At 36.9% G+C, this 72,089-nt stretch overlaps 2 long non-coding RNA genes across 2 annotated transcripts in view; both read left to right on the forward strand.

Annotated features, from left to right (window-relative positions):
* Positions 1 to 10,607: 10,607 nt before the first annotated feature.
* LOC145296972 (uncharacterized) lies at positions 10,608 to 39,222 on the forward strand. The gene is made up of 2 exons (XR_013870089.1): positions 10,608 to 10,929; positions 37,985 to 39,222. It is a non-coding gene; the product is annotated as an uncharacterized LOC145296972 (long non-coding RNA).
* Positions 39,223 to 63,299: 24,077 nt separating this feature from the next.
* The window catches only part of LOC145296971 (uncharacterized), a 26,057-nt gene continuing 17,267 nt past the window's right edge, over positions 63,300 to 72,089 (forward strand). The window contains exon 1 of the long non-coding RNA XR_013870088.1: positions 63,300 to 63,642. This is a non-coding gene — a long non-coding RNA (uncharacterized LOC145296971). The remainder of the gene's footprint in view (positions 63,643 to 72,089) is intronic.

Here is a 72,089-nt window from a genome sequence, read left to right on the forward strand (position 1 = left end):
CTCACATCTTTAAAGCTGGCTTGAAAGTCAACACAAAAGTGTACCTGGATGTGCTGAAGAATGTGGTGATATCCTGGTGCAAATGAGATGGTCGCTGGCAAACCCTGGGTATAGCAAAAGGACTCAGCACCAACCCAGAAGTCCAAAGAGACCCAGGCTTGGCTTCAGAAGGAGTGCTACGAGTTTGTATTCTTCTCTCACTGCCTCCCTTCTCCCCCAACCTGAACCCGCTGGACTATTACGTTTGGTCATACATCGAGAACGTCACCAATATGACCTTCCACAACACCAAAGCCAACCTGATCACTGCCATCGGCTGATTATTTGCCGAGCTCCCACTGGTGCTTGTGGAAAAGGAATGCTCCCAGTTCAAAGCGGTGATTAAGGCTGAAGATGGCTACATTGAATAGATGTCAGTTCTACTACATGTCATGTAGATGTCAGTTCTACTACATTGCAAAATCAATTCACGCAACTTGCTAAGCAAGTTGCGTGAATTGATTTTTTCAATAAAAGTTTTCAAATAAATCTATAGTGTTTTCTTTAGGGTGACACTTTTATCATCACACTCTGTATGTCTTATACTTATTTTATATACAGCATAAAACTATTTTGATGGCAAGTATGCTACACACACACGTTAGTGTTCGATTCTTTATTGAAAACATCAGACTTTATAATTGAGCAATGTTTTAAATTATAATATAATTCAATAGTTTGGCGACGCTTAAACAGAGAAAGTAAATGTCATCTGCACAAGCCTAGGATTTCTCATTCTTTGTGTATTATCATTGCTAATAAAAAACAGGTATTGTTTGAATGTGAGCAATAAATATGACGTATGTGTCGGATAAAGATTAAACACTTGCCATACAGCAGAGGAATTCAGTCAACTGTAAAATAATTTTACTTTCGGCAAAGGCAATATGAAATCAGCAGAACAGGTGACGCCGGAAAATTACTCTTGATTTTCAATATTAACAAACGCTTCAATATAAGTTGTATGTATTGCATGCGTGCCTCCATGAAAGAGTGGCCGTAAAGTATCAGCATCAACACATGGACTTACTTTCCTAAGATTACAGCAATAATAACGAGATGACTCTGCAAGCCTTAGTAACTAGATATGACCATAAATAAAGAAAATTTTGTCAAATAACGGCTTCTGTATCAAACTGGAAGGTAATTGTTTTAGGTGTTTTCTGTGAAAATATGAATTTTTTCTGGGTAAATTTTAATTTTTACTCATCTATCTATATATATAAAAGCGAAAATGTATGTTCGCTTTTTGTGTATGTCTAAGAAAGGCTTTTTTCAGAGAAGCGGTCGGTCGCCTAACAACTTTTTAAAACTTTTTATATCACATGTAAATCATAATATCTCAGATTTAACAACGGAGCTCGCCTGTCTATTTAATTTGCTCGACTTTGGGAAGATAAATATTCAACAGTTTTCGCTCGCCGCATGTAGGTTAGGCCTTTTCCTATAATATTTCCCCCTACCCTCAAGGTCTTGGGGGAGGGGAAGCATTCCCACACTAAATGAAATGCTACCCTGCAGTAAAAAGTTGACCTCATTAAGTCATTAAAACGTGCACCTGCCAAATCCAAGTAATTAAATAAATTTAAACATCTTTCCGTTAGCATCTCGCGGTGGCCCAATGGTTAAAACCATCACACTCTTTTTTTTTCACACTTTAATTTACAACTTTGCCTCAAGGCTTCGGGTTCGATCCTCATACTTACCAACCAAAACATTTTTTTTCATTTTAACCCCCCCCCCGGAGTTTTGATTTACCCAAAACCACACACACCTCCAAACACCCGGGCAACGCCGGGTGCCCCCGCTAGTCTATATATATAAAAGCGAAAATGTATGTATGTATGTGTGTATGTTTGTTTGTCTGCTAAAAACTTTCGACAGACACAATGAAAATTCACGAACTCTGTATCATATCGAAGCTCCATCCTTCGCTCGAAAAATTGGCCAAAAACGTTCATTTTTTCACCCCGGAGGGGGGGGGTCAACAAAAACGCCAGATGACGTCATGACCTGATTTACTTTAGTTGAAAAACTGGACAAATTTCATGTACGTCGCGTTAGCTCAGTTGATTAACGTGTTGGTTCATTATCTAAACGTTTTGGGTTCGAATCGTGGTGTGAGATGTCTTTTTTTTTTTCGATTTTTTAAATTTAAATATTTAACCAGTGTTATTTAAGCCATTTTTCACGTAATGTTCGTTTTTCTGGCTTTTCTTTTACTTCGCTTATCCATCCCCGACCACACACCCAAAAACACCCGGGTACCCACCGATTTTTTAAATTTTAATATCGAAACAGGCTTATTCAAGCCATTTTTCACGTGCTCGTTTTTATCGTTTGTTTGCCTTACGTTAGTTTTTTTTGTGTTTTTTTTTTCCCCGCTTAAGTGTTAACGTTGTTTTCTTTTTTTACTTCGAATAAATAAATTCAAACATCTTTCACTAACTCATTCTGGCTGGCCGATTTTATTTTCAAACTTCGCCTCAGCGCTTCGGGTTCGATCCTACCCCCCCCGGTTTCTTTTTTATTTAACACCACACACACCTACAAACACCCAGGCAATGCCGGGTACCCCCGCTAGTATATATATAAAAGGCAGAATGTGTGTGACCATTTCGTGTATGTCTCGCAAAGGCTTTTCTCGCACATGGTCCCAGGAAGGTTATGATCGCTTAGAAGTGCTTATATGGTGCTTAATAATATCTAGGATTTGGGAAAGCGCGTCGCGTCTAGATTTATTTACGTTGACTTTTACAAAATTATTGCTATTTTGGCTTCTCATGTGTTGATTTGGCTTTTTTGTATAAAAAGCGAAACTAATTCAAAGCTAAGGGAGCATTCTCGACATCGTGCCAGGAAACGTCCAGAAGCAATCAGCTTTGATCAATGTGGGGCCAAACTCCTCTCGTATCAGTCAATTGCTATTCAATCTGGACAATGAGGCCCCCTCCCCAACATCTTGGGGGAAAAAAAAACAGTCAAAGTTGGGTAAACAAACCCAAACGCTGCCCCGCAGCAAAAGAGAACTGCGTGACTTCTAATTGATCTCATTAATTAGGTTGAATAGAAGCAGCAGAATTCAAACGTGTTTCCATTTTATGTTGCGGTGGCCCAATGGTTAACGTCACACGTTTTTGTTTCACACTTTAATTTCCAACTTTGCCTCAGGGGTTTGGGTTCAAGTTCGATCCTCATACTCACCTACCAAAACTTTTTTTATTTTACCCCCCCCCCCCCACACACATGGAGTTTTGATTCACCAAAAACCACACGCACCTCCAAACACCCGGGCAATGCCAGGTACCCCCAGCTAGTTTATATATATAAAGGGCAAAATGTGTGTGTGTATGTTTGTATGTCTCACAAAACCTTTTGACAGCAGCGACGGATCTTTACGAGATTTGTATCGTTTTAAAGCTCAACCCTTTGGACGATAAATATAGAAAAATTGACCAAAAAACATTAATTCCTTCACCCCCAATTTGGCAGTTTTCTACAAGGGCGATCAGTTTTTTTGCATTGCCATTTTTATAAGTCATCATATCGCTTGGATTGACTTTGCTTAATTTCAACGTTCCGAACTTGCGGTCAGATGATGGAGACATCGGCTAACATGTCACATTTTTTTCTTTTTTCCTCCTTTGCGTTACGGGTTCGAGCCTGCCTGCCTACTGCCACTTTTTTTTTCTTTCTCCACTCAAACTGCCTACTGTTGTTTCGCCCCCCCCATACTACCAATTTTTTTTTTTTTTATTGAATCTTGGGGTTCTTTACTTGACCCAAACAATACTGAGGAACAAAACAAAAACTACGCTAATATACCACTTTTTTTAAAACACCTATTAATCCCCCCCCCCGGGCAGATCCTTACTGCACCTCCACATACCCGGGAAATGCTGGGTACCCCTGCTAGTGTAGAATAAATGCAAGAAAGAAAAAAAATATGGAAAATAATTTAAACAATTTTTATTCAAATTTTGTTTTTTATATAATTTAGAATGACAAATTATTTAACATTTTTGAAAGTTGTTTAAATTATTTACAATTCTAAATTACATGAGTAAAAATAAAAGTTGTTTAGATTTTCATCTTCTGATTTGCCTCAGTTTATTCTGAAAAAAAGTTGTTTAAATTTTCTTTTCAAATTAAAAAAATAATCTATTTATATATCTATAAAAGTGAAATTGTGTGTGTGTGTGTGTGTGTGTGTGTGTGTGCGTGTGCGTGTGCATGTGTGTGTGTACATTTCCCTACCAAACTACTCTGTCAATTTTTGGTTTACAGACTCGAGATTTGACATAAGGGATATTGAGATTTAGAAAAATTATTTTCATCAGTTTCCGGCCAGAAATTTGGCTGTCAAAAGGTCAAAGTTCAACGATTTGACCTTTGAAAACTCTACCAAACACCTGCGTCAATTTTGGGTCTAAATTTGAAATTTTAGATGTAGGTTACTTGGATATGGATCAAACTTTTTAATTTGATTTGAGCCCAAAACAATAAATTTTAAGGGATCAAAATTGAGGTGAAAGTTAAAAAATATTTGACCTCTGTGATCTCTACTAAATTACTCAGCCAATTTTTGGTCTAAACATTTGAAATTTTACATAAAGTGTATTCAGACATAGGACAAGCTTTTCAATCGGTGTTTGGCCGAAAATTTGGCTGCCAAGAAGTCAAAGTTCAACAGATTTGGCCATTTGCATCTCTAGCAAACTATTCAGCCAATTTTGGGTCTAAACATTTGAAATTTTACATAAAAGGTAATCAGACATGCAGCAAGCTTTTTAATTAGTTTTTTGGGCGAAAATGTGGCTGCCAAGAGGTCAAAGTTGAAAGAGTTGACCATTGCAGACTCTACCAAACTCCTCCACCAATTTTGGGTCCAAACACTTGAAATTTTAGATGTAGTTTACCTGGACATGAGTCAAACTTTTTAATATATATTTACATATGCACATAAAGTTATGAACAGTACATAGGGCCTGAGCAAAGCTGGGCTGAACTGAACTGCTAGTTTAAAATAAAAATTGTTTAAAAGTTGTTTAAATTATTTGCCATGGCTTTTTTTTTCTGGCATTTCGTTTCATTACATTAGTTCTTGGTTTTTGATCATACCGGCAAGGTTGCCTCATCCTTACGAAATTGCAAGTGTTAGCCATCTTGTTTCTTTCACGATTAAAATGTGTAAACGTTTTAATCGTGCATTTCTATAGTTTATATGGCTAAAACAAATAACATTTTTGCTCGAAATGACTCCTTATATAATAATGTTTAAAATAAAAAAACATTTTGAATGCCTTATTTTTTTCATATCACCGCAAACCCTATTTAACAACATTACCCAGAGATTGGTTTCAGAAAGGATTGATAATAAGAACCGTCTTTATTTATTTATTTATTTATTTTACCTCTTATGACATCGTATTTAATACCTTCCGCTTCAAAATATGATGGCGCAGACAAAAGACTTGGCATTCAGACGCTTATGAAATAGAAGTGTTGGGACGATTAATAGAATAATCTTGAGAAAAATGTTATGAAAGGTATGTTTTCGATCGGAAAACTATGTCTTTAAAGAATTAGTTATAATTTCATAAAACAATGGTTATGTGACGTCAGATAATGAACAAAGAAAGAGTCGTCATATAATCACGAAACCGTGCAGTCAGAGAGAGAGAGAGAGAGAGAGAGAGAGAGAGAGAGAGAGAGAGAGAGAGATGGCAGAGTTAAGCAGTCCGCCAAATGAGTTAGTGTTAGTTCGTCAGTTTATGAAAATGATTCATTGGATATGATTAATAGAAATTTAAAATCTCTAAGTTTGTTTATAAACAAAAAGAGAGTTTTTAATTTTTTTTTTAACTTGTACCCCCGTAAATACCTCCAACAAACCTGACAATGAGCCAAATCCCACCTCCACACTGTATAGATCCCTAGGTGTAAGAAAGCTTTCTACTCCAATAGTTTCTTCCCCAGGATAGCTAACCTTTGGAACTCCCTTCCAGGATTCTGCTTTCCCAACTGTACTGACATGCAGAAGTTCAAGTGTAATGTGAACAGACATCTTGCTGCTGATCTCCCTTCATAATATCCTTGCAACTTACGTCTCCAATGGTATCCCCCTGAAAATTGATTAAAAAAAAAAGAAAGAAAGAAGCTTTGTTCATGCAATCTACATTTAGCTTTAGGCACAGATAAAGTGTGGGGAAAATTATTGATAGTGTTTTCAGTTAGACGAGCGATTCTCGTGAAAGCTTGGTGAGAGGGGACCATAGATTGGAGCTCAGACGAGCACTTGCCATGAAAATAATGATAGAGCAGAGATAGGCTCACAGCATTTCTTCTGTGAGAAAGAAGTTGCAGGATAGAGAAAATGGCATCCCCTGCTAGGCTACGAAGTCTATTTTGAACTCTGTCAAGGCAGGATAAGTCCTTTCTAGTAGCTCCTGCCCAGATGTGGCAACAATACTCCATCCTTGGACATACCTGGCTTTTATATAGGTAGAGAATTGCATCAGCAGTGAGATATCTACTGGATCGATAGAAGGATCCCACCATTTTTCCAGCGACCTTGGCAATGGATTTGATGTGCGTGTTCCATTTTAGATCAGGAGTAAAGGTCAAGCCCAGAAGTTTGTCAAAACATGGAGGCTCCCTGAGACGAGAGCCATTCATTTCAATTGATGCCAGATGGGTCTCAGAGCGTTGATAATGTGAAAATAGACGCTTGGTTTTAGATGCATTAAAAGTAACCAACCACCTCTTTCCCCATTGTACCACATGCTCAAGATCAGAGGAGAGAGAATCAGAGAGAAGTTACTTAGTCATTTACAGCCTTTGATTTACAAGTGTTATGGAAAGAGGTGGAGAGTATGGAAATCTGGGGAGAGTTGTTGTCACACAGCTTCCAGGGAACACCACAGGTTGTTTTTAAGGAGAGATCTTTGACGACCTGTGTGAAAGCTCATTCTGAGCCAACAACAACAACAATAATAATAATAATAATAATAATAATAATAATAATAATAATAATAATAATAATGCTTAAAACTTAAATAATGTATGGCATTTCGGCATATAACTTGAGACATTCTTAAAAATAAATAAGCTTTTTAAAAAAACTTTAAAAAAATTTTTTACAGCAAATTATCATTTTTACTCCAAACTTTTTATAATAATACAAATACTGATACTACAAATATTACAAATAAATTCCTTCAGTTAAAATATCTGTTGGAAGATATTTCGTCGGGGACGCTAAATCCGCTATTACCGTCTAGAAAACGGGAAATAATACAAGAAGAAAATGTCTCAAAATATATGTTGGATTGCCCTAAGATCCCAGTGTAGTATCTGTGCTAATGCTACACTCAAGTTTATTTGTCCTTAGAGGAAACGATTTTTGCAACTACCAGAGTGCCCCTTTTTAGGGAGCTCGTTTTCCTCCAAGGTATTTGTACAGTTTAATCAAGACATTAAAACAATAAAAATATTGAAAAAGGTTATATTGTACATATCCGTTATGAAATGAAGTTCTCCAAAAAAAATTTCACTTAATTTGATCAAGTAGTTTTTTTTTTTTTTGATTTTGTTTTTACAGAGGAAAATTAAATTTTAATGAGACAAATCTATCGTCGCCATTTACCTGTTTACGGACACGATGGGAAGAGGGGGGGGGTCCTTTAAACGAAAAATTGATTAACAAAGGACAAAATGAAAGTGGATTAAAAAAGGACACAGAAACTCTGTAAAATAAGTAAAAAAAAAAAAAAAACTAAGATAGGCAAAATCCCTTCAGAGCGTATTGTAGTTATATGAGAAAATAACGCTGTGTACGCATTATACATTTTTCTTTTCTGTGTCTTATGTTATACATTAGTACATTAGGGGTCATTTCGAGTTAAAAGTTTATGTACTGCGCCCATCTGAACAAGAGAAAATTACAATTAAAATGTGTATGTCTCATGTAAATAACTAACGATGAATATGTAATATGACCGACGTTCAGAAGACGTTCTGAAGACCAGGTGACGGGTGATCAAAAAGTCAGATTGAGCGTACTGGAAGCTGAAATGAGACCAAATTGACAACTCGAAAATTCTAAAATGAAAAAACTTTAATGGGTAATGTTTTTAAAATAAATAATTTAAGCAAGTTGTTATTTTGGTTGATTGTACACGCATTGGCTCCGATGTTGTACGCAGTTCGTTCGAGGGAGCATTCATTAATCTGAAAAGGAAAGAAGTTTAGCCTTTTTTTTTGCTTGAACTTTGCGCTTTTTGGATTATTTTGTTGTGTTTTATTTTTTGGGTGGATATTTTTTGCCGTGTTTTTTTTTTTTTTGGTGAGGGATACTTTTTTGCCATGTTTTTTTTGCGTTTTTATGAATGTTATTGGGGGGGGGGGCATGTTCTTTTTTTCCAGAGATGATAGTTATAGGTAATTATTAACAAGAAAACTGGTGCAAACCCAGATTAGCACTTGTAGCGATAAACAAAAATGAGTACCTTTTATTTTCTTGAATAAAAAGAAACTTACTCGACGAGAACACAAGTGTTTTTGCTTGTTGCGGACCAGGATATAAATATCCTAACTCGCTACAAAAGAAAATAATGAAACAAATGGAGAGAAGGAAACAAAACTCAATTGCTGGATAAAATAAACATGTCGTTTATTTTCTGTTGAAAAATGAAGTTTTTTAGGTGTAACGCGTGTTCATGTCCGCACGTGGAAAGAGGAGTGAGTAATGTAGTGGAACGAGAAATGACAGTCCAGCGTGTAGACAAAGAAAAAGATAGAGGGTTGACATCAGTAAAGCTGTGCGCACATGTTGGTACTTGTCCACGTGGAAATGTCTTCAGGCTACTAGCTGTGGACGCGAACTTGTCTGGTTGATGGACCAAAGCAAAAGGGAAAAAAGAGTGAGAAAGTCAATCCAGTTCATGGAGAGAGAAAACGTGTAAAGTGTACGTACTGTCTGTTGACTCTTGCCCCACGCAGTAGCAGGTGGCGTGAAGCGCGTGCGTCATGAAAGGGCGAGTGGTTGGTCCATCGACCATTCAGGTCGGAAGCTGGTTCGAAAAGAAGGAAGCAGCTTATTGCTCTTGCTTTTATAGTTGTTTCCGGTGGTCTTTTGCGCATGTGTGGATTTCCTTTGAAGGGGATGTGACGTTGCTCATGTGTGCGTACGTGTGCGCACATTAGCGTGTGTGTATGCACGTGAATGTGAGTGTATGTACGTGAACGTGAATATATCTACGTGTGTGTATGTGTGCGTGTATGTATATGACAAGAAAAATGGCTTGAGATGTGAACGCGTGTTTTTGTGCGAGCCTTTTCTAGTCTCGCACATGCTTTAATAATTATTGGAAAAAAATTTTTTTTAAACATTTGAAAAAAAAATTAAAAAAACATTTGTAAACAAATGAATGAATTAATTAATTATAATTATCTTTCATGTTTTCTTTTGTTGTTGTTTCATTTATTCTACATAAGTAGAAAATAAAATTTGGGGTTTGTATTACTGTACACTACACATAGATTCGAAAAAGTTGTCAAAAAACAAATATATAACAAATAAATGTTATCAAAGGCAAGATAAGTTACTTTTCTATTAAACTGGATATATTTTTCGTGTTTTTATTCAATGTAACATGTTTATTCAGCTCGAAAATCATACATTGTTTACCGATGTATTGGAACATTTAAGATGGCGTCTGATTCTCTCTTTAACACGGTAAATTTGGGAAAAGATGTTATAAATAAAAAAAAAAACGGATAAAATACTGTTAAAAACTCGCTCAATATATGTTACCGTGACATAGGCTGACATATATTCGGCGGGTTTTTAATAGTATTTTATATAATTTTTTTTTATTTATAACACCTTTTTCCATACTTACGGTGTTAAAGAGGGTGTGAGACGCCATTTGGAATTTTCGAATACATCGGTAAACACTGTATGTTTTTCGAGCTGAATAAATATGTTACATTGAATAAAAACACAAAAAATATATCCAGTTTGGCAGAAAAGTAACTTATCTTGCCTTTGATAGCATTTATTTGTTATATATTTGTTTTTTTGACAACTTTTTCGAATCTATGTGTACAGTAATACAAACCCAAAATTTGTTTAAATTGTTTCTTTTAGAATTTCTGAATTGTCAATTTGGTCTCATTTCGTTTTCCGGTACGCTCGATCTGGTTTTCTGAACGTCGGCCATATTACATATTCATCGTTAGTTATTTACACAAGACATACACATTTTAATCATGATTTTTTTCTAGTTCAGATGGGATGGGCGCAGTAAATAAACTTTTAACTTAAAATGACCCCTAATGTACTAATGTATAATATAAGAAACAGAAAATAAACATTTATAATGCGTACGCAGCTTTATATTCTCATATAACCTCAATACGCTCTGAAGGGATTTTACCCCTAATATATTTATCAACGTAATTTTTTTGCTTATGTTTAAAAACAATCTCGTCAAATTTGGACAAACTTTAAGCGGTGATGGGAGTTATCTCCCTTTGGCGCTCCCTTCCCCTAAGCGAAAAAAAAAATGGCCCTTGGTCACCTCCCTTGAGATAGTTAGTTACAGATTTATTCTCAAAAGTTTAATCAAAGAAGCAAAATATTCAAATAAATAAAATTAAAAATAAGTGTGCTTTTTAATTCTGAAAAAAAAAAAAAAAAAAAATGACATTGTTGTTGAAATGTTCTTTTTATTTTTGTACTTTTAAAGTTTTCTGCGCAATTGCTCTTCATCGTCGCCATTTTGAAATTTCCCTGCAGAACACGTTTTACCCAGCACGCAAACAAATTCGCAAATCCTTCGGCCGTGTTTTTATTTAAAACAAACGAAAGAAGATTGGATAAAAGTAAGTTGTATGTTTTTTTAATTAGTTTTTGTTTTTTAAAATATGTTGTTTATTAATTTTCCAAGCATTTATTTATTTTATTTTCTCTATTCGCGAGGCATTGTGCAATGAGTTTGCGAGGACAAATATCGGTAATTGGGCAGCAGTGTGAGAAGTCGCCTTTAAAAATACGTGATAAAAACTTGAATAATTAGACTTACTATCTTTCGAAGCTTATAACTACTTGAAAAATGTAATTTAAACGCTAATTTTTTTTTCAACAAAAGGAGCAGAGACCAAATTTTAAAATAATAACAGGTTTAATAGCAAAATATGCAATATTTGTTTATTTTTAAATCAGTTTTCTTTAAAAAAGATTTAAAGAAAATCAACGAATTTTTACTTATTCGAATATAATAAATATATATAAATTCCAAAAAATCACTTACCTATAAAAATACTAATCAATGGGTACTTCCATTCTTCATTTTTAAAAATTTATCCATATTTATATTTTATATTCCATGTACTTTTTAAATAAAATAATTTTTTACGCAAGGATTAAAAAATACTGCGACTTTGAATTGTCATATTAGATGGTCACAAAGCGGGTTTGTCTCCCTTTCCTTGTTGAGAAGTTGGCCTAAAAGCACCATAATTAATCTCCTCTTTCTATTTTTGGCATGTGTTTGCTGCTGTCAACCAAAGGTAGTAAATATGGGCCACTGTACTTGAAAAATGATCATATTCACTCATAAGTAAGTTTACTTTTATAAACAAACCCCTCGACAAATTTTCCATTTTTTTTATTCTCTTAAAGAAATACATGAGTTTTTGATTTATAATATTTTATTTAAATTTTTTTTTAATATCTAAAATAAACAACATTGAATAAAATAGAAAAAATTATAGTAAGTGCTTAATATTTACTGGACAATATTTTCAAAATATGAGGTTCCATTTAAAAAAAAAAAAGAAGAAAATCAACGTGTTTTTTTTTTTTTTTTAAAAAAGGTTTTAAACTTTTGACTTTACTGGTAAATTTGCAAATAACTATTCCTTTGTTTTTGTTTTAAATTATGTTATTTTATTTATTGCTCTTTTATCTTCAATTTGTGATATATAAACCTTAGGTGAGAAATTAATTATTTGCATTTTAATAGACATTTCAAAATGGGGGGGGGGGTGAATAAAAAAAAAAACGCTTGTCTAGAATATTATATTCGGTTTATTTGAAAGAGCATAAAATTTCACATTAAGCCTGCAAATATCATAAAAATTGAACCAATAGAATAATTTTGATAGATTTTTAAAGTGAAAAAAAATTGAAAAATATTAACTCGTAAAATTCAATTCATTTCATTATGTGAAAAAAAAAATGGCTGCATGAGTGCATGCACGCACTTTGTAAACACTTTTATTTAAAAAATAAAAAATCATATTTCTGTTATTTTTTAAAAAACTTTAATAGTTTATTTTGGAAATATATTCCATAAAGAAATTAAGCAACCCACTTTAAAAAGAGAAATTATGAGTTTTTTTAATATTTCATTTGCAGTTTTGTGTTAGGAGTGTCAAAAATTCCCCCCAAATTCTGACACACCTAGTAATTGGGAATATATAGACATAAATCTCTTAAAAGTAATTAATAATGAATAAAAAAAAAAATTTTTGAAGATGTCGATTCGGCACTATGGGTGACCCTGACCATTGTCAGTTGAAAATCGGGTACTTCACGGGGAACGTTGACCTTGCATAAACAGTTTTATTTTTTCATGACTGCTCACTGAAATTTAATCACAAAAGATTTTTGAAAGGTACTATTTGAGGCCAAAAAGATTAAAAAAAGGGGGACAGAAGCATTATTTGAATATGTATAAAAAAATAAATGTAGCAAAAAATAAAAAATATTTAGTGAAGAAAATATAATAATAAAAATAAAAAAAAAATATGAATCAAAATTACTTATGGAAGTAAAAAACATTAAAAAAATAAAATAAATACATGCTCGATTAAACAAAAAACTGTATGAGATATACACAAAGAAAGTGAAAGAAAACCTTTTACGCATTCCAAGGAGCAGTCATTAAAAAATAAAACCATTTACGCAGGGCCCACATTCCCCATGAAGTACTGAAAATCACTTACTGATGTATAAATGTCCTGCTTACAAAACCATAATTCCTATTTTAGTTTAAATTTGCCGATAAATATATATTTATAAAATATATGTAAAAAAAAATGTGTAGGTACTCAGGCACTTTTGTTATCATGCTGAAATAATAACCTTATTATTTTGAAAGTTATACTTAACATGGGGAGGGGAAGGTGTTTTGTAACTATTCTGTGTTTCCCCATCCCCTAACAATTTAATAATAAATAAATAAAAAGATATTGTGAAACCTGAATTTAAACTGAAAACCTTTTTAAAAATAGTGTGGTAAAAAAAGTGCATAAGCACCAATGTGTACAAAAGTTTTACATATTTTCTTTCATGTCAATTTATTTATTTTATAATAAAAGAGGAAGTCCAGTTTGGTAACTGGACAACTTTTATTTCAAATCAAGGTTTTCACACCTATACAGCCAGACTCGGAGTTGGCCATACTTGCAAATCACCTTGAAGATTTAATTGTAAGTGCAGATAATAGCATATCTTTATGTCTGTGTTTCCAAATTTATTTCATTTTCAGTAAATAAATACGATAAATCCAAATGTTGTTGAAAATGTGATAAATAGTTAAAATTAGGTACGTGCAAAATGTATAAACATTTTGACCCCTCTCTTTACTTTAAAATTCACCAAAAATTGGGAAATTAACCAATTTTAATAAAATTTTTTAGTTTTTCTAATAATGATCACGGAACATAATGAACCCATTAATTTTATTTGAATCTTAGTAGCAGTGTATTATTTTGTTTAAACAAAAAACATGTTTACTAAAATTATGGTTTTCAGTAGTCAAAAAAGATGAGTGAATTTATTTTTGCTTTACGAAAATGAAGCATCATAAATTGTAATAATAAAAAAGAAAAATTAATTTTTACAGAAACATTACACCCCCTAAAATCTGTATTAATGAATTCAATATAATTCAAAGAAAGATTAATTTCTCAAACTACCGATATTATCATTGAATTAAACATTGTTTATTTATTTTCACACAAAAAATTGCAATTGTAAAAAATATTTCTACTTTTATTAGATTACATGTTTAATGTCATTTTTATATGTAAGATTCTAATATTTTCCTTGCTTGTATGAATGTGAAACTTTTGGCGTAACATAGTTTTTATATAATCTTGAAATAAAAAGAAAAATTTTAATTTAAAAACAGGAACACAGAAAAATAATTAAATTAAAAAGGTACAAATTATACAAACGTTCATGATAGGAATGTATGAATGCACAGGTGGGGAAAAAGAAACCACCACTCTCACCCTTTTTCTTTTCACAATGAATTTATTTAACTTCAAAATTTAGCTGAATTTGTCAGCTTCGAAATGTGGGCATGAAAACATTTTTCATCATAACATTTTTTCCCCCACGTGTACAAATATTTTTTTCCCCTTAGAAATTAATTTTAGAATTTAATCTTTCAAATACAGTAAAAAAAATAATCAGAAACCTACAAAAAAATTGTGATAAGCTGGCTTTCAAAACTATGTCCCCCTAGTTTTTTTTTGCGATTTTTGCCAGTACCTAGTAGTTGGATACAAAAGATTAGAGAGCCCCGTGGTAAAAAAGAGAGTAGATGTGCGTACCTCACTATTAAAATATATAAACTTGGAATGAAAAAGGACATTTCCAACTTTTATATATATATATATATATATATATATATATATATATATATATATATATATATATATATATAATCTCATTGTAGAGAATGGGAATGACTGATGAGATGGGCTGGAAAAAAAGTGAAATACCGGTCATTTTGCAGTATTATAAATTCAGCATTAGTCTTACACTCGGTAGACTTTTATGTCCACATTACATGGCGCTACGAACAGGATCCATTTCTGCAGTATTTGTATTTTACCGGATTATTTTCTTACTGAAATTAGAATAGTAATGGCGTCAGGACAATGCAATGATGAACATTATTTGCAGTTCAGCAGTTGATAAATTTACAGAAAGAAAACAATGAGCTTCACGCTGACAAGGAAAATGTGTCGAACTTACCCCACACTAAAAAAACGGATAGACTTTTTGTCGAAAATGGTTACATTGATTGAGGCTGAGCTTTATTAATTGATGCATGGACCCGGAACAAAAAAAAATGTGTGGTTTATCTGACTCTGTGGAAATACACAACGGATTAAGAACGGCTTGCTCAAACAAGGTTAACAGACTTTTGTTTGGGTTAGTTGGGCCCAAAACTCTCTATATAGCCACAAAAGAATAGCTTCTACTGCATATACAACTCATTGTGATGAAAAATTTACAGGAAGAGTTGCATAGACATAGATTCCACAGTACCAGACAGCAAGAAAGGGGAGGGTCCCACACAGTTTTAAGCAAAGCTTCAGTCCCAAACAAGGTTTTGCAATTTTACTATCCAGTGTCCTAATAAGAGTTGCTGACTAACTATAAACTATTCGAAGGGCATGGTGGCTGGCCAACTTGAAGCTGGACTTGCAAATACAGAACATCAGTGCAAGTTGTTGGCCAAAGCCAATATTTTGATAACAGTGGAACAGAAATTCCACAGACTGGTTAGTGTAAAGATAATGGATACATTGAGTCCTTATTTGCAAAGCAGCCTAAATGAGCGTTCGACAAGGAACTGCCTCGGGAGAGGGAAGAACCCAGAACCCCTCAAAATGAACCATATGGAGGGTATGGGAGGACATCACACCATAATGGGCTAAAAGGATGGAAAAACTGTCTGGCGAGGGAACTCAGATGCCATTATTGCGGAATTATTGGACACTTACGAAAAGTGTGTTGGAAACCAGAGTGGACAACGGAGTCAATGAGTAATTATACAGCCATGAGTGAAACCATCAGCTGGACACATACCCATTCCTGTCCCCCATCATTGGAAAAGGAAGGTGAAGGAAGATTTAGATAGGGATGTTGTATTGGACATCATCGAGCCAGTACCAGCAGGTATGCCTGTGGTCTGGTGTTTGAAGATGGTGGTCGCACTAAAAAAGGACAAGTCACCAAAAAAGAACGGTGGACCTACAAAAATTGAATTCCACAAAAATGAGGGAAACCCATCACACTCTGTCCCCATTTAACCAAGTGTCTGTTATGCCTGCACAAACTGAGAAAACAGTTTTAGATGCATGGAACAGATATCACAGTTTACTGCTTTCCTCAATGGATCGAGATGCAACCATATTTATAACAGAGTGGGGCTGTTATTGGTACCTTAGAGCACTCCAAGGTTTCCACACCTCTAGTGATGGGTGCACTTGCCGGTTTGATGACATTATGGTAGACATGCCCAGAAGGACTCATTGCATTGATGATACCCTTCTCTGGGATAAAACTATGAAATCTGCTTTCTGGTACACAGTGGACTATATCATCCATTGCGGCAGAAATGGAATAATCTTCAATCCCAATAAGTTTCAATTTACTGAGACTGAATTTGCCAGCTTTTTAATAATGGCTGATGGTGTAAAGTCAACTAAAAAAAATGACTGAAACCATTCTTCAGTTTCTGACGCCATGGACTATCATCAGCATGAGATCATGTTTGGACATGACCAGGTATTGTATGCATTTTCACAGGCTGATACCATGTCCCCCTTTCAAGAATTGTTGTGCACAAAGGACTGCAAATTCTATTGGGATGCTACTTTGAATGAGCTTTTCAAAGAGTTGAAAAAACATTGTTCATAAAATCGAGGAGGGGTAAAAAAATTTGAAACAAACAGGGCAACTTACCTCTCAACGGACTATAGCAAGGTTGGCATCGGGTATTTTCTGTTTCAGAAACACTGCCAATGCCCAATGGAATTAGGACCTAACTGTGATGAGGATCACTGGAAAATGATTTTGACCAGATCCTGGTTTACAAAGAATGCAGAATCTCACTACTCTGCTATAGAAGGTGAGGCTCTGACATCGATAATATGGATTGCAGTCTTGTAGAATGTTTGTTTTAGAGTGCCCAGATTTATTGGTTACAGTAAAGCATCAGCCACTGGTAAAAATATTCTCAGATCACATGCTGGAAAGCATAAAGAACTGTTGCTTGTTTTCTTTCAAAGAACGGTTGTTAATGTACAGGTTCCAGATTAAGCATGTTCCTTGAAAAACAAATATATGTCATACCGGACTGCACTTCTTGATACCAAACACCATCAAGACATAGCAGATTAAGGATCACTGGTACTACTCAGCAGATCAAGGGGGGGGGGGCATGCAAGTAGCAATCACAGTTGCATATGCACACGACCCCAAATTTAAAGTTATATCCTGGAATAGAATCGTGGCAGCTGTGTCCACTGATGAGGAATACTGAACGTTAACAATATTTATACAAGGCAGGTTCCTAAAGTCCTGACATGAACTGCTACTGAAAGTCTGGCAATTTTGGGCTGTGGCAGACCAACTATATTGTTTAGAAGGAATACCCATAAAAATCAATAAAATTGAGATATTAAAGCAGCTTAGAGCTGAGGTATTAGAGACACTGCACTCTGTGCATCAAGGGGTGAATGGGATTTTAGCTAACACTAGATAAAGATTATTTTGGCCTGGTCTAGACACTAGTATTCAACAAACAGGGGCACAATATCAAAAATGCAATTCGATCACCCCATCTCAACTGAGAGAACCACTAATGCTACCCTCAAACCAAGAATTTCCATTCCAAACACTGTCACAGACTTACTGGATATGCATGGGAAGAATTACATGGTATATGTAGACCGATACACTAGACTGAAGTTATCCTGCTACCATCAGGAAAGGCTGCGGCTATATGCAGTGCATTGAGGGGTTGGTTCTGCATATATGGTGCACCATAGATATCATCCAATGAAGGGCCACCATTTGACTCATTGGAATATAAATCTTTCCTAGGAGACTGGGACATAAAGAGATGTATATCATTCGCACATTATCCTCAAAGTAATGGCTGAGTTGAAATGGCCATAAAAACAGCCAAAATAATGCTCATGGATTGCATTGATGTCTCTGGCCACCTACTTCACGATCAGGCAGCACAGGCGATGATAGCACATAGGAACACACCCCACCAGGACCTCGGATTATCACCAGCCAAGATGTTATATGGTCGAACAGTCAGGCATCACCTTCCTATACTTTGCAAGCAGCACCGGATTCACGATTGGTGGACAGAAACAAAAAAATTGAGGGAACGGGCGATGGCAAAAAGGCATGTGTTAAACAAAAAACAGTACAACATGCCTACTCCAACAGCTTCACATTGGCAAATCCATTCAGGTGCAGAATCAGCACGGACCACATCTGCAACGATGGACACAAACGGGGAGAGTTGTTGAGACCATGGATAATAGACAATACCAAATATGGTTGCATGGAAGTGGCAGTATCACACTATGTAATCGTCATTCCCTCTGCAAGATCCAACCTATCATGGATATGCCAGATTATTTGTTCAAACAACAACCCCCTCAAGCACCTTGCCAAGGCCAAGAATGGAGGACAGCATATTCCCGTGTGACATACATGGGAGGATAGACATGGAAAAGATAGATGATGATGTAATGATGGCAGATGACATCTGACACAGATATGGAGGTGGATAACCAAGACCCGATCAGGTACAAACCAACGAGTCTGATCTCACGATGCAGCAGGAGATTACCTATTTACAATAAGTCCTCACAGGACAGAGTTAGACACCAGGATCGTTTTTTAACATGGAGAAAAGGAACAAAAATAAAAATTGTCTCAGTCATGAAGAATTGCTGCTCCACTGAGAGAGAACAAGAAATTAAAGTGCAGCATCTGAAGAACAGATACTACACTTTGAGTTATATATATTTTTTATTCACTTTGAAAGTTTACAAACAAAACAGAAATAAACCTGACCCATTCAAATAAGACAGATGATGAGGGGAGGTTTTGTCATGATTTTGCCATTGCTTATGACCTCACTCAGATTGTTCGCGAACCCACCTGTGTGCCCGATACACCCGGTCAATATGCAAGCCTCCTAGACTTTTTTCTCTCAACTTCCCCTGAGCTATGTTCATGTTCTGTTCATTCTCCTCTAGGATCCTCCGACCACTCCATCGTATCAGTTAAGATAAAAACGAAATGTAAGAAGCCCCCAGACGTACCCCTCCACCGTACTGTATACCGATACTCTATGGCTGACTATGATAGCTTCCGTACATTCATATCTGATTTACCTCTGCACTCCATGTTTAAAAAGGAAGTGTCCTCTATAGTATCAGATCTGACCGAATGATTAATTGTAGGCATAGACCAATTCATACCATCTAAAAAATTCCAACAAAAACCTAACAGCCAGCCATGGTTCTCCCCAGAATGTGCTGCTGCTATCGCACACAGAAATCACTTTTTCCATAGCTACCAACGTAATAGATTCACTGAGACTAAAGCTGCTTTCAGGACTGCCAGCAACCACTGTAAAAGAGTAATAAAAAATGCAAGAGAGCTATATGCCCAGTCTGTTAAATCCAAGGTAGCTGATCAGCGGCTTGGTTCCCACCAGTTTTGGCAAATAACAAATAGGATCCTGAACAAAAGTGTGCGTTCTATCCCAACCATTATCAATGGACCAGACAGAGGTCATCTCGTCAGCGTCAGACAAGGCCAAACTATTTGCAAAGAACTTTGCAGCTAATTCTATCCTATGCGACGAAGGCCATCAACTCCCCATATTTCCTCCTATAACACAGAACAAGCTAGGTAACATACAAATATCCGTGCAGGAGGTCGCCAAGCTAATCAAGAACCTAGATTCCAGTAAAGCAACTGGCCCTGATGGCATCCCAATTATAGTGTTAAAAAAGCTTCAACCAGAACTTGCTCCCATACTTACGAAACTATTTTAGCGCTGCCTTAAGGAGAAGTGCTTTCTGACTCCCTGGAAGACCTCATCAGTTTGCCCTGTATTTAAGAATTCAGGTGATAAGTCATCTCCCTCTCAGTACAGACCAATAAGTCTCCTGTGTGTTTTGAGTAAGTTGCTGGAATTTTATATTAAATAGAGAAATAGTCAACCACCTCAGCAGGAATTACCTTCTTAGTGACACACAATATGGTTTCCGCTCTGCAAGATCTACCGCAGATTTGCGGACGGTTATATCCCACAGGATTAGTGAATCTCTTGACAAAGGCTTCATTTCTAGGGCAATTGCTCTTGACATAGCAAAGGCCTTCAACAAGGTATGGCATAAGGGTCTACTTCACAAGATTTCCAGCTACGGTATAACTGGAAATGTTTTCTCAATCATTAAATCATTTCTCTCCGATAGGCTCATAAGAGTAGTGGTAAATGGACAAAAATCGGAGGCCTGCAATATAAATGCTGGAGTCCCTCAGGGGTCAATCCTGGGCCCAACTCTCTTCCTGATCTACATCAATGACCACCCTAAACACATACTTAAATCATTCGTTGACATCTATGCTGATGACACGACCATCTACGGCAACACATCAAAGGCTGTAAATGACGAAGTTCTCTCTGATTCTCTCTCCTCTGATCTCGAGCGCGTGGTTCAGTGGGGGAAGATGTGGCTGGTTACCTTTAATGCATCCAAAACCAAACTCCTATCCTTACATCATCAACGCTCTGATCCCCATCTGGCATCAATAGTGATGGATGGCTCTCGTCTGGGTGAGTCCCCGTGTTTTGACAAGCTTCTGGGTTTGACCTTTACTCCTGATCTGAAATGGAACATGTACATCAAGTCTGTTGCCATGGTCGCTGGAAAGATGGTGGAATCCTTCTACCGCTGCAGAAGATATCTTACTACTGATGCAATTCTCTATCTATATAAAAGCCAAGTACGTCCAAGGATGGAATACTGTTGCCACATCTGGGCAGGAGCTGCTAAAAACAGCCTATCCTGCCTTTACAGAGTACAAAATAGGCTTAGTGGGGGATGCCCTTTTCTCTACCCTGCAACCTCTCTTCCACAGAAGAGACGTTGCGAGCCTATCCTTGTTTTATCGTTATTTCCATGGCAGGTGCTCATCTGAACTCCAATCTCTGGTCCCCCCTCTTTCACGCCAATCTTTCACGAAAAACACCCGTCTAGCTGAATCCACTGTGAAAAATTTCCCCCACTCTATATCTGTGCCTAAATCAAAATGCGGATTCCATGAACAAAGCTTCTTTCTTAGAACTGCACACCTGTGGAACTCTGTTCCATCTCCCTGCTTCCCACCGGACTACAAGTTGGATGTCTTCAAGTTCAATGTTAACAAATTCCTAATGAACTGCCCCCTTAAGTAAACACTTCATCAAATCTCCACATTAACGTAATGTACTTGCAATAATCCTTATCCCTGAGTGGCTTCCGGGCCTTGATAAGTGGTGGTCACTGTGTAAAAAAAAAAAAAACAAATTAGGCACAAGGTCACTCAAAAATTGGTGAAGGAGTCATCCTTGTCACTGTACCTTTTGTTGGTCTATGCTTGATCTTAGCTAAAGTTCTCATTCACCACAAAACCACAAGCACACCGGGAGTCATCTTACCTAAGATTCCCAAATCATATTCTATGTGTGTGTGTGTTTTTTGTTTGTTTGTTTTTTAAGCAATAAAATAAATGTGTGAACAAAAATTTATAAGAAGTCAAAAAAATATAATCAAAATGTTAGTAAGACCCTCCTAACCCTCTCTAGGTGGTAGAACGCCCACTGTTTTCTGGCTTGGTGTTGGCTAGAAACAAGCAAGTCACTCTGTATATGGAGCTGAAATTCTAGGCAGAAGCAAAGAAACTGAGGTTGGGGAGGGTATGTGAAGTTTCTCCAAGATTGCTTATTAGGGTATCCAGGGACGAAAAAGAAAGGATTGGGGTGTAGGTATTTTGGAGGTTTCTTATCGGGGATGAATGGACCATTCACTCGGCTAGCTAAGAACCTAGCCTAAAAGCTTGTTTTAGGGTTCTGGAGTCCAGCAGGATCTGGAACGTGCATGCCATGATTAGGTGGGGAACATGAACTCCAACTTGCCACCTGTACACACCACGCACAGACTCATTATCTTTATCCATCTTTGGTCAAAAGCCTCAGAGTGTAAGTAAAAAGTGTAAGGAAAAATTCAAGATGGCGCCCGACTCTCTCTTTAACACGGTAAGATATCCTCAACACAGCACAAGAAGCAACAGCCACACGATTCCCCAGCCAACTCAATCGTCACTGCCCCACGTCTTTCCCCTCACCCGCTTTTATCGTCGTTCTAGGCCGGCTAAATTTGCATATTCCGAGAATTCGTGTGACTTTGCGAGACATCATACTTTACAAAAGACGGCGGTCGCCATCTTGGTCTTTCTTTTCTATTTTTGGTCGGTAACGCTGAGCTGGTCTCGAGGTAAGTCTTTTTCCCCCCATCCGTCTCTCCCACGTACCCACACAACACGCAAACACGCGGGCGCTTATCTCCTGGATGCACGTTACACTCCCCCCTGATCTGATGATCACATAGAGAGCACTGGGGGGGTGGCCTTTTAGTGCGTGTGCTTCTGCGAAGAGGTACATTCACTGTTTCAGATTCGGGCTCTGGATCTGGTTCTGCCTCATCAGATGAAGTATCGCTATCAGTCTCTGGAAGGGGCTCACTGAATCCGTGCATCGGCAGCTCATCGCTAGACGCTTCACTGCTTTCTTCTGTAGTTGTATGACGCACCTCGGTAGCTGGGCGAAGATCTCGCACATGTCGTGGGGTTCCATCGACCAAAACAGACTGCTGGCTAATCACTCCAGATATGTGTCCTCGCTTAAACTTGTCGGTGCACCGATTTCCTGGAGGCCGCACCCACACTGGATCTCCCACTTCATATCTGTTATATGTTCCCTTGTCGGTTGGCTGCGTAGTGTTGATTCCCTTCACTCCGACTCGGTACGTGTAAATAGCATTCGCATGTGCGGTTGAAGGGGACGTCCCGTCCTTTGGCGTAATGTTGTACTAATATGTTGCTTCCGCAATAGTACATCGCTTCCTGGCAGCAATTCTCTTGATGCTGCGATGGCTTCTTTCAGCAATGCCATTTCCTGACGGAACATGCGCACATCGCAACCGTAGTCGGACGCCCCACTCATCTAACAACTGCTGGACTTGCTGGCTACAAAACGCTGCATCATTGTCAGTCAGGAGCTCTTCCGGCGCACCTCGCTCAAAAAAAATGGATGATAGGTGGCGAACAACATTTGCTGAATCCTGTCTGGTCATCTGCCGCCACACCGCAAATCTCGTAGGCCCGCAATCAATGAGAGTTAGAAAGGGCTTGCCACTGTAATGGGTAATATCCATGGCAAGCCGCTGCCACACACTCTCAACTTCCAAGCGACCCTTCTGCCATCGCTCTGGTGCAGGATCAATAGACTGGCAAGCCTCACAATTTCTGACGATCTGTCTGACATCCATCTTGGTCACTGCTGGGTATGCACGCCTCACAAAATAAAGGGTCCTCTTGATACCCGGATGTCCGCTCTGTGCATGAATTTTTTGTATTTGACATGGGTCGATTGCAACTGCACAAGATCGAGCAGTAATCTCCATTCCCATCTTCGCGGCTTCATACCATTTGTGAGGTACACGGGTCAGTTGATCAGCACGATTACAATGTGATGGCACCAGAGTGACGCTCAGTGATAGCCCATACTCAGATACCAGGTTTTTTAGCGTGTCTAGCCTTCTCCGTATTAACATTTCGCTTGCTGCCTTGGTACGGATTCGTGTCCGTCCTGAAAGTGTGTCAGACACCCAGTGGTAGACACAGAGAGAATCTGTGTACAAGGTCAACTTCTTAGACTGCCACTGCAGGGCCAGATTTACCCCCTTTACAACAGCGTCCAGCTCTGCCAGGTTGATATGCTGAGAATCTGTTACGGGCCGCAGCCAACACGCATCCTCGAACACGTTTCCTCCTTGCTCCAACGATACTCCCAACGCCAAAGAACTGGCATCAACCCACACACCTACGTTGTCTCCGTTAACACACCACCGCCTACAGGCAGGGTCCTTCTTGTTCACTCTCTCCAGTGTCTCCTTAATCATCAGAGTTAGTAGGACATCATCGGATATGTCATCCCAACCCGTGGTTGTTAAATTTGCTCTGCGTTTAATCACACCAACAGCTGCGCGGAGCCAGCCACAGACCGGTAAGTGACCAACAAGTTTTCCACACCAAGAAAAAACGGTCCGCCTTGTAACGAGGTTGGGGATGCTTGGAATTTCACTGCCACGCCTCCATTGTAGGGTGCCATCTTCTTCATAAACATCCAATCCCAATACACGTGCTCCTTCCCTTAAACGTTCGGGATTCTTGCATTCCAGACCAAACTGAGCCAACTTTTCTTTGACACACGACGCAGACTGTACATCTTCATTGACGTATACATCATCAATGTAAGCTGACGTTGAGTCCCTGAGTCCCTCATGGGCTTTTCTTGGGACAATACTGTGTTGACAATAGTCTTCATGATCTGTGGTGCCACATTTAGGCCAAAGCCAAGGCGTGTAAGGCAGTACCTCTGCCCCTGGAACCAAACTGTCTGGAACGGCCACAACGTCTCATCAACTCGCACCTGTAAATAGGCTTTTTGCAAATCCAATATTGAGACATTAGTGCCTTTCTGACGCCATTCCCTCAACTTACTGGCGCATACGTCAGCATCGGCAGTGTAGGCTTCAATATGCTTGTTAAGCTCCCTATAGTCCAGCACGGGCCGTACTTTCGACTTGTTATGCTGGACTACTGCCATCAAGGGTATTAGACCCTTCGGAGGCCCAAGCTTGTCCTCAGGGTAGGGGATTAACCAGCCATCTTGGATCCATGCCTTTAGTTCCCTTTTGTATTCTGCTCGGGCCTCACTGGGTATAGGGTACTCTGCAACCCCATTCTTGAGTTTAGTCGGTGCCATTCCCTCGGTCCACTTCCAAGATGCAATCCAGGCCCTCTTGCGCGAGTCGTAGTCCACTGTAAAATCCGGCCGATCGATATGGAGCGCTGCACACACTGGGGCCTCTAAGAATCGCACCTTTCCATCCCGATGAATTGCGACTCCCCCCAGCGCCTTGATGGCATCGTATCCGAGCAACAGGTCAAACCCCAGGAGATTTCCTTGGGTCACGAGCACATTGATCTTAGTGGCTGCACCGGTGTCCGTGTAGATCTTGACAGTTCCAGCTCCACAGCATGTCTGGGTCTCGCCTCCTATCGTGGTGACTTTGATCTTCCTCTTAGTCCAACTTGGACACAGCCTGGTGCTCACTATAGTATGCGAACAGCCTGAGTCGAGAAGTGCTGAGCAGGGTATCCTGTTTACGTAGACGGTCATTACTGGTTGCGCCTTGTTCAAATTTTGCTCGGGGAGCAGGGCGGCGCTGACGTCCTCTCCCCTGATACGTTTCCCGCACAGTTTTGGGCTAGATGCCCCAAACCGCCACACTTAAAACAGCGCACACGCCCCCTGTTGGTGCAATTCCTTGCAAAATGTCCGCGTTGGCCGCAGCGAAAACATTTCCCATTGCTTGCAGGGTTCTGATTCGGAATCTCCCGAGCGCCAATCTGGCCTGTCTGTGTCGCCATCACAACTGGTTCCCCCAGGTCCTCCTCATCTTTGATGATGGCTCGAGCACGTTCCATCAAGTGTTCCATGGTCGTTGTTGAAACGCTGGTTGAGGCTCTCAGTAGCTGCTTCACCCGAGTGGGAAGGCCCGCCACAAACGCGTACGCGAGCGTCCGCTCCGACACCCCTCCACCGAACAGAACTGCGAGTTTCTTTAACTCAGCGAAGAAAACGTCCACGCTTTCCTCCGGTAGAAGTTTTCGGGAAGCAAATTTTTCATAGGCCGTACAAGGATCCATGGCAAATGCCTTGTACAGCGCAGCTTTAATTGCGGTGACATCTCCCTTTTCGGCAGCACTGAGTTGCTGATATACACTCAAGGCACCCCCAGCCAATCTCAGGGGAATTACAGTGTGTACCCTTTTCACCTCACAAAGGTCGCACGTCAGCTCGACCCTTTCAACCCAGTCGACGATGGACGTGGACCCGTCAAACTCGGGTATGAGCTTTAAGTCAAATTTCGACTCGGTCCTAGTCCTAGAGGCCAAATGGCCGGAATAGCTTGTAAGTAAAAAGTGTAAGAAAAAATTCAAGATGGCGCCCGACTCTCTCTTTAACACGGTAAGATATCCTCAACACGGCACAAGAAGCAACAGCCACACGATTCCCCAGCCAACTCAATCGTCACTGCCCCACGTCTTTCCCCTCACCCGCTTTTATCGTCGTTCTGGGCCGGCTAAATTTGCATATTCCGAGAATTCGTGTGACTTTGCGAGACATCATACTTTACAAAAGACGGCGGTCGCCATCTTGGTCTTTCTTTTCTATTTTTGGTCGGTAACGCTGAGCTGGTCTCGAGGTAAGTCTTTTTCCCCCCATCCGTCTCTCCCACGTACCCACACAACACGCAAACACGCGGGCGCTTATCTCCTGGATGCACGTTACACAGAGTATAATCTTTTCCTATCACATCTGATCTTTACCTTCAGTTGGTGCTTGAAGAAGGACACCAGATCCTGATCAGCAAAAGATTCGACCCTACGCTTGTCTTGCACTCCATATCACCATTCTGGCCACAGCCAGGATGGCAAGAAACACCATTTGTCTCTCCCAGTCCCACAATGGCTCTGCACTGTGGAGGACATAGGACGCATCCAGTAGGCAAGATGCGAACTGTCATCTCGTTGACATACACCCAGTACTATCTGAGTCCACTGCAATCGAAGAATGCATGTTCCAGTATTTCCTCAGCTGGGGTCCTGCAATCGGAACACCCTGACAACCTCACTAGTCTGGCATTTAGGAGCAACATATTTTAGGGCAATCACCATGTCAAGGAAAACTCAGAGTTATTGAGATGACTTGAACCTGGTGCTCAGCTCCACCAGGAGCAGATCTTCAACAAGTGAGTCGGTGCCCCCCCCCTCACTAGTTCCTTATAGTTCCTTTCTAGTCAGCCTGAAAGGTTGCTGGGCCTTGAGAGGTTCCTTACGGTGGCCTTACACTCTCAAGAACTGTGTCCACAGTTTTCAACCCGCCTCGACCTTGTGGTCAAGGATGAGGTCAGGAAAAGCGACCTCAACTGTGGGGTTCGATGCAGACTCTTCTATCAAGGTTTGGCCCAGGAAGGCCAGCTTCTCAGCGTCCACCTCAAATCGGGCATTCTCAAATCTTCCTCACACGGACACAAGATCTGTTTGTTAACCCAACGTTTTCCTTTGTTCCAAAGAAGCAAGGACAACTTGCTCTGTAGGGATTTTAGATAGTTATCAAGCAGGGAATATACAGCCAGTTGGTACAGGATAAGTCGAAAGATGGTAGCACATGCCTCTGCCCTACCCTTCAAGGAGAGTTTCCTTCGAACATATGAGTTGACTGCGGCTTCGACCTTTGACTTTACTGATCCAAACCACATGCTGAGAATTCAAACCATTGGTCCAGCTGAAGGGAGTGAGAAGAGAGTCAGTGCCCCTCCATGTTCCCAAACGCAAACCGGTCGACTTGCTGCAGTTGATTTTGGCCCCTGTGGTCTTTTCGTACTGTATGAGCGCCTCTGTTACTGCCTTGATGTCTGGAAGACAGTGATGTCATCACCGAATGCGGAAACTATGGCTCTCAATGATGCTTGGCCCTCATAAGAGATTACTTGTGTGTAAAAATAAATAATATATGATCTAAAAGTGTTACATTACACTGGCCAATAACAAATTTGTTGACCTGCGTTTTTTTCATCTGATTTAGGATGAATCTGATGCACTGAAGCCAAAATCACATTGGTCTTGTTAAATCAGGTCAAGCTCTTCAGCTATAGCCCATGTCGTTTTTTACGTTTTTGTTCACATTTACATGTGATGCATTTTAGAAGTTGGTGGGAGTAAAATGCTATGTAGAAAAATAGTTTTGATTGGAAATGATTATTTTAATGACTCGGTTTTGGGTAAATATGTCCAAAATGGATCAGTTTGAAATCATAAAACCTCAAAATCTTCCAAGAATTGATAGTCAGCATACAGAGAAGGATTGGCTTGTGCAGGATGAATTGCTGTCTTGCAAAGAAAGGAGCGTTATCAATGACCCTCTTCTGGTGGATAGACAGAATACTCTTCGCATCACTGCACATCAAGCTTAGCTTAATCAAAAAGTTCACCAAGGCTCTGGACAATGATGGTGACTACTTAACTTGCTTGTGCCAAGCTTTTCCAGGATTGACCAAGAAGTTGAAAGTTTGCATATATGACAGTCCTAAGATATGGCAGTTCATCAGAGATCCAGAGTTTGAGAACTCAATGAATGAAGTGGAACTAGAAGCATTCAAGACATTTGTTCTGCCAGTGAAGAGCTTTCTTGGCAGTAAAGCCAGAAACTATGGAAAATTTGTCAACAACATGCTGACTCATTTCAGAAACCTGGACTGCAACATGAGCGTCAAGATGTACTACTTATTTTCACATATGAACCAGTCTCCTGAGAATCTTGGTTCGGTGAGTCGTCACTCAGCAGAGGAGAGATTTAATCAATATCTGAAAGGTATGAAGATCAGGTATCAGTGTTGATGGGATGTAGTCATGATGGCTGACTACTGTTGGAATCTGAAGAGAGACCTTCCTACTGCAAAGCATTCTAGGAGTTTAAAGAAACAGAACTTCAAGTTGTGAAGTTTGAACATTGGTGAAGCAGCAATTTACATGTACTTACCTTTATCAATGGCCACCATTCAGTTTACATTAATCAGTGTTTCTGTCAGGTAATCAACATAAGTTGTTGACAAAACCTTTCTTTCTCTTGAAGACATATTTAGGATGATGTGTTGACAAAAATCAGCTGATAATGCCACAAAAATGTAATTTTTACAAGATCTAATTTTTTTCAAATTAACACAAAAACTTGAGGAAGAGAAATGGATGCCATTTCCTGATTCAGCAGTGCAAAAATACCCAAACTCAGTTGTAGAAATCGAGACAATATTCGAAAAAGTTGTTGCACAATGTTATTGTTTCTCATTTTTATTAAGTGAATTATTTAATTAATGATTTGTTTTTGTTTATTAAATATGTTCAATATTCTTTTTAATGTTTAACTGTGGTCTTAGAATACAATTATTACTAATTATTGCTTTATCTAATTAAAAATTTATTTGCAATATAACAATTTTGAAATAATTAAATACACAAAACTACGCATTATTCAATATATAATGCAAATCATTTCAAATATAAATGTGCCAATATGCATTGCATATAAAAATAAATAGCAACAGAAAAAATATTTTTTTATTAATTAATGTTTATTTCTCGTGAAGGCAACAAAACATAATCATTGATTGTTCACACAGGATACCATCAGCAGCAGTTATTGTTGTGCGCAAAAAGAGAAAAATCTCTTCAAAAGACAAAGAAAAACGAAACTAACATCAGTTCATTGTTTCTATAATGATGATTACAGTTATGACTGAAATGTAGATATGTTTTTACTTACAATTATCAAATAAAATGTTGGTAAGTAATGAGATTGACTTAAACTTCAGACACATATAAAACCTTATTCATAGGATTCATACTCTAAATTATCTAATTCCTCATAACTTTAGCTTACATAATTTAAGATAATGGGAACACTTACATTTTTGTATTGAGACTAATAAGCTGGTGGTTATTAGGATTAAGTAAGGGATTAACTTTCTGATCTTCATTTACAGAGACTTTTATCAATTCTGTTCTTGGATTGAATTAAAAAAGTTTCAGACTACCCACTATTTTTGGTAAAGGATTCCTTGAAGGATTCTGCAAATATTCAAATTCCTTTTAGAAGGATAACCTCTGCATTATTTTAATCAAGTTTGAGCTATCATAATAGTTTGAATCTTGCTTTTTCAGTGTATCAGCAAAGTTGACTAAGATGGGAAATTCAACAATTTGGACAATCGTGAAATATAAATTTAAATAATAATGGAATCTTGACTATTGAAAGTCTGAACAAACCACTGAAGATACAATCTGTTATCTCTGGATGTATACAATTTAAGGCATTTTCAGGTTGGTTCATCACCCAGTATTCTAAGTTTTCAATCTGGTGAAAATGTCATAACAAATTCGAACATTCCGTTGTTCATTAAGCAATATTTTAAGCTATTTTAGTGAAATCCTTTTTCATGATCAAACATAAGAATATTTGTATATCAACTGCAATATTTTATTGAATTTCACATTCGAATTCAATAATACTTCTAAGAAGGCTGACATTTTATCTAGAGATGGTACACTTTTAGGCTTAATGTGTATGACTGTTACCCTTTTTTTACTCGCATAACCCCTAACAAGGCATATCGCCACTTGGACATAAGGGGCTACAATTTGGGATCATTCGTAGGTGGTTTACATTACATTTAAACTTCTGCATATCCCTACAGTCAGGGAAGCAGGTAACAGGAAGGTAATTCCAAAGTCTATTTGTTTGAGAGAAGAAACTATTAGTTGAAAGCTTTCTAACATTTAAGGACCTTATCAGTGAAGGGATGTGTTTTTTTTTGTTAAGCAGATTTGTTGAGGATATGTATGTCAAGGGGGCACAAGTGCAACAAGTTCATTAGAGTACATTCCATTAAAATACTTGTAAAACAGGCACAGAGATGCAACATTGCAGTGATGGGACAGGGCTTGGGGCTTAGTTGACAAAGAAAGATCTATTAGATTTCTAGAAGTGTAAGCCATTTTTACTTCCAGAACAGTTTCAGATGGTCTGCTGTTACACACAAGTCCTAGGAGGTGACTTGTTTGTAGTAGACAGTTCCACAGAACAAAATATTCTTACCGTGTTGAGACAGAAAAGAACATGTGAAATTGCTCCAGAAAAGGTTTAATATTTATGAAGCAATTCTGGTTTCTGATTGGTTGGTAGCAGAACGTGAATTAATTTGATTTGTCAGTTCTTAGCAGCATCGTTTATAAATAGAATCGTCCGACTGTGTGGAATCATACCCCATTAAAACACCAAAATATTGCAACATCCTCCCTATTTTTTGTAATGGAGAAGTCCCTTGTGCTTGTTCTGCTCAAAAATAAATATTTTTATATTCACTTAGACATAACAAAAATTAGAAATCATTTGGATCTTAGAATTTTAGCATTCAAAAAGACGCCATTTTTAATTGTGTTCAAATGTCAAAAAAGGAAATTGCAAAGAGTTTTTTTTTTTAAGCAAAAGTATTAGTTACGCATTAGTGGGTTAAAGTGTTAATACAAATAAAATGGATACAGTTTAACGCCTTGTCCAGGACTAATTTTTTTTTTTTGATATATAGAAATCTATATACATACAGGGCAGTGAAAAAAAAATATTCAGTCGAATTCCCCAACAAGTTTTGAGAAAAAACGTTGTAGCTTTATCTTTGTTGCGGGTTTCGTAAATACATCAGCGATATTTTGTTCTGATGATATGTAATTCAAAATAATGGATTCTTTTTTTATCTCGTTTTTTATGAAATGGTATTTTATATCTATATGCTTAGATCGTTGGTTGATTATCGTGTTCTGTGCTAAGACTATACTGGCTTGATTATCACAATTAATTACTACGGGGCTTGTAATTAATTCTGGCTCTAAAATAGTCTTTAGGATATTTTTAAGGTAGAGTGCTTCCTGGGCCGTGTGTGTGAGCGCGATAAATTCTGCTTCACACGTAGAGAGAGATACAATCTGTTGCTTTTTAGATTTCCATGAAATAATAGGCCCATTTTCTGAGAGTCTGAAACAATATCCAGATACACACTCTTGCGATCTTCGTCGTTTGCCCAGTCTGAATCCGTAAAACCTTCTAATTTTAGGGGATTTCTTGATTTTCTAAATACTAACTTCTGTTCTTTAGTTCCTTTTAAATAACGTAGGACTTGTTTAGCTCTGTTTAAATTCTTCATTGTCAGTCGTGATAATTTTTGTGACAGTTTTGTTACTGTATAGATATGTCGGGCCTGGTTGCAGTCATTAAATATATAAGACTACCTATAATTTCGCGATATTGTGTGTCATTTATTATTTCAGATTCTGTGTGTATATTTTTATTAATATCATTTTCGACCGGTGTAGAGCGTTTCTTATACTCTCCCATTCCAAATTTTAATAGTATTTTGTCAATGTATCTCGATTGAGTCATCGTAACAAGTCCTTTGCTTTGAGTAAATTCTATCTCTAGAAACCAGGATATTTTGCCAAGATCGGTCATTTTGAATCTTTTACTTAATTTGTTCTTAACATCAGTTAACATTATGTCACAATTTGATGCGATTAAAATATCCTCGACCCACAAAACCAAAATCAGTAGTTTATCATCTTTGTGTTGGGTATATAAACAGGGGTCTACAGTGCATTGTCTAAATTGTTGTTTAATAATATAATCATGAAATACTGTGTTCCAACACTGAGAACTCTGCTTTAGACCATATAATGACTTGTTAAGTTGCCACATGCTATTTTTATTTTCATTATAAATCCCTCTGGAGGGGTAATATAAATTTCACAGTCTATTGGGGCATTCAAATAAGCATTTTTTACATCCATTTTTGATGGATGTTTAGGTCATAATGTGATGCGACTTGCACTAAAATTCTGATTGCCGTTAGGTTTATTGTCGGTGAAAACGTAGAAAAGTATTCTTTACCGTAAATCTGAGAGTACCCTTTAGCAACAAATCTTGCTTTGTACTGTTCTATGCCTGATGCTGCACTCTTTTTTGTAAAGACCCATCTGGTAGAAATAACATGTTTATCTCTTGGGAGAGGTACTACCGTATAGGTATCATTTTCAGTTAAGGCATCTATTTCTTTTTTCATGGCAATTTTCCATTCATCACAATGTTCTGAATTAATTGCTTCGTTTAAGCTTTTTGGCACATTTTCCATTGAATAGCAATAGTCGATTTGATAATCTTTTATATTGTCGACCACAAAAAAATCGTGTCGTCTTCTATTTCTTTTGGGATATCTTTCGACTTAATCATCATCATCATCATTATCATCATCATCATGGACACTCTCGTCTCCGTCATTTTGTTTGTTTTAATTATTTGAGGTAATATAATTTCATCTTCTTCATATGACGGGTTTTCGTCTGTAAAATTAAACGTGTCTGTGAATTTTACACACCAGATTCTTATTTTATTTTTTTCGGGAACAAATATTAAATTGGCTGGACTGTTTTTATCGTATCCAAGAAATATACCTCTGTCGGCTTTAATATTCAATTTACCCTTTTTCTCTGTATATGCGAAGCAAGTTGAACCAAATATATGCATTCTGCTTAAATTTGTTTTTTTTACCGCAGAAAAATTCATATGGAGTTTTAGATAGTGTTTTGTTAAAGCACCTGTTGCATATATAGGCTGCGGTCATAAGTGCATACGTCCAGAGGTTTTTAGGGAGTTTTGATTCAATGAGTAGGCATCTTGCCTTTTGAAAAAGTGTCCGCCATACACGTTCAGCAGTCCCGTTTTGGTGTGGCGATCTAGGAGCTGATGTTTCATGCCTGATATGATGGTTAATTAATAAAAATTCAAAGTCTTTATTGGTGAATTCCGTACCGTTGTCAGAGCGAATACACTTGATTTCACCGTAGGGGGCCATTTCGGCTAGATATTTCTTAGTTGCTAGCAGGGTATCAGATTTGTTCTTTAAAAAGTAAACCATTATTAAACCTGAATGGTCATCTACGAAATTCAACACATATCTATAATGTTCTCTGGCCATCGGTTCTACAGGACCGTTCAAGTCACAATGCACCATTGATAGGATTTTTTTTGGCCTTTTTATCTGGTATCTTGTTTTGATAGTTTATCATTTTCCCTTGTGTACAGACGTCGCAGTTGAAGGTTTTTGATGTTTGTATTTGCATTCCATCAACTACAGTCGGCAACTTTTTGATATCAGGAATATTGCAGTGTCCAAGAATTTTATGCCATGTCTGTAGATCATGGCAGGTGGTTTTTGATGGGACTACGCTATTTAAATAATATAGTCTTCCATTTTCTTTAATGTCGAATGCAGTTCCATTTGGGTATACCAGTTTTGATTTATTGGGGCTAAAGTTTATATTTGCACCTTGTTTTGTGGCAGCTTGTACAGAAAATATATTTTGTTTAAATTTTGGGATTAGAAGAGCGTTTTCTAGAATACAGAAACATAGTTCACCTTTATTGTTCTTTAGCGAGATTTTCGCATTGCCTCTTTTCAAAACGATATCATTGACTCGACTCCCATCAGCTAGTTCTACAAAATGATTTTGTAGCTTAAAGTTGGGATCAAAATTGATAAAATCAGATTCCTTTGTAATCACACGTGCCGTGGCCCAACAATCGACAAGAAAATTATTATTGTTTGTTGAAGCATCAAATGTACACGAAAATAAAAATGTGTGTTCGCTAACAGAGCTCTCTACATTTTTAATGTAGTCGCCATTTTGAGTCCTGTATCATCTACATTGGAAACGCTTGTGATTAGGTCGTCCACAATTATAGCAAATAATTTTTGTACTTTTCTTAGGAAAAAACTTGCTTTTGGCAAAGTTGCGTTTTTTATTCCTGGCATGGGTGTAATTCGATTTTGGTGTTTTTATGTGTGTATTTTTAAATTTCATGATATTTGTGGATTCGTTTTTTTTTGTGATCATTTTTTCAGTTTCTTCGTAACTTCTGAGTGCTACCTTGAATTGGCTAAAAGTTGTGGGTTTTTCTTTCTGGGTTATCACGGTGGTAAATGGCTTGAAATCACTCGGTAATCCCTTAAGGACCATGAAAATTAACAGACTGTCACTTATAACTTCACCAGACATTTTTAAAGAATTTGCAGTTGTCTCGGCTCTTATAATATAATCAGTAATAGTTTCGGCTTCCATTCGTTTTAGAGAGGTTAGTTCAGTGTATAAAGAAATAATTTTGGGTTTCCCTTTCGATAAATAATGCTCTCTCAATATGTTTAATGATTTGCAGCCATCGTCGAGGGCTTCTCTCATTACCAGTGATAGACTTTGGTCATCTAAACACTGTATTAATTCCGCAAAGACAGTTGCGTTCTTTTCAATAAAGTCGGGGTCGTTTCTGTTTTCAGGTTGTGTTTGTAGTACTTCGTGTAGCTTTTGGATTCGTAGATATCCTAGAAATTTAACTTAATACAATTCGAATTTTGATTTGGATCCATCGAAATAAAGATGCACGCTGGGTCCATAACCTCTAGAAGTGTAAGCCATTTTGACTTTCAGAACAGTTTCAGATGGTTCGCTGTTACACACAAGTCCTGGGAGGTGACTTGTTTGTAGTAGACAGTTCCACAGAACAAAATATTCTTACCGTGTTGAGATAGAAAAGAACATGTGAAATTGCTCCAGAAAAGGCTTAATATTTATGAAGCAATTCTGGTTTCTGATTGGTTGGTAGCAGAACGTGAATTAATTTGATTTGTCAGTTCTTAGCAGCATCGTTTATAAATAGAATCGTCCGACTGTGTGGGATCATACCCCATTAAAAACACCAAAATATTGCAACAAGATTGAAAACTCTTTTTTAGATCCTATCTAAGAGAGAGAGAGACTAGAAGTAGATGCACCAGCCCAGATGTGGCAACAATACTCCATGCATGGGTGAATGGTGGTCTTGTAGACGTACAGGATACTCTCAGGTGTGAGTAGTCTTCTAGCATGATAGAGGAAACCCACCTTCTTTGCAGCAGCCTTTGCAATGTCCTCAATGTATTTGTTCCAGTTCATATTACCTGTGAATGTAAGGCTGAGGAGTTTTAAAGACAAAACAGAAAGAAACCCTCCATGGATTATATAAACTGCAAACCCATGCCTTTTTACATATCAAATTACAAACAATTAAACTTTTTACCTTCATTGTCCTGGATATCACCTTAAACTATATCCGATGATGAGGCTCCAGCTTGTGGGCTTTGGAGAGTGTGGAGCCACCCTTTAATTGCTATTACTCCCAGATCCACTCTGATCTGGAGTGGTAGTACCTGTTAGGGTCCCAACTATTGGTTAAATAGAAATCGACTTGAAAAAAATATTCTATTAAAAATTTTTTCTTCAAAATAACTGAATTTGGCATTAAATGGCCTGAAAAGGGTTGATATGCCATAAAACAAAAACAACCAAACCAAATTTTTACCTTCACTCTAGGGAAAATAATAGAAGTGAATTCTGAGAATTTGTGATCAATGATTGCCTATTGCAACATCCAAAACTCTACAATGTTATTCTGATGAATTCTCATTTCCTAAAATACATCTTATATCAGTTCATAAGGTCCAATTAATTATATAAAACTAATTAAATGACTTTTAAAAATATAATACGTCCCAAACTGTCAGCTAGGCTTCAGCCTCTGCCCCACTGACGAAATGTTGCATCCCTCTGCCTGTTTTACAAGTATTTTAATGACAAATGCTCGGACGGACTACAAGTCCTTGTACCCCTTCGATGTAAATACCCTCCGACAAACCCGACAAGCAGCAAAGTCGCACTTCTACAAAGTAGAGATCCCCAGATGTCAGAAAGCCTTCTACTCTAGTAGTTTCTTTCCCAGAACTGCTAGACTTTCGGGTTCCTACTTCCCCGACTGTACTGACATGAAGAAGTTCAAGTGTAATGTAAAACTACATCTTGATGCTCAACTCCCTACATAGTATCTCTGCAATTTATGTCACAGATAGTAGCCCTTACATTAAAGTGGCACTGTGCTCTGTTTGGAGTGAAAATGCAATAAAAAAAAAATATAATTGTCAAGACATTATTGTTTCTCTGACGAAAAGTAGAGTCTGGAAAATTTTCTCTAGATTTGTGAACTATCGATGCCTCCGTTCAGTCTCGAAAGACAAAGGATACACCCTGTAGGAGCAGCTGCGTGTGTAATTGTGTAGCAAGGGTTGCGCAATCTCCAACCACACCTCTTCTGAATCTGCATTACTTGAGTCCGGTGACAAGGAGAGGTCCAGGATGACTGGAAACAATACCGAGATAAGCCGAGGCTACATACAGCACCTTGTAATTGTTAGTAATGGAGATCTGATAAAGTGTCTTACTTAAGGGAGTGGTTTATCAGGAACTTGTTTATGTTGGACCTGAAGACATTCAAGTTGTAGTCAGATGGGAAACAGACAAACGGAAGAGAGATCCACAGGCGTGCACTTCTAAGAAAGAAGCTTTGTTCATGGAATCACGTTTTGATTTAGGCACAGATAAAGAGTGGGGAAAATTACTGACAGTGGTTTCAGCTAGATGGGCGTTTTTCATGAAAGATTGGCGAGAGGAGACTGGAGATCAGACGAGCACTTCCCATGGATAAAACGATAAATGTCAACATCATTATGCCGATTATGCTGTTTGTGAACTAATAATATTTATTCTATCAGTCTTATGACTCATCAGTGTTGGTGTAGTTCATGTATAAAGCATCTAAATATATGATTTTTATTTGTTGCCATGAACATGCATTGACAATTATGGTGATAAATTTGTAACAACATTGTTACCGCTATTTTCTTTGAAACTATATTTTCATTAATAAATAAAATCAGCCTAATGTTTTAAACACGTTAAGTAAATAGTAACTTTTTTTTTGTCTATGTTTCGTCATATTTTTTATTGACTAAACTTTCTTATTCATTTACAGGGCTCAGATTAAATAAAATGTGGATTTTATACTCGAGAAAAATTTATTTTAAAATAATAATTAAAAATAAACAAACCTTAGCTTGTAAAGTTTGTGACATTTACACCAAAATCATATTTAAATATGTAAAAGAAATAGTAATATATTTTTTCTTTATATATAATATCTATTGATTAAATTTTCTTATTCATTTACAGTGACATGGATTGAAACAAGTGATTTTTGAAAGAAAATGTAAAATAAATTCAAGAAAAATTCATTTTGAAAATAATAGTGCAAAAGAACCAAGCATTTAAACTTTATGCTTGTGATTTTACAACAAAATATAATTTATAAACCCACATGCACATACACACTGACAACATCAAACGGAAAAGTGACTATGATAAAGACATACAGGTGGGCAGATACATAAAAGACAAGGCCATTAAACCAGACATTGTAATATGGAACAAGCCAGAACAAACTGCCTTCATTATTGATGTCACAGTCCCAAATGACTATGGCCTTAATAGAGATGAGCACGAAAAAATAAAATATCAGAACCTTAAGTATGATCTAAAAGCGATATGATTTCTGAAAGAAATAAAAATTATGCCAGTTGTGATAGGAATCACTGGTCTAATGAAAAATAATTTTAAGAAATACTTGGGAACAGTCGCTGGAAAACTGAGCTGTAACGAAATACAGATAAAGGGAAAGATAAACTATTCTTTATAATATATTCTCTAATATAAATTTAAATCATAATGGAATCAAGTGTAGACTCTGGGATGGAGTCCCTTGATCTCTTAAAACTAACTGAAGTCGAACAAAAAAGTAAAAAACCTTATGCTTGTGAAGTTTGTGATTTAGCATATTCACGAAAATCACATTTAAAAAGACATATGAATAAACACACTAGTGTGAAACGTTATGCTTGTGAAGAATGTGGCTCAACATTTTCACAAAATTACAATTTAAAGATCCATTACCGAATGCATACTGGTGAAAAGCCATATGTGTGTCAAAAAATGTGTGGTTCAGCATTTTCACAAAAATCCCATCTAAAAAAACACATGCAGATGCATGATGGCATAAAACCTTTTGTTTGTCAAATATGTGGCTCATCATTTTCATACAACTCTAACTTGATCATCCATCTGCGGACGCACAGCAAAGAAAAACCTTATGCTTGTCAAGTGTGTGGTTCAGCATTTTCACAGAGTTACGATTTAAAGATCCATGTACGAACTCACACCGGTGAAAAGCCACATTCTTGTGAAGTGTGCACTTCAGCATTTTCAAAACAATCTCATTTAAAACAACACATGCAAAAACACGCTCGAGAGCTGAATAGAGAAAAAATTTAAAAAATATCAGGACCTAAACAATGATCTTAAAACGAAATAATCCCTTAAAGGAATCGACATTAAACACATGCAAAAAAAAAAAACACCCACAAGACACGCTGAGAGGGAAAAGATAACAAAATATCTTGTAGCAGACGAAATTGTAACAACTATAAACTTGTGTAAGTCATGAAAAGAAACTGTAATTTTAAGAATATCTCTATCATTCCAGTCATTATAAAAGTAAGCAAAAACACACTTGAGAGCTGACCTAATCCATCTGCGCACACACTTAAAATAAAATTAAAACATGAAATAAAACAAAAATTAATAAAACAATTAAAATAAAGATTTTAACCAAGTAATTTTTTTTTAAATAATAAAAAAAATAACAAAATATCAGAACCTAAAAAATAATTTAAAAACATGGTTTTTGAAAGAAATACATTTCCAATGTCCTTTCAATTATTAAACCTTTTAATACCCATTGTGATAGGATGGCCTAATAAAAACCTTAATCTTCAGAAATACTTGGAAATAATCTGTAGAAGATCAAGCCATAAAGGGAACAACGTCTATTCTTAAAAACCCTTCAGCTGTAAATTTAAATCATGATAAAATCAAGTGTTAACCCTGGATCTTTTTGAAACCAAACATAGATTCTTAAAAACGAAGAAGAAAAAGTAAATACAAAATGGTGGAAATGGCAAGAAATATAACGAAAGAAAATAGTTCATGGCAGATGTGTAGCCTTGCAGTAATTCGCCCTCTGTGCTTGATGCATTCACAGTTTAATTACTTTGAACTAAGACACTGTGACACACATTAATGTATCTCCACGCATGCGCAAATGTGAGTTTTCGGCTTTTTTCTTTTCTCCATTACTGGGCTTCATAACTATCTTGGGGCGAAAATCGATCGTCTCTATCAGAAAAACCAAAATAGCAAAGAAAATGCCAATAATAATTTATGGTAATCATTAGCCTGTCTGTTAGTCCATATTCAAAATAGAAATTAAAAAGTCATAAAGAAGTTAGCATTTATGGTATACACTTAGAAATATATACATGTCTATCTCTCTATATACAATTCGGCATATATTCTTAAATAAGCATTTAAAAGTCATATGTATGTATTTAATAATTTATAATAATTTTAAAATGTGCAGTTCAACATTTTAAAAAAAAATCTCATTTTAAAAAATGCATGCAAAAACACACTCAAGAGGAGAACAGGAAAAAATAACAAAATATCAGGTCCTAAAAAATGGTTTAAAAACAACATGACCTCTGAAAAAAATCAACATTATACCAGTTGTAATAGGAGCAACTGACCTAAAAAAAGAATCTTCAGAATTACTTAGAAGCAATCCCAGGAAGACCGAGCTGTAACAAAATACAGATAGCAGCCCTAAAGGGAACAACATCTATCCTTAAAAGAGCCCTCAGATATAAATTCAAATTTTAAGGGAATCAAATGTAAACCACAGGAAGGAGCGCCTTGACCTCTTAAAACTAAATGAAGATGAATTAAAAAAAGTAAAAAATCATATACTTGCACAGTATGTGAATTTCCTTATTCTTATAAATTAAATTTAGTTTAACCTGAAAAAAAAAACAACACAATAAAAACTATATTGTTGCAAAATGTGTGCATTGTGTTGTCCAAAGAATTCACATTTATTTTATAAAAACTTCAAGTGATACATTCTTCTATGGAATAAACCTGAAACTAACTGAAATAAAAGAAAAACAAGCAAAGACACTGAGAGGGATAGAATAATGAAATACCAAGGTGTTATGTATGACAGGAAAAGAAACTGGAATCTGAAGAAGATCTCTATCATTCTCATAGTAATAGAGAAAATAAGTGCACAGTTTGATGTTAGTGTGAGAACTTACGCAATTATTTGTGCGGGACTGAAGATATGGAAGATTTGCGCTAAATTTGTCCCAAGGGTACTCGGAGAAGATTAGACTGATGGGCACCAAGATAGTTCCTCACCCTCCTTATAGCCCCTGAGCCTTTTGGTCATTCCTGAAGCTCAAGGAAAACCCTAGAGGCTTTCATGAGACAATTGAGAGAAAGAAGTGAGGAGAGTCATTGCCACATTCACACAAGAGGATTTCCATGAGGCTTTCCAGAAATTGTTGGAATGGTACAAGTGCATTGCAGCCAGAGGAGATTACTTCAAAAGGGGCTAAATTTTCATGTGTGTGCTATCAAAAAAAGTGCTCATATGAAAAAAAAAACGTATTTAAACTTATTTAAGGCACCTTACCTACAACAATATTTAGCGTAATTATGCGTTTCATATTTTCTTCATATACAAACAAATTTACATTCGCATCAGAATGTTCAATACAAAACTCTTTGTAACAAAGTCCACAATTTCCTTACACAATTTCCTTTCATCTCTACATACATTTCTATTCTTTTTTTAAAATAAATATGACAAACGACTGAAGCCTCAGTTTTATTCATTGTAGAATCTGCTATGACCAAATCCAGTAATGTAGGCTTTTATCTATAATTTTCTTTTATATTGTTGGAATTAGTTTGTGTTTTGTTTGGCTGCGGATTTTAGTGTGTATAGTGTGATCAATCAATGCTCATCATTCAACTGCTTTTTTTGATCAATTCATGGTCTGTGATACATTACAGACTGATTTTTTTCCTGTTAAACTGAATACAAGTTTGTGATTTTTTTTTACAAGGAAATCACCACTTATCAAGCTCCAGAGGTCACTCGAGGATAAGGTTAAAGAGCGTACAGTGGTGAGAAAGGCAATATCATAGTGATCATTAGAAATGTAAATTTGGTAAATTTGGAATATTAAGTAGAACGGCTCATCAAGAACTTGTTCACATTAGACTTGAAGACGGCCATATTGTAGTCAGCTGGAAAGCAGGTAAATGGAAGAGAGTTTCACAGGTGTGCAGTTCTAAGAAAGAAGCTTTGTTCATGGAATCTGTGTTTAGGGTTACGCACAGATAAAGAGTGGGGAAAATTATTGATAATTTTTTCAGCAAAACGAATGTTTCTCGTGAATGTTTGGTGAGGGGTGATCATACATTGGAGCTCTGACGAGCATTTGCCATAAAAATAATGATAAAACAGAGACAGGCTTGCAACATCTCTTCTGTGAGAAAGGGGTTCCAGGGAAGAGAAAGGGGCATGCCCTTATTAGGCTACGAAGTCTATTCTGAACTCTGTCAAGACAAGATAAGGTCTTCCTAGCAGCTCTTGCCCAGATATGACAGCAATATTCCATCCTTGGACGTACCTGGCTCTTATATATATGATTTTCTTGCAAATATTTTGATTCTCCTATTCAGCAATTCTTAAATAACGATAAAAATAATTTTTCATGCATTTATGTGAAAGACATACACTTTATATTTCCCATTCAATTTCAAAACTCTTTATAAAAGAATTCAAACATTCTCATTCTCAACAAATTTGAAATGTTTACCGGGCACACTGGCTATATGTTATCGCCGTCGATAACCTGCACGGGTGAGTCATTGCAGTTTAATTTCAGATCATTACATAAATTCTGATCAAGAGTTTACCTCAGCTCAATTTTAGCCAGTAAATCTGTATAGAGTTACTATTTCAATTCTGTTAAGTTGCTTTTGGATGCACTCGTCACACAGCATAGGTCACATATCCAAGAAACAGGCAGCATAAATCACATGTCAAAGAAGTCAAGCAGCATAGGTCACATGTCAAAGAAGTCAAGCAGCATAGGTCACATGTCAAAGAAGTCAAGCAGCATAGGTCACATGTCAAATTGCAATAAAGGGTTGTAGCTTTACATAAAATAATGAATTATATCTGTTCGATTCTGTGACATAAATTGAAAAAAAATATAACATTTAATCTGAGAGAATGACAATGATATTTATAGAGAAAGAGTGTGAGTGAAAAGGAGAGAGGAAGAGAAATTAAAAGAAAATGCTTGGTAAAACACAAATCCCACAAAAAATTTTACCATTGTAAAATAATAATAATAATAATAGTTACACTTTTTTCATACATTAACTTTACAGAATTTAGTTATATCTAACGAAAGGGTGATAGTTTTACATTCAATTTTTATAAGAAACTGAATTTCTCCATTTAAAAATTTTTAATATGAAGTGTGTATATATATATATATATATATATATATATATATATACACCATATCCAGCACAATCACATTGACATACCGGTTCTTGCCAGATCACCGTAATTAAGCAACGATGAGCCTGGCCAGTACCAGATGAGTGATCATTTAGGAAGGCTAGGTGCTGTTTATACCACACCAAGTTGCAGAAGTTTTCAGGTTGGTATCTGGGGTTGCATTAATTCACTGGGAGAGATGCACCCCCAGTCTTTTTTAAGACCTGCATCTAGGAGAAGGAAAATTGATGTAAAAACCTGGGGTCTATGTTATACTCTGTCTTGTGGCAGTTATCTACACTGACAAAGATTAGCAGTAATACCAAAAAGTGTGGTTGGTTCTACATAAAGCTTTCACTATTATAAACAAGACCTCTGTGTGGATTTCCAAAGAACTTAATTGTGGCAGAACCTCATATGTTAAAATCGATGGGAGAGTCCATGTTTTTTATCCACCATATCCCCAGACTCTTATGGGCCTTGGTGAGGTGCACTTGTCCATTGTAACTTGATTATTGACATAATAATCTAACTACTGTGCCTAGAATCTAACAATGTGTAGTGTCCATATTTGTGACACTCGGAATTCCCTTCAAGCTTCAAAGCAACAATAAAAAATTTACACATGATTGCCATATCAATTTTGAACTTTGATATCCATGGGCCCTCTTATATTCCTCCTATCACATATATCACTGGAGTTCTTAACCCCCCCCAACAGTTTCAATATATTACCTTTTTCCTCTCACACCCAATCATTTTGCTCCTAATGTAGCTATCACTGGACATTGCATCCTTAATTAGCAATACAAGTTGATTTTTTTCTTTTTAGATAATTGTTATCAACCTGCATGAAAAGAGCTACGTAAAACCGTTAAAATGCTTAAAACCATTTGAATTATGCAAATACCATCAGTAGTTAAAAAGTTATGAGAATTTTAAGTGTCAAAATTTAGGCTTTTCCATGGACATTTTTCTTTAGAAAAAGTGGGCTAAATTATGGACCTTAACATTTGAAGAAATTCAGTAATTTCGCCACAATTTATTTATTTTTCGAGCTATTCTCATGAAACTTGGTACTCTTATGTAAAATTGTGTGCGCTTTCTGATTATGCAGTCAAATTTGATGTATCTCTTTACAATAAGCCATGAATTATAAATTCATATGTACAAATTTCAATTATTTTTAAACTGGCGCATGGTATCATACAGTGGGTGTCTATTCATGAACAAAACTAAGTATTATAGTAGTATGTAAATATAGATTTATTGAGAGCATGCATTTTCCTGCCTCCTCACCAAAGGAGAGCTTAATCTGGGTGTAGCCATTGAATGCCTAATGGTCAGTATTTACTATTCCCCTCACAGAAAAAAAACAAAAAGAAATTTGAGTAGATATGAATTAATCTCAGAAATAAATCGAAGAAAATTTTTCATATAGATTTTGGATTTTTGTAAAAGATGGAAATTCCCATAGTCGACCAGAACTTATGCATTTTGGGACCAGTCCAATTTTCAATTTTGTAAATCCTCTCTATCTGGCCCAAAATATATCCCTATTTTTTTGAGATGCAACCATAAATCGTACTCTACATGAATCATTGATGTAACTTTCACAGTACCAGGAATCCTGATAAGCAAAAACTATACACTCGTGAGCAAAAAAAAAAAAATGGGCCAAACAAATTTTATACATTTTATTGCACTAAAAGCTATATTGAACAAAGAACAATTGAACAAGGAAACTTAAATGAGACTAATAACACAGAACAAGACATTTATTTTAATAAATGGTTAGTATGGAATCTCATTCCCTTTTGATTTCTTTAAAAGATCAATCCTTTTAGACATGCTCTCAACCAAAGTGAAACGCTGTGAAGAAGAGATGCTATTCCATTTACTTTGCACAGCTTCCAACAGTTTGTCATTGTTCTCAAAAGTTCTTCCGATGAATGCACGAGATATTATGGACCAAATATTCTCAATTGGGCTTAAATTGGGGCTTTGACCTGGTCAAAATATGACATCAATTGAATTATCAGAAAACCATTTTCTTGTGACTTTAGCAGTGTGTGCAGGGGCAGTATCACGTTGAAAAATAATGTTCTGGGATATTCCTAGCTTCTGGATACTTAGTAACAGTCCTGTTTTAATATTCGAATGTATTCCTTTGCATTGATTGACTTCTCACATCTAATAAGTTCCCCAACTCCTGCTGCAGTAAAAGTTCCCCATACCATTATCCCTCCATTCCCGTGTTTAAATGTCATTTTGATGCAACTTGGTGAAAATCTTTCTCCAGTTCTTAGATTGCACTGTTTAGGAGCATCGGGAGCATCACTAACAAGACAAAGTTTTGATTTATCTAACCAGAAAACATTCCTGAACCAGTCTGTATCTTTCTTGCCATAACACAAGAAAAATCTCTTTCTATCATTGATGTTCTTCTTAGATAAATATGGCTTCTTTTCACACCTTTTAGAGGAAAATCCCATTTATTTCATTCATCTAGATATTGTATATCTAGAAAGAGAATTTCCAGCCCCTGTTTTGAATTCTTTGCTATGGTCAACATAAGGTTTCTTTCAATCCTTCAAAACAGTTAATTTAAGCTTGTGGTCGTCCTTCAAAGTCGATACTCAAGGACGACGAGATCCAGATTTCCCTTTTCACGAGCATTTGACTTCGAACCTTTGACCAATTTGCTTCACTACAGAAAGAGATATTTTCACATTTTCTTTTCTTAAAATATCAAAAATCTGCTTGTAAGTCATTTTGGACTGCCTTGATCCTGCAATTCGATTTTTTATATCCTCGCCAAGAGGCGGTCTTACCACTTTTAGAATTAATTTTTCCACTTATTGTTATATGCTATAATAATAATGATCTGCAAAATAAAAATTTTCAGTTAAAATTAACAAAAATTCAGGGAAAAATATTGAAAAATCGATTTCTTCCTTCTTTCACTGTTGGCCCATTTTTTTTTTTTTTTTTTGCTCATGAGTGTAAACAAAGAAATAAATAAGTAATTTTTTATCTTGTTTCCACCTTAACATTACTTTTATGTTTTAGGTTATGCTGAAAACGAATATTTTAACGCATTTAAATTTTCTGCAAATAAGTAGTTTTCCGGGTATTAAGCAATGTCATTTCTTATGTTATCGCTGGTGGCCATTTTGGTATACATGAGCATGCAATTGTAACCCTGAGAAACTATGTACAAACGCAGGTACCAAGATGGCCACCAGCAATAATATAAGAAATGACATTGCTTAATATTCGGAAAGCTACTTATTTGCGGAAAATTTAAATGCGATATTCGTTTTCAGCATGCCCGAAAATCCTCAAAGATAGTCATTCTGAAGAAAAATGTGAAGGTGAAAACAGGGTAAAAATTTACAAAATACATCACTATGAAATTCTTTATTGAACTGCCTTATTATTATTATTATTTAGATATACTCAGTTTAAAAAAACTGGTTTGTTTTACAAATTCAAAAAATGGTCTTGACAATGAGTTAAAAATAAATTAAAGTTTCACAATATATTTTATTTGTTAGGTTAAAGTACAGAATAGTTAACAAACACCCTTCTTTCCCTATGTTAAGAATAGGTTTCTAAATAATAATGGCAAGCAATCTACGAAAGATTAATGCAAGCAACAGTAAACATAGTCACTAGTTTTGTCTTCTCTGTGCCAGCCTCTCGAACCAAAGGTTCTCAAGTCCTTCGCCACCCTTACTCAAGGCACGCCTCCATGCTGGTCTATCTTTGGCTAGCTCCTCCCACACATTCACATCGATGCCAAGAGTGATCAGATCCCGTTTAGCCACGTCTTTAAAGCGCAGCACCGGGCGACCACGACTTCTCATTCCATTTGCCAGTTCGCTGTAGAGGATATCCTTAGGGAGACGGCCATGGGCATTCTGCGCAGGTGTCCAAGCCAACTCGCTTGTCAGATATTGAGTGTCTGGAACAAGGAGCAGCTGCCGGCACGTCTTAGCACCTCTTCGTTCGTGATTCTATCCCATCAATTGATGCCCATGATATGTCGTAAGCATTGGAGATGGTAGACGTTCAGTCTTTTCTCGTGACGAGCATACGTGGTCCAAGTCTCTGCTCCATACAGTAGGGTATTCAGAACACACCATTCGTAGATGTGGCATTTTGTGTGAGAAGTGAGGTATTTATTGAACCATGCTCTTTCACGTAGTCGGTTGAAAGTAGATGCTGCTCTACCTATGCGTGTTTGTAGCTCCTGTTCAATGGATCCTCCCTTGTTGATGTTGGATCCAAGATATGCAAAGTTCTCGACAGTCTCTAGTTCGTGGCCATTGATGGTGATTGGTGATGCGTCACCCTGGTGCATCACAACTGTCTTCTTCACACTGATTACCAGTGCGAACTCCGCATAAGCAGCGCTCAATTTGTCAAGCAGCCGCTGGAGTCCACCTGTGATCAGATATAAATGTACAGGAGCTATTCCAGTCAGCCATAGAGTATTGATATACTGTACGATGGAGAGGTACGTCTGAGGACTTATTACTTTTCGTTCTTATCTTTGTATAATTAAGAGGGAAGGACTTCACTCATAAGGGAAAGACAACAAGACACAGTAGTTAGCCTCGATAAGCGACGTACGTGTGTACCTTTATTGGGTCCGCCATGACAGTCTCCTTTTCTCTCTCCTTCCTGGAGAGCTCGGGTTAAGGGTACATAACTCAGTGTTATGTTTACATGTTATTTTTATTTTTTTTTATTTAAAGTCTTTTTTTTTTTATTATCATTATTATTATTATTATCATCATCCAAGCTGGAAGTCCTTAAATCTAGACGGTAATCGTCTGTTACGGATAGGTCTAGACCTAGCTTCAGATCTTTCATTCTGCCCTGTATCTGTCATTTTCAGGGGTTCATTCTTTATTTGAGTACCTGGTGTAGAAGGTGGGGTTGGTGTTATTTGTATTTGAGGGTGTTGTTGGCTGTCTGGGCGTACTGGGTTTGAGTTTGTAGGTGACTGTGGGGAATGGATCCTGATTCTGTTTGGTAGGTCATCTGGTAGGGTGTCATCATGAGCCAGGTTGCGGCTATCCGTGCTTATTTTGCGAAGGTAACGGCGGTTTCGGAGTGTGGTTCTTCTGCTGCCATCAACTAATACACGGTATTGTCTGTGGGGGAGAGTTTCAACAATCGTGCCGGTGTTATCCCAGCGCAGTGGTTTGTGTCCATGTTGGTTTTGAATTGACACATGTTCCCCAATTCTTAGTGGATTGAGTTGTTGCCTGTTTTCAGTGTGTTTCATGTTGTTGAGGAAACGCTGGTTAATGGCCCTCTTGCGCATGTCGGCGAGTTCCAACCATTCACGGCGAAATTTTGTGGGGTTTGATAAGTGGTCATTCAGGGGACGAGCGAATAGAAGTTCTGATGGTGACTCACCTATGTCAGGTGGTGGTGTGTTGCGATGGAGTAGCAGTGCTTTTTCCACTTCATCCGTATCCAGTGAACCGTTGGGGCTAACATTTGTTGTTAATATCCTCTTCATATGCTTGACAGCTGCCTCAGCTCTGCCATTGCTTTGTGGATAATATGCCGACGAGACTCGGAGGGATATGCCCCATGTTTTGAGAAATATCCTCCACTCATCAGAGTTGTATGGGGGTCCACCGTCACAAGCAATTTCCTCCGGCACACCATAATTCACAAAATATCTGCGTAAGATGTTGCATACTGTGGAGATCCTGGCGTCTTGTTGCATTGAAGATACCTCTGTCCAACCTGAATATCTGTCAGCATAAATCATATATTTCCGTCCCGCCATGTTGAAAATATCTGTTACTGTCGACTGGAAAGGGTATTCTGGGTGGACAGGCTCCATTGCAGGTTCTTTATGGTTTGATGGGGCAATTTCGTTACAGCGCCTGCACTGATTGCGCTTTTCCTGCAATTGTGCTCCCATACCAGGCCAAAAAAAACGTTGTCTGGTGTTGCTTCTCATACTGTTGACCCCCTGGTGGCCAACGTGGAGTTGGTCGATGAGTTCGCGACGTAGGTTTTTTGGAATTAATATGCGGCCTTCCTTGAATACTAGAGACTGAACTGTGTATAGGTCGCTTCGCATATTCCAAAACTCTTTAATATTTGGCTGTAGAAGATCCTTGTGTTCAGGGAATCTTTGTTCTATTGTTTCCACGAGGTTCATGTATTGGTGATCCATCGCGGCTTCTTGCTGTATGCCCACCATCTTGATAGGAGATGTTTCTTGGTTGTATCGGGATTCTATTCCAGCTTGCAACGCTTCTTCCATGCTATCCAATTCCACTGCTGCGACCTTGGTGGTATGTGTAGGGATACGGGACATGGCATTTGCTCCACCATTGGCATCGCCTGGTATTGATATGGCCCTGAACTGGTACATCAGGGTCTGTTCTCTGATATCTGAAATCCTGGGATTTTTTATTTCGTCCAAGCTACGATCATTGAATATCGGCACAAGGGGTTTGTGATCAATAGCAAGTATCAGGTGGGGGCAGCCTAAAACAAACATTTTGCAGCTTTCCAATCCAAACTTTATAGCTAAAGCTTCCCCTTCAATTGGTGCATACCGGTTCTCAGCAGGTCTAGTGAATCAAGAGCCAGCATATACAACTTTCCAATGTCCTGGCCCACAACGGTGGTCCATTGTGGACGGGCATGCACAATGTTTTTGGAGTAGGGTAAATCCTATTCCTGTTCGACTCCAGTCTGTAGTCAGACATGTTGGGCGATTTATTTCGAATGTTCGAACGCCATCCTGGATGTTTTCTAGAATTGTTTCCTTGGATTGCTGGAAGAGTTGTTCCAATGTATCGTCCCAGTAAAATCTGCTGTTATGTTTCAGTAGTTCTCTGAAGGGTGACATGATGGGTGCTTGGGCAAACGCATATGAAACTTGGTTAATCAAACCAAAGAAAGATCTAACTCCTGTAATGTTTGTCGGTGATGGGAAGTTTCTGATGCCCTCAAGTAATTTTTGAGATGGTTTGTACCCTGTTAAGCTGATGTCGAAGCCAGCAAACTCTACATTGTCTTTTGCGAATTGGAATTTTTCTGGGTTAAATACTATTCCATTTTCAGCACATAGTATGATGTATGTAACGGTGTGCCAAAAGGATAGTGCCATATCATCATCCCACAAGATAGAGTCGTCCACACAGCGAGCAACACGAGGGAAACCTTCTGTAATGGTGTCGAATCTCTTTGTGTAACCATCATTGGACGCTTGGAAACCTTGGGGGGCTCGCAAATACCTGTATCTGCCCCATTCTGTTATGAAAGTGGTGGCATCCCGTGCCTTTACAGCCAGAGGAACACTGTGATATCCGTTCCAGGCATCCAGAATAGTTTTTTTTTTTCCTGGGGGTATCGTATTGACAAGATTGAATGGGGAGGGTGTGTGGTGTGTTTCTCGTCTTGTCATTGCATTTAAATTTTGGAGGTCGACTGTTCTACGTGGGCTGCCATCTTTTTTGGGCACGGTGATCATTCTCGAACACCATGTCGTTGGTGTCCCTGCTGGCACTGGTTCAATGATGTTCAGTGCTACGTCTGCATCAAGCTGGGATTTGACAGCTTCTTTCCAGTGGTGAGGGACAGGGATTGGTTTGTGAACAGCCTTAGGTTGGTGGTTGTCGAGGAATGTGATAGTAAGCGGTTCTCCGGTCATGGTCTGCAATTTCTGGTGTGTACATGTATTAAATGCACTGTTGGCAAAATAGCATTTGATCCAGCTCTCTATCTCTCCTCGATATTCCGGTGTGGCAGGAAACGGGAGCTTGTCTGGCAGTGGTGGGCATGGTGATCTGTATGGGCATCCGCATGGGGCTAACATTCGGTCAGTTGGTTTGTGGTCCATCTTCGTTGTAGCTACCAGACTATTAATTTGTGCTGGAAAGTCGTCGTTGATAATTTTTAGTTTTTTCAGGGCCGTTTGTGATATATACAGGCCCTTAACCCTTGGGCTGATGTATATCACTTCCGAACATGTTGCCTTACCGAGTGACATCGTGGCAATTAAGGCCCCCTTAATGGGCAGGTTGTCATCATTAACGGCACGTAACCGATGTCTGGTGTGCAGCAGATGTTCAGAAGTGCACCCCAGATTGTTCAATAAGTCCACACCAGCTGTACTTGTCTGAGCTCCTGTGTCTGCCAAAGCGAGCAATTGGACGGGTTGGTGTTTCATATTTATATGTCTGAATCGTCCGAGATGTTGGTGGGCCTTTGTATCTAATGTGATAGTAACATTGAAAAATGGAGGTGGCTCTGGTCGGCTTGGTGTGAACTTGTTGTTGGTCCATGACCCATGCGGGATCCCCTCTTCTTCCTCTAGTCATTTAGGTTGCACAGTCATTGTCGATATGAACGAAGAATCTTCATCTTGGCTGTCATTTGGGTAGTCTCCCATTATGGCATTTGACGATGCTGTGCCATGGCATGTGGTTGAGAAGTGGTTCTCTTTGCCACATTTGTGGCATGATTTGCCCCAAGCGGGGCATTGTTTTCGTCCTTTTGGGTGTGCCTTGTGTCCACAACCTTTGCATTTGCCATTATCATTTTTGGTCTTGTCTGGTGGTGGAAACTTTCTTGATGACGCAGATTTAAATTGGGCCACTTGTGTGATCTCTGCTGGTCGGAAGTGATTTGATGCTCTGGCGGTAGATTCTAGAGTCAAGAGACGTCTAAAGTCATTTAGAGTTGGCAGGGACGTAATCTCTGCTAAAATTTTGCTCTGGTGGGAGGTGTCCCGTAATCCGGCAATGATTTGAGATTTGATCATGTCTTCGGAAAATGACATTGTACATTGCTGGTTGCCACAATTGAAAGCGCAGAGCATCGCTTGTGATTTCAACCGGGAAATAAAGGATGTGATAGTCTCCCCATCACTTTGCCTCATTACAAAGAACTGCTGACGGTATACCTCGGGATGGACGGTTTTCACGGCAACGGATTTAATATATTCCAGCAGCTGCTCCTCTGTAGCATTATGCAGGGCATCCGGACCAATAAAATTGAATAACATCTCATTGACAGATGAATTGCATGCAGATCGTAACTCATTCCGGATTTCTGTGGGGTCGTTAAGTTGTGTCATCTCCTTATAACGAAGCCATGCATCCTTAAAAATGATCCATTTATTGTCTGACAAGTCAGGTTCTATTACTGGTCGCTCAGGCTTCACCCGTGAATGGCGCGACAATGGGGTGGGGGCAGAAGGCGTGCCATGAGGTTCGTCATCTGTTCTTGCATGATGAGTTGTTGTTGTTGCATTTGTAACATGAAAGAAATTGGGTCGATTTCGGCATGTTTTGGTGAAGCTTTGTTTGGGTTAGACATATTTGTGTTTAACTAGAGTGTCAAAAAGTATTGAATATGTATACTGACTGGATATTAAAAACAAAACAAACAAAGAAACGAAAAAAGTTTACCACGTGGTGAGGGTGCGTCCTTCATTCATACGTATTTTCATGTTTTATTTTTTAGGATGGGTCGTTGTATTTTTCCTTTGTTTCGTTATTTTTGTTTTTATCCGACTCCTGACACCATGTATAATTAAGAGGGAAGGACTTCACTCATAAGGGAAAGACAACAAGACACAGTAGTTAGCCTCGATAAGCGACGTACGTGTGTACCTTTATTGGGTCCGCCATGACAGTCTCCTTTTCTCTCTCCTTCCTGGAGAGCTCGGGTTAAGGGTACATAACTCAGTGTTATGTTTACAATCTTAACTGATACAACAGAGTGGTTGGAAGATCCTAGTAGAGACAGAATGGAAGATGAACATAGCTCAGGGCAAGGTGTGAGAAAAAGGTCTAGAAGACTTGCATAGTGACTGTCAGTGTTGGGCAGACTGGTGGGTCTGTGAATAATTTAAGTGAGAAATAATGACAGAACCTCCTCTCATCATCTGTCTTGTTGGTGTAGGTCAACCATTCCACATTGTGGACATTGAAGTCTTTACAGATGTGAATGTTAGCTGATTCACATCAATTTAAGTTAACAATTTGATTTCATTTTAGTAAGAATGATAACAAAATAGTTATTCATTCTTATTAAAATAATAGCATGGGAAATAAATCTTCTGACAAATGTGTATCTGAACTAAAATAAATAAAAAATAAATGCAGCAAAAAAAAAAATAAATAAAAAATAAGTTCAGCAAAAAAATAAATGAATAAAAAATAAGTGAAGCAAAAAAATAAATAAATAAAAAAATAAGTGAAGCAAAAAAATAAATAAATAAAAAATAAGTGAAGCAAAAAAATAAATAAATAAAAAATAAGTGAAGCAAAAAAAATAAATAAAAAATAAGTGAAGCAAAAAAATAAATAAATAAAAAATAAGTGAAGCAAAAAAATAAATAAAAAATAAGTGAAGCAAAAAAATAAATAAATAAAAAATAAGTGAAGCAAAAAAATAAATGAATAAAAAATAAGTGAAGCATAAAAATAAATAAATAAAAAATAAGTGCAGCAAAGAAAATAAATAAATAAAAAATAAGTGCAGCAAAGAAAATAAATAAATAAAAAATAAGTTCAGCAAAAAAATAAATAAATAAAAAATAAGTGAAGCATAAAATAAATAAATAAAAAATAAGTGCAGCAAAGAAAATAAATAAAAAATAAGTGAAGCAAAAAAACAAATAAATAAAAATAAGTGCAGCAAAAAAATAAATAAGTGCAGCAAAAAGTAAATAAAAAATAAGTGCAGCAAAAAATAAAAAAATAAATGAAGCAAAAAAAATAAGTGCAGCAAAAAAAAGTGCAGCAAAAAAATAAGTGCAGCAAAAAAAAATAAGTGCAGCAAAAAAAAAATAAGTGCAGCAAAAAAAAAATAAGTGCAGCAAAAAAAATAAGTGAAGCAAAAAAATAAATAAATAAAAAATAAGTGAAGCATGAAAATAAATAAATAAAAAATAAGTGAAGCAAAAAAATAAATTAATAAAAAATAAGTGAAGCAAAAAAATAAATGAATAAAAAATAAGTGAAGCAAAAAAATAAATAAATAAAAAATAAGTGAAGCAAAAAAATAAATAAATAAAAAATAAGTGAAGCAAAAAAATAAATAAATAAAAAATAAGTGAAGCAAAAAAATAAATGAATAAAAAATAAGTGCAGCAAAAAAAATAAATAAATAAAAAATAAGTGAAGCAAAAAAATAAATAAATAAAAAATAAGTGAAGCAAAAAAAATAAGTGCAGCAAAAAGTAAATAAAAAATAAGTGCAGCAAAAAATAAAAACTAAATGAAGCAAAAAAATAAGTGCAGCAGCAAAAAAAAAAAAAAATAAGTTCAACAAAAAAGAAATGAATAAAAAATAACCGCAGCCAAAAAATTTTTTTTAAATAAGTGCAGCAAAAAAAAAAATAAAAAAAAATAAGTGCAACAAAAAATAAATAAATAAATAAATAAATAAAAATAAATTGTTTCATTTAGTTTTCGAGTTTCTGTTTCAATATTTAAGTTTGATGAATGAGGACGATTTTTTTAGTGGTGATTTGTCCAGGGTATTCCGATAGTCACATTTACCTGAAATTCAATATTTCTATTTTTGAATTCTGCTCGAATGACGAAGTAGCGTCAAATCTTATGTTCACTTTATTATATTTCATTTTTATTTCATGTTTACTTTATTATATTTCATTTTTATTTCTAAACTAGTTTTATGAAAAGGGACAGACCCCAGTAAGTAAGATAAGTTTCAAAATGAGATTTGGAAAAGGTTAGACTTGAACCTAGTAAGAAAAGTTAAAAAAGAATACATATTGAAATCCTAGGAATGCAGAATGATTGTCATTGTTCGTGCAAATATCTAAATATTATTTGTCAGAGAAAGATATTTGACTTATGAATGCAGTTAATTGTTCGTTCTTTTAGAAATAACCGGATATTAAATATGTCAGTTAAAAGAATAAACAATACGAGTTTTAGAAATAATGATTAAAAATAGGTTAGATATTGAACAATTAAAATTGAGAATTCTTTGCTTGCTAAAAGTGTGTTTGGATATACGAGGAGCGTGCAATAAGTAATGCCCCTGGCCCACTTCCAGTTGTCTGATCTTGCTGAAATTTTGCATGCGCAATGATTTATATCTCTACAGGTTATGTGGTAAATTACAGCTCTGAAATAATTGTGGTTTTGTGTTTTACAGGTGTTTGAACTTAGTCAGGTGTGAAATCGAGCCTGTTGAATGTCGAGCAGTGATCCGGTTTTTGTATTTGAAATGATGCACACCACAGGAGACTTTTGATGAAATGAAAGAAACTCATGGTGATAATGTCCCATCATATGATCTTGTAACACGCTGGCATCGTGAATTCAAACATGGCTGGAAGTCTGTGGAAACAGCTCCCAGACCTGGTCGCCCTCCTTTTGCCATTGATGAGGCATCTGTCCATCAAGTTGAGGCTGCCATTTTGGAAGATCGGTGCATTACTATTCGCCAAATAGCCCAAGATGTCAAGATTAGTACAGGGTTTGTGGAAACTATCATTCATGACCATTTGCATATGCATAAGGTGTCTGCCAGATGGATTCCCAGGTTGCTCACACCATTCCAGAAGCGAGAACGCGTTGAGTGCTCAAGGATGAATTTGGAGATGTGCCAAGAAGATGAGTTAAAGTTTTTCAAAAGACTGATTACACAAGATAAAACCTGGTTCCATCGCTATGATCCACAGACCAAAGCCCAGTAAATGCAGTGGAAGCACTTGGACTCACCACCTCCAAAGAAGGCAAGGGTGCAGCCCTCCACTGGCAAGGTCATGCTCACAGTCTTCTGGGACCAGGACGGAGTAGTGATGACAGATTTCCTGGCAAAGGGTACCACAATTGCAGGAGCCTATTATGCTTCACTTTTGAAGAAATTAAGGGAAGCTATCAAAATCAAGAGACAGGGCAAGATCAGCAAAGGTACCCTCCTCCTGCAGGACAACGCTCCGGTCCACAACTCACATATCGCCAGACCAGAAACACGGGCATGTTCCCTACTTTCCTGACCTTGCACCCTCTGACTTTCACCTCTTCCCAGCCATGAAGTTGTTTTTGAAAGGAAAGCGTTTCCCAGATGATGCAGCCTTGATTTCTGAAGTCACATCGTGGTTGGAGGACCAACCTAGGGTGTTCTACAAAAACGGTCTCCAGAGCTGCATCAAACAATGGTAAAGATGCATAACTCTGGGTGGTTCCTATGTAGAGAAAGACTAATAACTATGCCAAGTTTCGTTGCTCTACTGCTATGGGAAGTGGGTCAAAGCCATTACTTATTGCACGCCCCTCGTACATAGATAAAATCTACATGAATAAATTTTACGTGGCGAAGCAGGCTTCTGACATCATCAGCACCTTGCCTGTTTTACAAGTATTTTAATGGATGCTCCGATGAACTACAGGCCTTGTACCCCCTTCGACATAAATACCCCCGACAGCCCAACAAGCAGCAAAGTCCCACCACTACACAATAGAAATCTCTAGATGTAAAAAAGCCTACTACTATAATAATTTCTTCTCCAGAACTACTAAACTTTGGAATTCCCTTCCGGTTTCCTGCTTCCCCAACTGTACTGACATGCATAAGTTCAAGTGTAATGTGAACAGACATCTTGCTGCTCAACTCCCTACATAGTATCCCTGCAACTCATGTCCCTGATAGTAGCCACCTACATCAAAGTGGAACTGTGCCTTGTGTGGGGTGAAAATGGAATTAAAAAATTCAAAGCAAAAAACAACATTGATCATAAAAAATGATTATTTGTAAAATAAATGAAAAGGGTTCAGTTATTAGAAATATTAATTTGATTGTCTTTAAAATAAGCCAAAATATTTCCGATTTATTTTACAATAGACAGACAAACGAAAAAGTATTCACAAACAAATATATAACAAGTAAATTTGTAGGGGACTAGGATATATAAATACCCCAATCCCGTTACAAAAGAATAATGAAACGAATGGGAATTGAAGGAAACAAAGACTCAATTAATGGATAAGATAAATGTCGTTTATTTGCTGTTGAAAGAAATGAACGTTTCAGTTATAACATGTCAGCGCGTATGTAACCCATGTTCGTTACAGGACTGGTGTTGTAGCAAGAATAGGAAATGTGTTTTCATCTCAAGTTCGGGTCCCTATTGTTTGTTCGCGCGTGGCGAGAGCAATAAATGTTGTAGGAAAATTGAGAATGGTAGTCCAGCGTGTAGACAAAGAAGAGGATATTAGAGTTGTCATCAGTTAGTAGTCAGCGACGCGAAGGTGTTCTTAGTGGCCAGTAGTAGATGGAAAGAGAAAGAGTAAGAATGTATACATACAGTCTTTAGCTCGTGCCACATACATAGTAGGAAGTGGGCGTGAGGTACGCGTGCGCATGCGCCGAAACGGCGGCGGCTTGTTAGCCCAACCTCTCTCGTTGAGAGTTGGTTCTAAAGAGGATTAGAAACAGCTTATCGCCTTGTTTTTATACTCGTTTCCAGAGTGTATTTTGCACATGTGTATTTCCTTAGAAAGCGGAAGTGACGTCGTCCATGTGCTGTGTTCGTGTTCGCGTGTGTGAGTACATGTGTATACGTAAGTGTGTGTGTATATATACGTGGATGTGAATGTATGTACGCGAACGTGAATAAGTGTACATGTGTGGACGTGGGCGTGTATGTTTGTGTGCGCGTATGTATATGGCAGCTTGAAATATGAATGTGTGTTTTGTGTGAGACTTGAAAAAGGCTCGTACAAATTTACTTGCCTTCCCACGAGGGCAGAGTTAGACACAAGGTTGGTTTTTAATGTGGGAGAAATCCAAGTCCCCAAAGAGGGCCACTCTGGTTAGGAACAAAAATAAAAATTGTTTCAGTCATGAAGGATTCTCTTCCACTGACCGAGGACAGAAAAAGGTGACGTGTAGCATCAGAACAGATACTATACTATGATCTTGGCACTAACAAATAAATGTTATCAAACGCAGGATAAGTTACTCTTCTACCTAGTAAATACTGTTAGAAATCCTCCCAAAAAGCATTACACTGCTAAAAAATTAGTTTACCAAAACTCTGATTATCTCTCTTTCTGTTCAATAAATACTTTTTTTCTCTTAAACTCCTTCTTTTAGTTTTTTCAATATATGTTATGTGTCTACCTCTAGACATTATCTAGCACATAACAAGTAGCAGATATACCAGCCCAAATGTGGCAACAATACTCCATACATGGGGCAATGGTAGTCTTGTAAGGGTACAGGATACTTCAGGCGTAAGGAACATTCTAGTACAGTAGAAGGAGCCCACTTTCCTCGCAACAGCCGCAGCAATGCCCTTGATGTATCTGTTCCAACTTATGTTTCTTGTGAACGTTAAGCAGAGGATTTGAACAAAGTACTTTCAGGTAATGTATTATTAGCCATAGCTATTTGTGGTTCGGAAAGCTTTTTGTAATTATTAAAAGAAACAAACTTAGTCTTGTCAGCATTGAATGTTACCATCCATATTTGTTCCCATTCCACCACAGACTGGAGGTTTTCTCTGGAGTTTCTGCCATTGCCTTGAATATATGTTCATTCGTTTTCCACTCGTTCCTGTTATAGAGCATGGTGTCACCAGCTAATATACCCATTTCAGAGACTATTTTATCAGGGAGGTCATTTATGAATATCAGGAATAATAAAGGTCCAAGAATCGACCCTTGAGGTACACCCACATTTATATCATATTATTTTGACATACGACCATCAAGGACAACATTGATTCTTTTCTTATTTAAGAAGGATTTAATTATTTTAGGTGTTCGTCCAGTGATACCATATAAGCTGATTTTTATGAGAAAACAATCATGCCATACCCTGTCAAAAGCCTTAGATATATGTAGGGCTACTGTCCTCCCCTGCTTTATTCAGTGCATAGTATATATATTCAGAGATTTCAATTAGGATATCTGCAGTATAACAGACTTACCTAAATCCATAATGTTGATCAGACAGAAGTTTAGAAACTGAAAGGTTGTGAGCTAAAGCTGGATTAATTATGGACTTAAATATTTTGATGAAAAGAGGGAGGAAGCTAATAAGGTGATAATCTAATAGGTAACTTACACCAGAATTATTTTAAACTGGAACCCCAGAAGCAGTGTACTAGCAGTCAGAAAAGCAAGATTCTTTAAGGCATTTGTTGAAAAGTTTGTAGAATAATGGAGCAACCTCATGGAGCATTTTTTTTAATAATACAGATGAGATTAGATCAGGTCCACATGCTTTTGAGGTGTGTAGGTTTTTATGATATAATATACTTGACAGAGGGTGGTTTTCAAATCATCGTGTGGTTTTTGTCTGCATAGGAAAATAAGGATGGAAGTGATTTGCTGGGTCCAAAGTAGAGTCTGAAGCTGACTGTTTCGGGAATATACTCTGGAGATGATGCACAGTATTTTCCACTACCAAACAGTTAGGGCTTCTGTACTCTCAGTCGGAATACAGCAGCCAGACAAACTGTCAAACCAGTACCCACAAACGTGTCAGACAAGAGTGGTCCAGTTTAATCATGTTAGCACACATGGTACACAAACACCACCAAAATGCCCAGTTTTAGGGGAAAGGGAATGAGGTGGATATGGGGGGGGGCATACATTGCCCTAGTCCGGAAACAAGGCTAAGCACTGGGCGTTTCTAATGAGTCCCTATAATCGCACCTCTGCTCTAGCTAATAGGCAAAGGAGAAATATGGAAGTTGGGCGATAAGCAGAGCCTACCTACTCCTTAAGCAATTTAAGTTTGCAAACTGGTAATTTGATCGAGTCACCAGCTTAAGGGAGGTTGTCAACAAGGACTGAGGAGACCTCCCTCACTTGTTTGGTATCAAGACGTAGAAGGTTAGTGGCACATCTTTCATATCAGTGTTTTCCTTCTCCTAGTTGGATGACCTGACCAGATCTATGTGTTCATCAGCACAGAGTTTCAAAACTATTCATTTCTACATCGCCGCATGAGTAGTTAGAATTAATCGAGTTAGTATCAAAGATAATTAGTATATGCTTTAAAGTTACGCTCCTCAAAATAGGATTAAGATTTGAAGCTGTGGTTATTCATACATTTTGACTGGAAAGGCGGGTGGGGGTATGTATGAGTATAGGGTATAGATTTATGGTTAATATTTACTAGAGTTCAACGAGGATTAAATATGGTTTGTGGATCAATAAATGCATCGAAAAAAGTAAAGTATAAAGAGTTAGGGTACGATTCAAAATGAGCCTCAGACTTCAAATGTTTGTGTTCATGTAAAGACAATCACCAGTACTTTGACCCATCTAAGGGAAAGAAAACTATACAGTTTCTACTTAATATAAATAACATTAAGTATGAGAACAAACTATCGCTTATAAGTATTTATCTTATAGATAAGCTAAAGAATACAGGTATGTTATATTATGCCTTCTCAATATAGATTACTGTGGATGTTTAGTATCGATTTGTAAAGTTTTGCCTTTTAGAGTTAAGGACCAGAAGATAAATCCTCTATCCCATGGTACGCACAAAGTGTGATGTATGTGATTGTATAACAGCTTGGGAGAAAAGCAATTGGTTATTTGTCTGGTTGGAACAGGAGAGATAATCTGACTTACAAGAATACAGTATTAATATACATTAGGATATGCACAGATTTGGGTAGGATTTAGGAGTGTAAGGATTTGTAATAATGTTTATCATGCAGGCAGTCGTTATAGAGGCAAAGTAACTAGCCCTTTTAACTCGACATTTAGAAAAGAATGTGTGCCAGTTATTTTAGTATCAAACATAAGTAACCATATTTTAAATAGATTTTATGTGTGAGTGCATAGAAGATTAACTTGCAACACAAAAGCATAGAGCAATAAATCAACACCTCTTTTTAGAACAAAACAACGAAAAGGTTTATTTCAAAACAAGAAGAACTGTGTCTGAATTGAAAGAAAAGAAAAAGAACAGAAAGTTCTTGAATGTTCTCATGTTAGGGGACAGAAACTTAAAGTGTCTCCCACCCCTTCAAAGTAGAGATCCCTAGATGCAAGAGAGCCTTCTACTCCAGTAGTTTCTTCCCCAGAGCAGCTAGACTTTGGAATTCCCTTTCGGGTCCCTGCTTCCCCGACTAAGTGTAACGTGAACCGACATCTTGCTGGCCAACTTCCTACACAGTACCCCTGATGCTTATGTCCCTGATAGTAGCTCCCTACAACAAAGTGGCAATGTGCCTTGTTTGGGGGTGAAAAAAGATTGTCTAGAGGAGGTCTTCTGTGAAGTAGTTGCAGCCTTTGTATGTGCGTGTGGGGGGGTGGATTCAGTTGACAGAGAGTGAGAAGAGAGAGGTCTGTCGCATCATGTAAGAAAACACTACTGAAGGCGGTGAAATGGCGTAAAAAGTCCCAGGTTTCAGGGGTTTGTACCATGCAACCGGTAAATTTGTGACGGATTTGATTATCAGATTCATTGTCAGTGACCTCGAATACCTCTACACAACCAAGTAAGACCAATAAAATTGTTGTAGCGTAAGACCAACAAAATTTTACGTTTTATTTTTATTTCCTTGGCACGGGCAAAAATGGGCGGGCAAAAATAGGGGACCTAGTTTTGAAAGCCAATTTATCATAATTTTTTTGTAGGTTTCCGACTATTTTTTGATTGCATTTGAAAGATTAAAGTTAATTTCCTAAAGGAAAAAATATTTGTACGCATGAAAAAAAAAAGTTATGAAAATGTTGGGTTTGTATTACTGTACACATAGATTCGAAAAAGTTGTCAAAAAACAAATATATAACAAATAAATGTAATCAAAGGCAAGATAAGTTACTTTTCTACCAAACTGGATATATTTTTTTTTATTCAAATGTAATGTAACATGTTTATTCAGCTCGAAAAACATGCAGTGTTTACCGATGTATAGGAAAATTCAAAATGGCGACCGACTCTCTCTTTAACACGGTAAGTTTGGGAAAAGGTGATATAAATAATAAACTAGACAAAAAACTATTAAAAAACCACCGAATATATGTCAACTTATGTCACGGTAACATATATTGAGCGAATTTCTACCAGTAGTTTGTCTAGTTTATTATTTATAACACCTTTTCGCAAACTTACCGTGTTAAAGAGAGAGTCGGCCGCCATTTTGAATTTTCCAATACATCGGTAAACACTGTATGTTTTTCGAGCTGAATAAACATGTTAAATTGAATAAAAACACGAAAAATATATCCAGTTTGCTAGAAAAGTAACTTATCTTGCCTTTGATAACATTTATTTGTTATATATTTGTTTTTTGAGAACTTTTCCGAATCTATGTGTACAGTAATACAAACCCAAATTCAATATATGTTACCGTGACATAGGCTGCCATATATTCGGCGGATTTTAAACAGTATTTTGACTGATTTTTTTTTTATTTATAACTCCTTTTCCCAAACTTACCGTCTCCGAGAAAGAGTCGGCCGCCATTTTGAATTTTCCATCGGTAAACACTGTATGTTATTTCGAGTTGAATAAACATGTTACATTAAATATAGACGCTAAAAACATATCCAGTTGTTGGGTAAAAAAGTAACTTATCTTGCCTTTGATAACAGTTATTTGTTCTATATTTGTTTTGTGACAACTTTTCCGAAGCTATGTGTACAGTAAAACAAACCCCAAATATTTTTTATTGAAATTTGAGATAACTGAATTTCTGTTATTTTATTTACTGTTTTTTTTTTTTTGTTTTTTTTTTAATAATTTGTTAGTTCCAGTTTGCGTTTCTTGATGCGTCAGTTTTTCTCGTTTACACCGTTAACAAGAAAACGAGGCTATAAACAGGCAGACAATGGTCCATGAAAACCATAAAAAACTTAAATCGGCCATGGGCGGAAAAGTTTCAAGAATAACGATAAACAATAACCACTTTAGAAAATGAAATTATAGCAATAGCAAAAAGTACAGTTTGCAAACGAATAGACAGATGTGTGTGTGTGTGTGTGTGTGTGTGTGTGAGAGAGAGAGAGAGAGAGAGAGAGACTAGACTGACTAATTCAGTACACTGTTATGTTGACCTAGGATGAGCCGTCTGCTCTGATGCTTCATTCAAGTTAAATTGTTCTTAGTCAATGGAGGGGAAAACCCTTCTATGCTAAGGCAATTATATTTTTACATACTGCCAGAGTATCCCCTTTTGGGGAAGCTGGTTTGCTCCCACATTAAAAACTACCTTGTGTCACATTTTGCTTTTGCGGGGAAGCAAATATATACCAAGAGCCTCGTTTTAGTTGTGCGCATGCGCCGTCTCCCATAACACAACCCACAAGCAAAGCTGAAGGTTTCCATCAAACAAGCAAAAGTAAGTAAAATGTTTTTGAATTTGAACTTCTTATATAAATATATTTTTCTTTGTCTCATTTTATTTTTTACAAACGTAATAAATGCATTGCGTAATTTTATCTCCGTTTGAGTTCGAAATATCGGTGACATTAATTACTTTTACAAATGGAGAATATTTTATCGATAGTAAATTACCATGAAATAAAGCGGAAATCAAAACCTTGAGGTCTTTAGTCTGACTTTCTACCAATTGATCCATTCGGACTTAAATCTTAAAACATTATCTTAACAAAATAATTCGAGCTTGCCGTGACGTCAGTGATTGAATGATTTACGTTGTGTTTCAAAACACAGCTAGTTAATCGGCCTTGCGGGTCCATTAAATCTTGTTTAATATGTTTTTATTAAATTTCCAGATGTATCACATTTAATTTCAATGTCTTTAATAATATTTTAAACTTTCTGCGAAGTTGTCTATGCGGTATACCATTTTGAATTTTGACTGCGAATACATTGTTGAGATTGTTTACAATAACAACAGTAAATTCGCAAATCCTTTAGCCGTGATCTTGTTTCCAAATATGCAAAAGAATATTCGATAGAAGAAAGTATGATGCTTTATAGTCAGCTAGTGTACTTCCTAATTTTCTGCGGAACGCTACCGGAAGTGAAAAGGCAAATCAGTTCCTTCACTTTGTTTTTCAGTATTTCTAGTGTGAAACGATTTATCGAAATAAAATATAAGAAAAGGACATTATTGAAAAGTATGCAATAAAAATTATACGATGTAACAGAAAAGAACGATCCCGATTCAAGTATAAACCGCCGGTTTATACTTGCATCGGGATTTTCACTTTACACCGGTTTAATAAACCGGTGTAAAGTGAAAATCTGACATCGACCTAAAAATGTTCCGCCATTAGACCACGCGACGAAACATTTTTAGACCAATTTGAGATTTTCACCTTACACCGGTTTTGTACTCGCACCGGAACAGTCCTTTTTCCGTCACAACAATTATACAAATAAAAATAACAGTCTCCATTTGTACGTTTAATAGCAAAATTTAAAAAGAAAAAGTTTTTATTTTATTCAAAATTTTATAAGAAATATATGTTTTGTAAATTATAAAAATAAGTTTTTAATTTGAATTTATATAATAAATATATGTTTATGATAGTATAAAAAGAAAATTATTGAAATCAAAATAAAAACGTTTAACCATTATAAAAAAAAATGTATCCAATACATAATAAAAGCGAAGAAACTGATTTGACTTGTCACCGCTTTTTGGTAGTGCTCCGGCTCCGCAGAAAATTAGGAAGTACGTTAGTTGACTATAATATTATTTGAATGAATTTATTTTTCTGCTAATTACAATTTCATTACATTTCAAAAAAATATTTTATTCCCTATTTGAGTTGAAAGTAATTTTTTTGGAGGGAAATAGCCGATAATTGTAATTAGATGATCATAAACCTTTTCAAACTGTAATTAAAAATGAATATAATTCTTTTGTTATAATAATATAGATAATAGCATAGCTTTAGTTTCCTATTTACAACTTATTTAATATTAAGTATTAATAGCATAACTTTAGTTTCGTATTTACAACTTATTTAATTTTAAGCAATACTAGCACAAATTTAGTTTCGTATTTACAACTTATTTAATTTTAAGCAATACTAGCATAACTTTAGTTTCGTATTTACAACTTATTTAATTTTAAGCAATACTAGCATAACTTTAGTTTCGTATTTACAACTTATTTAATTTTAAGCAATACTAGCATAACTTTAGTTTCGTATTTACAACTTATTTAATTTTAAGCAATACTAGCACAAATTTAGTTTCGTATTTACAACTTATTTAATTTTAAGCAATACTAGCATAACTTTAGTTTCGTATTTACAACTTATTTAATTTTAATACTATACTAGCATAAATTTAGTTTCGTATTTACAACTTGTTAAATTTTAAGCAATACTAGCATAACTTTAGTTTCGTATTTACAACTTATTTAATTTTAAGCAATACTAGCATAAATTTAGTTTCGTATTTACAACTTATTTAATTTTAAGCAATACTAGCATAGCTTTAGTTTCGTATTTACAACTTATTTAATTTTAAGCAATACTAGCATAACTTTAGTTTCGTATTTACAACTTATTTAATTTTAAGCAATACTAGCATAACTTTAGTTTCATATTTACAACTTAATTTAAAGTAAGGAAATTCAAGATATGTAGCTTTTTCGGTATTTAACTACCACTTGTTTTGATAAGAAAAAGTCTGTGAACAATTAATAACCTTGTCTCTAGCAAATTCCGTTTTTTTTTTGTTTTTTTTTTTTAAGGGAGGAATAATATTTTAGAGGGGATTCATTTTCCTATATAAAATTTACCTAAACTGATCACTTTATGGTCATCTCCAATTTTACCAATTTTTCTTTTTTTTTTCTTTTTTTTTTTTTAACTGCTTTTTCACCCCAATCAAGGCAGATGCTGCCTGAATGTAAGGAATTACTATTTTTGACCATATTTGAAACAAGATGTTTTTTTGCAGTACACGTAAACTGCATGTTAGTACCTGGGAAGAAATTCCAAAGTCTAGCAATTTAATGGGTGAACTATTTTAGTAGAATGTTTTCTGGCATTTAGGGATTTTGCTGTTTGTCAGGTTAGAGGGTACAGGGGTATGGAGTTTGTCGGAGCATTTTCCCATTAAAATATTTGTAAAATAGGTACAGAGATGAAACATTTCATTGATGACGTAGGGGTTTGAATTTGGTTTACAGTGCAGGGCCTATTGGCGACACTTTTTTTTTAATCCTGTCTAGGAGTAAGGTACTAGTAGCAGATACATCAGCCCAAATGTGGCAACAATACTCCATGCATGAGCGAAATGTCGCCTTATACAGGATACTCTCAGGCATAATTAACTTTCTAGCACAGTAGAGAGGACCCATGTTCACAGCAGCCTTAGCAATGCCCTCAATATATTTGTTCCAATTCATGTTCCCAGTGAACGTTAAGCTGAGGCATTTGAACAATGAGCTTTCAGGTAGTGCATCATTAGCCATGGCTATCAATAGTTGAGAAGGTTTCCTATAATTATCAAAAGAAAGAAACTTTGTCTTGTCAGCATTGAATGTTACCATCGATCGATGTTCCCATTTTCCTACAGACTGTAGGTCTTCAGCCATTTCCTTCGATATGGGTTAATTTCTTTTACCCTCATGTCTCTTATAGAACACTAGCCTGGGTGCCTGGCATTGCCCGAGTGTTTGGACATGTGTGTTGTGCAAAAAAACTGTTAGAAGGCTGGCAGGCTCAAACCCGTATTACGAAGGAGGAAAAGAACATAAAAAATGTGACGTCTTTGCTGTTGCATCCATTGCCAAACTGGAAGTGACAAATGTTTAAATTAAGGCTAGTCAATCGAAAAGAGGGGATAACTTTCGAAAATATTGGCAAAAAAGCGACCCCTCCCAGTAGAAAAGTGCCCAGTTGAGGGTGAAAGAATTAATATTTTTAGCTACTTTTTCGATATTTGTCTTCCAAAGGGTCAAAGACAAATATTGAAAAATTGGCTAAAAACATTAATTCTTTGATGAAATGAATCTTAATGAAAGAATTAATGTTTTTAGCCTTAATTCTTTGATGGAATGAATCTTAATGAAAGAATTAATGTTTTTAGCCAATTTTTCGATATTTTTCTTCTGAAGGGTCAGCTTCAAAACGATACTGGTCATGTATCGGTCGCCTCTGTCAAAAGTTTTAGGCATGCATACATACATACATACATACATACATACATACATTTAAACAGACAGGTGAGATTTATATTATAGATTGTGTCATCAGCAAATATACCCATCTCAGATGCTATTTTATCAGGAGGTCATTTATGAATATCAGGAATAATATATGTCCAAGGATCGACTGCTGAGGCACAACCACATTTATATCATATTGTTTTGACATAGAACCACTGAGTACAATCTGGATTTTTCTCTTATTAAAAAAAGATTTGATTATGATAAGTATTCATTCAGTAATAGCATATGATTTAATTTTCATCAGATCATCATGCCATATCCTGTCCCATTGACAAAGTGTTGCCTGTTTACAAGCGTTTTAATAGTAGATGCTCTGAAAAACTTCAAGCCGTTGTACCCCTCCACATAAATACCTCCAACAAGCAGCTGAATCCCACCCTTAAACAGTAGAAATCTCTAGATGACAGAAAGCCTTCTATTTTAATAGTTTCTTCCCTCAGACTGCTAGACTTTGGAATTTCCTTCCAAGTTGCTGCTTCCCTGACTGTACTGACATGCAGAAGTTAAAGTGAATGTAAATGGACATCTTGTTGCTCAACTCACTTCATAGTGTCCCTGCAAATTATGTCCCAGATAGTAGCTCCCTACATCAAAGTGGTATTGTGCCTTGTTTGATGTGAAAATACAATTTAAAAAATATAAAAAAAAGTCTTAGATATATTTATAACTACTGCCTCATCCAGTGTGTGGTATATATGTTGAGAAATTACAGTGAGAATATCTGCTGTAGAATGGACTTGCTTAAATCCATACTGTTGGTCAGATAAAAGTTTATCATCTATGAGGTAGTGGACTAATGTTTGTTTAAGGAATAAAAACGTTTGACAGTGAGATGGAGGAGGCTAACAGGATGATAATTTAGTAGGTCAGTTCTTTCACGGTAAGGCATTTGTTAAAGATTTAGAACTGTATCAAGCAGCAGAGCATTTTGGTAATAGTATAACTGGGATGAGATCAGGTCAGCATCTATTAGAGGTATCTAGGTTTTTTATATTACGAATTTGGGAACAGGTGACTTTCAGATTTGGGAGGGAGTAGTTCACTGTGTCCAAAGTGGAGTTGGAAGCAAACCATCACGTAACCAAGTTAGCTTTCTCAGTTGCCATACAAACAACCTCAAGATTGTTGGATGGGGAATTGTTGACTATCCATTATTTACTACACTGTTAAAAATTTTCTAGAAATCGGGAGTTCCTAATTTCTGCTTAATACATTTACTTTTGGTTATGCTATGTCTTTTTTAGTTGTGGTTATTTCACTCTTACCATTATTTTTACTTTTGTTATTTGTACTGGACTTATATCAGATAAACTTGCAGAATGTTGAGTAATGGCAGCTGCATAAATAGAAGCGAACTATTGGGAAGAGTTGCATTTTCTATAGAAGTTCCATGTCGAAACATGCACTTTGATTGCTCCTAAAAAAACGTTCAGTATTCTTATTTATTATTCTAGAGTAGATAAACTTAGATAGTTTTCTTATTTATTATTCTAGAGTAGATAAACTTAGGACTTTATAAAAAAAAAAAAAGCTAGAATTTATTTTTTTATCTTTTATTTTTTTTTTTCTTTAACAAAAAAAAAATGTAAATTAGATATTCTTTACACATAGAAACGTCACGACTTTTATTCTATAGATAGGCACTCGACCAAGTTATCCGGAAATAGAACTCTTCTGTCACTCTAGAAAGCCATATGCTAGCTAACAGTTGATAAAGACAGCAGGCGGAATCTCTAGGTCAAAAACGTTAAGTATTTTTACCTTTTTTTTTTTTTTTTAATTTTATTTTTTTTTCTTTGTTTTTCTAAACTTATCCTAAATGTTCTGTTATATTGTTTTTAAATATGCTTTTCGTGTTTTATGTATTTTGTCTGTATTTCTCCTGTCTTTTTGTCTGTATTCCGTCTTATCCGTCCCCCCTCCTGCTACAAAGCTGAACGTTGAAAACAAACAATGCCGGCAACAAACGATAAAAAAAAAAAAAAAAAAAAAATGCCGGAAATTATTCTCTAGAGTAGATAAACTTAGGACTTTATTTAAGTAGTATACTTAATATATACTATTACTGCAAGCTTGCCTGTATTGAAAATACTTTCTTCTTGCTGGCGAATCATACTATTTTATATAGTTAGCCTTATGTTCAAGTACATTCGAAATATAATACAGTGCAAAGAAACAGTCACTCATGAAACGAACCTCCTAAATTAAAACCTTGAATAATTATTTAAACTCTAATATAAATTTATATTTAGCAGACTTTACAAATTGATAATAGTTAATTATTGGATTTTAATTAATTATAAGATGAAACTTTAATGATTCAAACTAGATAGATAACGACAAACCCCCACCCATTAATATGGGAGGGGAGATTATCACCAAAAGTGTCATGAATTATTAACTTCGCACCGGACTTACTACTTAAATAAGTCACTTGTACCCATTCCCCTTCCCCCCCCCCCTTTTTTTTTTTTTTTTTTTTAATGGAGAGTAGATAATACAGTGGATGTGTTATCGGCAGCTCCAGTAACTCTCGCTTCTCCTATTTTGTCATTCAGTCCTCATTCAATGAGTGATTTTTCTGACAAAGGGTGAAGAAAAAGCTGCTTAAAGGTCGGTACTACTTGATGACCAGTAGTCTGAGATGTCGGATATTTTTCTGTCTCTGTCTGTCCTTGTTGCCATGTCACTAGTAAGAGTGCTGGAGGTAAACATTTTGTCTGGGCTGACGTTATCCGCCTGATAGTCAGGGACCCGAACTTTGGATAAACCACTAAGGAGGCTGTCCTATCAGCAGGCGCAAAGTACTGGGACTGCTGTATTGCCATTTGGTGAGTGGATCTGGACCATGCAGTAGTCTCTGGTGGGGCCTCTCGATGCCATACTAGTGGGTAATTGTTACGGCTTTACCTTTTCGTGTGCTACAAATAAAAAAAATTTTTCCTGTCTTTTTCTCTCTTACTTTCCCTCTCTGTACTGCTCTAACCAAGTATGCCGACCTATTCCACAAATCCCCAAACCTCAACATGAAATATCTCCAGAATAAAAACTCGATTAAACCTAGAACCCCATCTTCCAGCGTAGACCCCTACTACCAGGTCTCCTTCTCCAATATCAGGGGTCTACGTTCCAACCTTCCAGAGGTTGAAACCCAATTACAGGAGACGAAACCGGACATATTATTTCTATGTGAAACTGGAATAGGGCCGACCACTTCCCTAGATGAGTTCATAATTAATGGATACTCCAATTTAACAGCTAAATCTGACTCCCAAGATCGCTATGGGCATGGAATATGTGCCTACATTAAGGATGGCTTCCCATGTGGCAGGGATATCTCTAGAGAAGATCCTAATTTACCCTATATGTGCTTCAGGGTTGCACTTGCTAACACCACTGCATTTATATTTGCCCTCTATAGGCCCCATAACAGTGGAGTTACTATCTTTAAGAGCATATCTGAGAAAATAGACCACATACTGTCTTCACATCCCTCGGCTAACATCCACATCTGTGGTGACTTCAACGTCCATAATGTGGAATGGCTGACCCATTCAAATAAGACAGATGATGAGGGGAGGTTTTGTCATGATTTTGCCATTGCTTATGACCTCACTCAGATTGTTCGCGAACCCACCCGTGTGGCCGATACACCCAATCAATATGCAAGCCTCTTAGACCTTTTTCTCTCAACGTCCCCTGAGCTATGTTCACGTACCGTTCATTCTCCTCTAGGATCCTCCGACCACTCCGTCGTATCAGTTAAGATAAAAACGAAATGTAAGAAGCCCCCAGACGTACCCCTCCACCGTACTGTATACCGATACTCTATGGCTGACTGGGATAGCTTCCGTACATTCATATCTGATTTACCTCTGCACTCCATGTTTAAAAAGGAAGTGTCCTCTATAGTATCAGAGCTGACCGAATGGTTAATTGTAGGCATTCACCAATTCATACCATCTAAAAAATTCCAACAAAAACCTAACAGCCAGCCATGGTTCTCCCCAGAATGTGCTGCTGCTATCGCGCACAGAAACCACTTTTTCCATAGCTACCAACGTAATAGATGCACTGAGACTAAAGCTGCTTTCAGGACTGCGAGCAACCACTGTAAAAGAGTAATAAAAATTGCAAGAGAGCTATATGCCCAGTCTGTTAAATCCAAGGTAGCTGATCAGCGGCTTGGTTCCCACCAGTTCTGGCAAATAACAAATAGGATCCTGAACAGAAGTGTGCGTTCTATCCCAACCATTATCAATGGACCAGAGGTCATCTCGTCAGCGTCAGACAAGGCCAAACTATTTGCAAAGAACTTTGCAGCTAATTCTACCCTATGCGACGAAGGCCATCAACTCCCCATATTTCCTCCTATAACACAGAACAAGCTAGGTAACATACAAATATCCGTGCATGAGGTCGCCAAGCTAATAAAAAACCTAGATTCCAGTAAAGCAACTAGCCCTGATGGCATCCCAATTATAGTGTTAAAAAAGCTTCAACCAGAACTTGCTCCCATACTTACGAAACTATTTAAGCGCTGCCTTAAGGAGAAGTGCTTTCCGACCCCCTGGAAGACCTCATCAGTTTGCCCTGTATTTAAGAATTCAGGTGATAAGTCATCT

Source organism: Euprymna scolopes, chromosome 17 (genome assembly GCF_053919585.1).
Source record: "Euprymna scolopes isolate OS-2025 chromosome 17, ASM5391958v1, whole genome shotgun sequence".
Taxonomy (NCBI): Eukaryota; Metazoa; Mollusca; class Cephalopoda; order Sepiida; family Sepiolidae; genus Euprymna; species Euprymna scolopes.